Raw genomic sequence first — 68,026 nt, 5'->3', positions numbered from 1 at the left:
GTTGCTCAAGATGGGGAAGAAATGGGGCTGGGAGGGAGAAGAGGCTGTCTGAAGAAGTGAGCTGCTGGAGGGATTCTGGGTTATCTAATCTCCTCCTCTTTTTCCAGGCTCACCTGAAGGGTGGCGCGAAGCGTGTTATCATCTCTGCCCCCTCAGCTGATGCTCCCATGTTTGTGATGGGTGTCAACCATGACAAGTATGACAAGTCTCTGAAAATTGTCAGGTAAGGAGAGGGGAAGATGCTCTCTGGCCTGAAGCTCTCACCAGCTGCATGGGGTCTCATCTCACGTTTGTAGATGTGTTGCCTCTGATGAGTCTTTCTCTTCTCCAGCAATGCCTCTTGCACTACTAACTGCCTGGCGCCCTTGGCCAAGGTCATCCATGACAACTTTGGCATCGTGGAGGGTCTTATGGTAGGTCTGGAGCTTGCTGCTCAGGAGGGTGCCCTATCCCTAGGTCCCCTCATGTGAGAGGAAAAGCATGTGTACTCCCTGTGTCCCCTGGGATGGGGAGGAGGTGCCTGGGATGTTTTTTCTGGAGAGCATCAGCTGTGTTCTTACTGCTGTGTGCTCTTTCCCCAGACCACTGTCCATGCCATCACAGCCACACAGAAGACAGTAGATGGGCCCTCTGGGAAGCTGTGGAGGGATGGCAGAGGTGCTGCCCAGAACATTATCCCAGCATCTACTGGGGCTGCTAAGGCTGTGGGAAAAGTCATCCCTGAGCTCAATGGGTGAGTGTTGTCCCTTCTTCGGTGTCAGGAGGTGGCAGCTGGTGCCTGGCTGGCTCTGACCTGTCCCTAGCAGAATGGAGGGCTGGCAGAGGGGTTCTGGGGTGCTGTTCCCTGGTGACTCACATCTTTCACAGGAAACTTACTGGAATGGCTTTCCGTGTGCCAACCCCCAATGTCTCTGTTGTGGACCTGACCTGCCGTCTGGAAAAACCAGTAAGTGTTGTGGACGAGGCCCTAGCAGCCTCCAGACCTGCCCCTGCTTCCTCTAAACTCCTTTTACCTGGAATTGCCCTCTCTGCATTCATCTCTTCCCTAAGAAGATTTGATCTTGGTGAAAATAGTGCCTGCCATGCATGACTGCTGCCATGGTGCTCCCATGTGTCTTCTCCTCCCCCCCCCCCCCCCCCCATTCTGTGTGAGTTGGCATCTCACCATCTTAAATGTGTCTCTCTTAGGCCAAGTATGATGACATTAAAAGGGTAGTGAAGGCTGCTGCTGATGGGCCCCTGAAGGGCATCCTGGCATACACAGAGGACCAGGTAAGTAACTCTAGTCTCTTGGCCTGTGGTTATTTGTGCTTGCCTCATTTTTCTGATGGGAACAGCCTTGCTGGGATCCTGATTTGGGCACTTCTGGCTCAGGCTGTGGGTAACTGTATGTGTTACAATTCCCTCTCTGTTCCAGGTTGTATCCTGTGACTTCAATGGTGACAGCCATTCCTCCACCTTTGATGCGGGTGCTGGCATTGCACTGAATGATCATTTTGTCAAGCTGGTTTCCTGGTAGGCACAGCCTGGGGGGGGTAGTGGGGGTGACTGTAGGGTAGGGGCTGGCACACCAATTACAGACTTTTATCCTGTTCATCACTGCCAGTTTGGCAGTGCAGGGGGATACATAGACCCATGCTGAGTAGGGCAGCTCCAACATGTAAAAAGTCTCTGTGGAGTGAGATTGCTTATTTGAAGTGACTGTAGCCTTTTCCTTCCCTTATTTGGAGGGTGTATGGGATGTTTCCTGTGTGTTTTGCTGGAAGTGGATGAGAAGCTGCCTGGTTCAGTTGTGTGAGATGGGACAGAGGAGCAGGAACAATGAAGGAATGGGATGCAAGAAATGAGTCAGTCCTGACAGCACTTCTGTTTCTGTCCCCAGGTATGATAATGAGTATGGATACAGCAACCGTGTTGTGGACTTGATGGTCCACATGGCATCCAAGGAGTGAGCTGAGCACACAGCCCCCCTGCTGCCTAGGAAAGCAGGACTCTCCTTTGTTGGAGCCCCTGCCCTTCTTCACCACTGCTTAGCTCTGCATCCTGCAGTGAGAGGCCAGTTCTGTTCCCTTGTCTCCCCCACTCCTCCAACTTCTCCCCAAGCCTGGGGGAGGTGGAGAGGCTGATAGAAACTGATCTGTTTGTGTACCACCTTACATCAATAAAAGTGATCACCATCTGAAATGCCTTGTCTGTCTGTCAGTGGGAAATGGGAGAAAGTGGGGGCTAATGAGCAAATGTAGGTGCCTGCTTTAGGATGGGCCCTGCCAGCCTGGCTGCAACTGCTAGTACAGCTCACCTAAGCAGTGTTATGTGGTCACCACGTTGAGGCTGTGAACCCAGGGGTCAGAAACATGGGAAATGCCGGAAGAGGTGTTTGGACAGCTTGTGTCATGCATAGGCATGGTGCAGTCCTAGGATACCTGACTTGCAAAGAACAGCAAGTGCCCATCTCTGCTGAGCACCAGGCTGTAGTGAGCAGAGCTGTGGTACGCAGACTGGTGAGCTGTCTGTGCCACAGGTAAGACTCCTGCCTGTGAGGCAAAATAAGGTGTGGTGCAGTGCTGTGCTTGCAGGACTGCCCCGTGGTGGAATGGAAGGCAGCTCTGCTGCTCTATCCACCTAGCTCTCTGGATTTGCTTGTCTGGTGGGTGTACGCAGAATAAAGTGCTGAGCAGATTACTTCTATTGTGCCACTTTGCCAAACCAAATGCAAGAAACAGGACTTCTTTCCTCTCTTTCCCCCTGCCTCATGTTACAATGAGGATTTTTTGTTTGCTTTTACCTTGTTTAAAATGAATCAACTTGCCCTAGAGGAAATGGCTGCCTAGGGATGTGTTGGAGACCAGTGTTACCATAGTGGTAGCTAAATCTTAATTCTGGCTTAATCCTATGCAGAAGGAGGGGCAGTTGCAGTTAAGCCCCTGAGAAGCAAATCTCTACAAGGTGAGTGTCAGCCCTCTGCCAGGGACTGCATTACCTCCTCCTAGAAGCATGAATGCTGCCAGGCAGGCGCTGAGCCTTCTGTGACCTATGAGTGCTGGGGTAGATAAGTGATGCACTGCACAAAATTGTGTGGCCCTCTATTTTTTAGCAGCTCAATTTACTGTTTCAGAGGTAATGTGTTGCTATCTCCCTGGCAGGCAGGGTTGGAACTGTCATCTGGACCCCAACTGCTTTAGACCCTGATCTGGAGCCAAGGACTTAAGCTCCCAGGATTGAGGTAAGTTGGACAGTGTCCTGAAGCTGCTTATCTCCAGTGGTTGGACTGCATAAAAATTAAATGTTTACTGGACTAGAGGGTGATGACTCAAAGTTGCTTTGCAAAGATAAGAAGGTTGAATAACCTAACTCTGGATAGGAGCTGGGACTCTGAGCAGCTTGTTAGCCCTGGGACAGCAGCAATACCTGGCTTACCCCACAAATGGCCCTGTGGGAGCTTTAGGTAACTCTGGAGTTAAATGGGAGTTGCCTGATGCTGGGGCTAACTGGAGGCAGCTCTCCTGTGGAGCTGGCTTTCTGCTGGGGAGAGGTGTAGCCTGCAGGCCTGTCAGGCTTACAAATGAGTCTTGGGTTGGTCCCATCCTGTCCTCGATTGCTGTGCTTGGGTGCTTTGAATGGCTGTCCTGTGTGCTGCTGCCTGCATATTTGTCAGCATGCCAGCGAGCACCTTGCTTGATAATCTGGAAGTGCAGAGAGGCTACTGAAACACCTTGTTGGGGGACATGCCTGTTTTCCCATGTAAAACAAATATTTTGAACTGGGTTTAAAGGAGGAACATTTCAATGACTCACCTTTTTCCTCTAAAAAGCCTTATGTTTTCTGAGCAAGATAAAGCTGCCTGAAAATTCACCTAGAGCAAAGAACTCTTCTTATTTAACAAGAGCAAGCCCTATCCAACCTGAGATCAAATGATCAAATTGCTGTGGGAATGAGCAAATTCATACAACCTGGGGGGTGGGGTGGAAGAAGAGTATGTGCTCACAGACCAACAATTGCTGGGAATGTTGCAGATAAAGGTTCACTGTGTTTTAAAATACTATTTCAACTGGTTTACAATCTTGCTTGAAATTCTTGGAAAAATGATATGGTATCTAGGTGAGGCAAGCAATGAATCACAGAATTTAAAACACAGTTGCTCTTATATGGAAACAGGGAGAGCGAGTGTGGCAAACAAGCCATGCAGCCTTTGGACCACCTGGAGGGCTTGGTTTCCTCTTTCACATAAGCTCCCGAAAAAGCACAGCTCTTTTCCTAAATCCTTACTTTGCATCCAGACACTATGCCTGCAGATGGCACCACAGCAAGGCCCCTCCGGACAGATGGAAAAGCTAGCTCAGTGGCCAGCCTGTCCAAGAACTGCTATTCTGTCCTAAAAATCTTTTGTCAATTTGAAAAATTGACATATATGACTGTGAATGGCATTGGGATAAAGATGGGAGATCTGTGGCAGCTGCTTCTCTCTCTGGAGAAGAGCATTCTCCTAAGTAGGGGAGCTGTAGGTTTGCTCTTAAAGCATTCCTAGGGAAAACTGCTAAAAATCCTTGGTCAGGGAAGGCAGGCACTCAGACAGACATAAAGAGGCTCTTGTTCAGCGCAGGAGCTAAAAGCGATTGTGCTACTCTGCTGGGACAAACCAGCTCTAAGAGCAGCTGCGATAAGCCAGAATCCATCCTGGTTTATGAACACCTTGCAAGGGGAAGGTATAGAAAGACACTGATCCTGGCCAAAGGCTTGACTGGCCAGGTACCAGGGCTTGCTGTGCTGGGCTGGGCCATCGTGGGAAAGGGATGCACCTGGATATGGGTTCACTGCTTTGCAGGGCTGTGCTGACACAAAGCTCTCTGGCTGACCCATGGGACAATGTCTCTGATGGGCAGCCAACCACATCTAGGGGTGGTAAGCTGCACCTTTTGTTTTCTTTTTTAAGACAGGAAATTCAAGTGATGCTGCAGTATGGCAATTAGCAGTGGTGTTACAGGAAAACTCCCTTTTATGGCAAATTTGAATGTTTGAATGAAACTATTTTATACTTCATTGGCATTTGCATTCACTACCATGCATGCATTACTCCCCAAGAAATGTCTAGTTGTCCTCAGACCACCTTCTCAAGATGTCAGCATGAAACTTCAGCATTAAGGAAGATGCCATGTAGTGAAAATCATCTTGAGCAGATGTGGAAACTAATTAAGCTTGCTTGAAAAAGCACACCAAAATGTAACAAAATGGTGACTGCATAAACACAGTAAAAAAAGTCTCGGACATTTAAAACATACTCTGTCCACTTCTGAAGTAAATGAGTCTTTGAGCAAAGCAATTAACAAGATCTGTGCAAGGAAGAGGAGATACAGGTCTCTGATAGGAAAGACTATGATGCAAGGCATATATTGGACAGTTGTATAAGACAAATGTCTTTCTTAAATGATAATGTTCCAAACTCCTTTGTATCAGATGCCATTCACAAAATGCAGGTTCATGACTTAAACTCAGGGTATGCAAATACCCCTGTAGGTACCAGCAGTACTTGCAGAAAGTGGGTATTTAAACAAAACCAAGCTGCCTACCTTTGGGCAATTGTACCGTATACACACTGCAAAACCAAATAATTTGTTACTTACTCTTCTGAGCTGAATGTAATTTCTTCCTACAGGACATTTCTTACTACCGAACAGCTAACTTACCTCCATATATTATCTTACTATAGAAGTGTCATCTTCTGGAGGGAGTTATTCTCAATTAAATGTTCCTAGAATGAATACTAGTACTGGGTTATACTTTACTGCATAAGACTTGACTTGAAAAGGCAGCTGTCAAAAAGCTGAAGCTGTAGTCAAATGAAAACAGAAGACAAACTCATAAATACTAGCAAATTAAACTTAAGACCCTAAAAAAAAGGCAGGTTTTTAGGAAACTGTGTGACAAATAGAAAAGGTAGTATGAAACCTTTTTCAAATGCAGCTTGGAGACAAGAAAGCTGCCAAAAAGCTGTAAAATGGTGTGGGAGTGATTAGGGAAGCTAAGGCCATGGCAGAAAAGTAAAACTGATGTTTTGGCATCAGAGGAGCTTTGAGGTACTCCCAGACAAGAGATTTTCCTCAGCAGTGATGAGACAAAGCCATCATTGCAAACCGCAGTGTCAGGACTTGAGAACATGTCCGTGACGTAAAGGGCAGCAAACCCTCACTACCAGCTGCCAGACTCAGATGGTCTCCAGCATGAAATGGATGAACAGGTAACTGCACTGTAATTCACCACTCACATCAGCCTCCCACGTGATGAAAAGCAACTGGATTTAGGAAAAAACAGACTGTCAAAACTTTTCAAAGAACCTGAACTGCCCCAGGACAAGGAAGACCACCCTCTCCAGGCTGAAAACTAGGGGTAAGGCTGGTGGTGACTGAGAGAGAAGGTGCGAGTGGCCAGTGTCTGAAGACATCTGCCCCAGGGTTGTTTCCATTCAACACCTTCGAAAGGATTCGGAGCATGGGGTTCCAAGATTATGCAAAATGATGCAGGACACTCAACACTGAATCAGCCTGTGGAAAGGTGCAGAAGGATCTTGTGACCAAGTGACGGGGTTATTAAAATGGTGGGTGAAATTCAAGGTTGAGAAGTAATGAGAAGTAATACATGTAGTGGGGGGACAACTCTCACATTGTGTGTCTCAAAGCCCCCCTGTAACATTGCCCAACTCTCCACCAAACAAGCAAGCAACCTGTGTTGGCCTTGTTCTGAGTCCTGGTACAGAAAAAAAATAGGTGGTTTGTAATCTCTGTAATCTCCAGCTTTTTAGTTACCGAGTTGGGTACTGGTTTAGGTGCTGGACCCCAAGCAGACACTGAAATCTCACTGAATGCACATAGCCTCCAGCTTCCTCATCTCCTCAGACTCCTAGTATGCCTTTCTCAGCCTGACTAAACCACCATCTAGACCATCATCATGAAGTGACTTTAGGCACTGGGCAAAAATGCTCACTCACCTTTTTATTTTTTTATTTTTTAAGGAGCAACTAACTAAACTTTTTACTCTCAAAACGTTTTTTTCTCCAGACTGGAATAATGATTAGGAGTCTTTGCTCCATCTACTCCAACTTGTGATGCAAAGCAGGACAAAGCACACCAATGTCACATGGGGATAAAAGATGTTTAAAGATGCCATCAGCTTCAGCATCTGGCTGAGAACTCACACGAGGTTGCTTGTGAGCCGTGCCCCCTAAGGCTTTCCAGCCCTCCTGTTGTTCCAGGGATGGGTAGTCACGGGTGTTTCTTGCTCTTAGATATATCTATGCATAGCTTAAATATTGCCTACATATGTATAGCAACAGAACCTATGTTTTGACTCTTTTAAATAAAAATATATTTTAATGCCTCTTGGCATTTTTGACTGAGATATTTACTCCTTTTGAGAGTCTATATAATTTCTATGTATCAAAAATAATATCAGTTTTGTCTGTCAATTCCTTGTCCCTCCATAAACCTGTGCAGATTTTTTTTCCATTCCTTTGTGATTTCTACCCTCCTCCCCTCTCCACTGGTTTCTCATTGGTTTTTGTACATGGCCTGTCAGACTAATCACTGACATCATTTGTTCACGCATCCACCCAGTCTTTTTTAAATGCCCTCCCCACAGCATTTAAAAATTGACATCAGCAAACCATGGATTTCAGCAGCCAGTGCTTTTTTATCACCACTGAGGTTACAGTGCTTTGCAAAACACCATTTGCAGGAATGCAGCAACAGCGCTGTGCTTTTTTTTTTCCCCAGCATCACTTACTCCATCTCCCCAAACAGCCTCAGGCTTTGTACGGTGGCTTTTTCACTGCTATGGCACCCTGTGCACCTCTCCACATTAGCGTGCTCTAGGTCATCTGTGCCTGGAAATGTAGAAGTGTTTATTCTGAGAAGGTCCTGTCATGGATCCTCCTTAATTGTTAATGGCCTGGAAAGTGCTTCATCATTCCCCCCAACCACATTCTGGTTTTTTTAAATACAGAATACAGACATATCTGGTGAGTACTTCTCTTTTTTGCCTTATTTTGATTTTTTTCCCCAATTTCAGCCAATAAAAAAGGTTTATATTACTGCTAGGATTGATTTTTCTTTAAATATAACTAGAACAACTTGTTAGTATCCTTAGACATCCAGCTATTGCTATTTTTTTCTTGAAGTGGTATGGGTAGCTGAATACCTTTTTTATACAGCTGAATTATTTTCTTGTCCCTTTATTCCTTTTCCCCCACCCACAGTTGCTGTAGTTGTTACAAGGTTTATTTTTATTAATTAAGGTCAGGCAATATTATTATTTTTATTAGTTATTCTTATTTCTAAGTACTGTTGTCACATGGCCACTTATTCAAGGAAGTAGTTTACTGAAAGCTATTATTTCTCATATGTACTAAATCATAGCTTTTTTGGATAACTGGAAAAACTCTCTTCTTTCCAAAGATCTCCCACTTAATCATTCTTTTTAAATACCTCCTCTAAACTTCACTGTAAGAAAAGGCTACATAACACCATGACATTCTCTGTTATGGCATTTTTATCCTGGGTGATGTCTTGATTTGTTTCTCAGTTGATCCCTTGTCTTTAGGCAACCATCAATCCTAACCCAGTCTTCATCTGTCATAAGGACATCTAAAATCATTGCCTTACTTGGGCATGCCATCATTTGTAAGTTGATGAGAAACTCTCCATGGCACAGCATATTCTTTGGTATCCCCAGCCAAAGTCTCCCATGACAACACAATTTTCCTTTTCACACAAAGCAGAGAGGTACTTACAAAATAAATCACCATGTTTTATCTGGGGATTCAGGAGTATATATAAAAAACCTTTCAATGCCTTGATGAAATTGTGTGTCAGAGCATGTTGTTCGGTTGTTAGCTCTAGAGTGAATGTGACTTTTAGCACAGCTTGCAACCCCAATTCACAATTGCTCTTGCCTATTCCACCTTTACGCAAAAGGTTAGACTGGTGAGCTAGCAGTTCTACGATGTGGCTGTGAACATGAAAAATATCAATTAACCACATTTCTTCCTACCCTGAGAATTTCTATTTCCTCTTGCACCTTGCTCAGACGCAGTCTGCCATCGAAGCTGAAAATGCTACCTCTTCCCATCTGTTGTGATATTGGTTCAGCTTGATCATGATGCCTTTTGGTGGCCGCTTGAGCTCCTTTTCCATAATGTTACCTTAGTACCTTTCCAGCTCTTACATCTGCTCTCCAAGCTATGAAATCTATACCATCCTCTGCCAGAGGACCTACAACATCCTCTCCTTTTTCCCATCCCAAGAGAAAGTGGCCCAAGCATTTAGAAAATTCACATCTAAAACACCTCTCACAGTCTCATACATCACTAGAAGATTTTTCAGTGGTGACTGGGCTTCCCTTAAAGCTGTCTGTAGCTCATCCAGTTCTCCATGCTGTCTTACTATCGCTACCAGCATTAATCACCATGTGTAGGGGCTTGCCAGATGTTTTCAGGAGCCTGTCCATGCATCACCCAGGTGCATCTCCAAGGAGACAGCACTCCACTGTGTTCTGCGTTAATTCTGCCCTCACCTCTCACAAGGAGGTTTCTTTTACCCATAACCAGAGTATTTGACATACTTGATCATCACATGCAAGTTCTGGGACACTCTGTGCCACAGGTACCTGAGACAGCAACAACCATAAACGTATAAAGAGTATGGCCTTCTCAAGAACAAACAAAGCTTTTGTATCAGAGGTAGGAGGCTTAGGAAAGCCAATCTCCCAGCTCAAATCTAGAAACAAGAACAATTTTCTATGTAGCTTTGATCTCTCCTACCTCTTGGCTAAGAAACAAGATAAACGGAATAATAGGTTACCAGGGAATCAAAAGTTGCTCCAGCAAAGGCTGTCAGCATCACATTTAGGTCCATCTAAGGAATCCTGAAATGGGGAAAAGCTAACTCACACAATGCTGAGTCGTGTGGGATGGGTGACAAAGCACCTTCAGCAGAAGGGTGCTGGGTGGAAAATACAGGACCTTAACTGAATGGACAGACAAGTCAGACCCTTTCAGTTCTGAGATATGATCTAAAATAGATGGGATCCAAGAATGAATGAAGGGAGGGAGTGGGCTTGCTTAACACAGGGAAGAAGATCTGGGCTACTTAGTGGTTAGGTTGACTGAACCCTCTCTAGAGCCAGAAAGAACATCCCACATCCATGTGGTGAGGTGCAAGGAGGGCAATGCTCCCCACCCTCTCTGTGGGAAAATCTGGTAGTCTTCATCAAGAAACTCATTGGGCCTGGTCTCAGAGCTACCTTGACAGACAGGGTCTCTGAGGATGAGAGCTCACCTTTCAGCTAAGTCCTAGGGAACTTCACTAGGGAAGGGGCAGGGGAGGTGACTGCATGCCACAGGATCAGAAATGCATTCAGCAGGGAGCCAGGGCTCATTTCTGCAAAGTGCCTGGCACCATCTGTTGAAGTCCCTTGCCAAGAGGCTGATCTCAGCACAGGGAGCTTGGAGCAGAAGCCACGGCAGAGAACTGCATCTCTCACCCCAGCTCAAAGGCTGATCGTGTCCCTCAGCACCTCATGGAGGCAGGATGCTCACAAGTGGGTCTGTCCCAGCTCAGGGAGAGCTCTTGCCTCAAGAGGGCATTTTTTCTGCCACTCCCACTGCTGATATAAAAGTTGTGCCTGTCCTCACCTAGACACAACAATCCAACTGTTGGGGAGGGAGAAGCCAGAGCAATCACTAGCATGTTTCCAGATTGCCCGAGAAAGTCTCTGCCAACATGGACTTCTGTAGGGTGGGGAAGCTGAACCAGCCTCCCTAAATATTCAGTGAGAGGACCTCACTGCCAATCCTGAGAGACATGATCCTAAAAGGATGGTCTTGGACAAAAGTTCATGGAGGTCACCAGACAGCAGCCACAGTCCCAAAATGGATGCTGACAGAAGGACTGCCTGGATGCATCCTGCCATGGAACTTCATTCAGTAAGACACATCCGTGCTTGGACTGTAGTTGGGCAATAAACATTCACATTAATGCATGGACACCAAGTGAGACAGGACTTTGCTCCCTGCATGCCAAGGTCTGCTTTGGTACACTAAGGACCGTACTAGACACAGCTGCAACATGCTCACGAATGAGCACGGCCAGCTGCAAAGAATAACTGACTGGGTCCTCCAAAGTTAGTTTCATCAATTCATCACCTTAGTCAAGAAGAGGAAAAGGCCCACTCCATCCATGGCTAAGCTGCCCCTGTAACCAAGTCTTTCAGAAAGTTTAGGCCAAACAAAGATTTTTGAATGGGCTGGGGTCTAAGGGTAAATGAGATACCATTATTCCCTGTGAGATGAATACAGACCAGCAGGTGTTCAGAAAGATCAAACAGCCAAGACCTGGGTCTTCACTAGACAATTTCCTCTGATATTGCTTCCTGAGCAGGCACTGCCGAGAGGTGTCCTGGAAAAGCAATGAGGTTAGGGGCATGAGAAGCAACACAGTGCTGAGCAGTTCCTAGATGCCACAGTTACCAGCAATGCTCATGGTGGAGAAAAGCAAGCTAGATACTCCCCAAAGAATGGGGAGGAGCCCACAGAGAAGAGTTAAATAGATGGAAGGTCCACATGTCCTCATATCCAGCATCAAAGATGTGGGGTCACCACTGATGGACAGATAGATGCAGGGGAGATGGTCTGGCTAACATTGGAGATTTGGGCTGTGCTTCCCATGCTGAGAAATTGCTGAGGCAAAGGATCAGTGTTGCATGTTCTGCCAGTGAGATCTCAGGGACTGTCACACTGTTGGGGAAATGGAGCCTATTGCTGGTGATACAATTCACCAGAGAACAGCATCTTGCATACATGGGTGGGGGAGATCTCAGCTGCACTACAAATGAAGGTCTAACAAGCAGTGTGGGACTGGGGTCCCCATGTGTCCTGGTACACAGGCATCTGGCAGCACCAGCTGCTCCTCTGGGCAACGACTGCTCAAGGCAGAGACATTGGTCCTTCTGTGCATCATGCTTGAAATCTCTCAGGGTACATGCTCTACAGTGCTGTGGGTTTCTTAAGCAGTACCAAGAGGCCAAGGTACACGTCATGGATTATGCACGGGGGAAGCCAGACTTAGCCAGCCACTCACAGAGATCTCCACAGCAAAGAAAGAGCAGAAAACGCTGCAAAGACACATACAGGAAAGGGGATTAGCATGAACCAGAAAAGCCTCTGGGCAGGAAAGAAAGTGATCCCTGATCCTATGCGTGAGGCATCATCACTCAAAAGAAAAAGCCCAGATTAAAATATTTCCTCTGGCTTTAGCTCTTTTAGGAAGAAAAATAAAAAGGGAGGATGGAAAGAAACAGAAGCAGTCGGGCAAGGTGGCGTGGAGGTGAGGCCCTTGGCAAACGCCCTGTCTCAGGGCAGGCACTGAGGCCCACACATCCCATGCGCCTGCACAGCCACACGCAGCCAGCATGGGGGGAGCACACCTCTGCTGCTATCCAGCACCCTGCTGCTCCTGTGAAACGTTCTCCCAGCTTCCCCATAAGAGGTGAAGATGGCACTCAGGAGTCGGAGCCCAGCTGCAGCAGACCATCAGCTGAGGAACTGCCATTTCCTGGCGCCAGCAGCAGTGCCTCAGCTGCACCCTGGCCTGGAGGTTTTGTCAGCTGCTAACTTCTGCCATTTGCAGGGCCTCCCCTCTCCACCGGCTCTAACCAGCCAGCTTAGCCCACACTGAAATGCCAACACATGCCTTAACACATCTTGCAGGCACAGGCAGAGGACCTCACCCTGCCCAAACGCCAACCCTCTGCACCGCGGTGCACAGATGTGCCAGTCCTCACAGCTCAAGTGCACAGCAGCAAGCCAAATCTATGGAGATAAACTGTTGCATCCCTCAGCCCCTATTTTATCTACCTTATCTAATCCTAGAGATGATCCAAAAACTCTACTTCCATCTCCTTTCTCTTCCCTTCAGGACCTTTCGTGAGAAGCGTTTTTCTCTGGAGCTTCACTTGCCTTGGCTGTGCAGCCTGGGTCCACTGCTCAGCAGACGGTCCTAGAAAACACTGCCTCTCAGCAGGCTGCTCATCCCCTCCTGCCACCCTGTCAGGCCCCAGCCTTCTGTCACCGGAGAAGCATGTGTAACGGCCAGCCAGGCAAGTGCTGCAAGAGATGGTGGGACAGTGGAACCCCCACTGCGGTTACACCGAGGTTGGACATGGGACTGAGGGCAGGCAAGAAGATGTCTGGGATGCCCTGGTGTGGCAGAGGAGACCAGGCGCTGGGAGAGGAAGGTCCACAAGTCATGAGCCACATTCAGCTTCACTTGCAATCCCTCAGCATCAGTGATACTCCAGGTTAAGAACAAGGTAGCCCATGCAGCACCAGTGCTATACATGGCCCATTGAGGGCCAGCAGCTCCCAGAACAGGGATCTCGCCACTGTCCCATCTGGCAGGCCCAAGGGATGGGAGTGTCCCATGGGAGGCCCCCATTGATGTGGGCTTGGGGGTCTGGTGGAGGACACCCCCCTGCCTCAAGCTGCACGGCGCCCACGGCAGCACAGGGAGAACCTACACCCGGCGAAGCTGTAGAAAAGGAAACTGTCCCATTTAATGACCCCTGACCCCCGTAAAACAGACGTGAGCGCACCGCCGACATGTGGCAAAGCAAAGTGCACAGTGGGTGGGACTTGGCCCCCACCCCAGAGGGGGTGGGGGGGCTCGGGGTGCCGGGAGCAGCATGGGGACCAGCCAGGTGCCCAGCCAGCAGCAAGGACAGAGAGAGCCCCAGGCTTGGTCCAGTTGGCACCAGTGTCAGGTCCAGTTTGCAGGGAGGTACGGCTCTTGTTCGGCTCTGTGTGGCGCAGGGAGGGCAGGGGCAGGTCAAGTGTACCAGGACAGAGGCCTGAGGAGGTGGGTCTAGGGGGTCCTGGGGACAGGTCCTGGAGAACACCGCTGTGGCAGGTTTGTACCATCCCTGCCTGAACTGTGGTTTAACCGAAGCAGGGGAAGGGAATAGAGAAGGAGCTGGAGGCTGAGCGGCCCAGGTGAGGGCCCTCAGGTCTATCTAGCTATTCCCATTTGCAAGATATCCAGTGGCGAGGGGGTGTGGGATCTGCCAAAGCACCCCAAAATGGGAGTGAGCCTGGGCAACAGACGTTTACCAGCAGCTCAACATCCCTGACAGTCTCTCCCAGGTATGGCTCAGGCACCCCCATGCCAGGAAGGGGGTCCGAGGGAGCGGGGCCTCCCCTTATTATCTGATGGAAGCATCGCTGGGGGGGTCGCGGTCAGACTCCTCACTCTCCTCGTTCGGGGCTGACTCGCTGTTGGAGGCCGGGGTGAAGGCAGGAGACTTTCTGCGGAGAAGAGTAAAGGGCAGCAGTCACAGCACTGCCCAGGAGGAGGGAAAGGACCCAGTTCGGTGTAGGCAGGGGGCACCAGAGCAAGGAGGAGAGAAGCTGAAGTGCTCCTCTCGCTCCCCTGGGGCATGCATGGGTTAGTGGTAATCCTTGGGTGCTGGGGAGGGTGTCCCAGAGGACACCAGCCGAGAGGTCCAGAGCATGAAGCAGGGCTGGGGGAGATGCCAGAGGAGCCTGCCCAGAGCAGGACCCTGCCAAGGCATGTGAGGCTAGAGGTCAGTGAAAGCCCACCACAGAGGTCTCCAGCCTGGAGCCACCCTGGCTCCACACGCCTGTGGGGACCTATACAATGTCCCTGCACAATAGCACTCCTCTCTCCGTCGGGGTGTCCAGCTTCACCTGTCAAAACTGACTCCTGTGCACAGCCCACCTTCTGCAGAGGTGGCACCACAACCTGTGTGAAGGCTGGTCACCAGGAGTCCAACAGCCTCTGGGAACTGCTCTCTCTCCATGCCACACCAGGGCAGGGCAGGAGTACTACCCTGTTTTTCAGCTCCCACTCACCACCTGGCTCCAGTCCTTGCCCACAGCACAGGTATCCCGGCCCTCCTGCTGAAGCTCACCTGTCCCCAGACTGGGTGATGAGCCTCCGGCAAGTCTCCATCTGTACATCCAAGCCTCGCTTCATGCTGCACATTTCCATGTACTCATGCAGGTGCCGGTTCATGTCATTCTTGGCCGTGGCCAGCTCCAGCTGCACAAGGGAAACGGTGCAGAGATGAGCCCAGGGCATGGTGCGGTGCAGGGCAGGGGGCACGGCCAGACCTGAGGCTGCCGCCCCCCATTACCAACTAGCTGCTCCAGTATGGTGTCTCCCTCCCCTGGGGACCCACTCCCCTATTTCACCCCCTTCTGTGCCATGTCCTCTCCACTTCCTCCTCCTCCCACCTCTATTTGGTCGATGGTTTCCTGGTACTCCTTCTCACGGCTCTTGAACAGCGACTCTGTGTCCTTGATCACCTTCTCCAGGCTGTCATCCTGCTGTTGGGGAGAGCAGACAGCATGTTTAGAGGCATGGAGGCGTCCAATATGAGGAACCAAAGGCAAGAGAGAGAGAAATCAGAGAAAGAACTGGCAGCACTGGGAAAAGAGGAAGAAACATAAGCGGTGTAGTATAAATAAGTCACGAGTCAGTCTTGCCAACATGGCATAGAGAGACCCAGGACTTGTCACACTGGGCAGTGAGCACGTCAGCTCAGAACAAGCCCAGCAATGCATAGAAGCTTTGGAGAGCACAGACCATCCCCAAGCACGACACATCCCCAGGGGACTGCCAAGGGCTGAAGATGTGGGATGGCAAGGGCTTTGGCCAGACATTGAGGCCTCTGTTTGGGCAGTGTTTCTGCACAGCGGGCAGGTGGGCTGGAGAGCCCGAGCAAGGGACCACCAGAGACCAGACCAGCCAGAGGAGGTCTTCTCTTCTGGGAGGGCTGTGGCTCTCCCCACGCACATGGACCATGCTCTCAGCACATTTTTCAGGCTACAGGTCCCTGGTCTGTCTAACAAGGAGACCTTCACAAGGATGCGGTAACATATTCACATAGAGATGGGGTGCAGAGGGGAAGCATCTGTACAGGCCTGCAAGGGATGGAGAGGCTGAAGTCTGGTCTTTGAGGGAGTATCTTCCCAGCCTCAGGCATGACTGAGTGTCCCAACCCAGGGCTGGATCCTCGAGGGGACCTGACACCACCATTACCTCCCCCTGCACCTCTGCAGCTGCAATAGCATATCCAGAGAAGTCCTCCCAGAGGAGCAGCGTTTCTTCTGTCTCCTCCCACGTGAGGCTGTCACAGTCATCCTCAAAGTCATATTCCCTCCTGGGGGCAAGGGAACAGCATGTCAGCACCCAGCAGGAAAATCCCAGCAGGCAGGGCAGGGAGTGGGCCGCATCAATGCTGAAAGCCTTGCACCCGCTCACAGGCAGGGCTGCAGCTCTTGGAGGTCTGGCCAGGGAGAGCTCAAGTGTGCCCAAATCCAACAGTTGATGGGGAAGGGGCTGGCTTTATGGTCAGAAGCCCCAGCAAATTCAGGCAGGGACTCCTGAAAGGTGGGAAGGGGGGGCAAGAGGAGGGGAGCTGGAACAGCTCCCACCCACGGTATGGGTGGGCTCAGGTCTCCTGGGGGGTCAGTCCCACTGCACTGCAGAGCACAGGGTGTAAATACCCCGTGGCAGCACCTCCCCTCTCACCCTCCCCTGGGAAGGGGAGCTACAGCTCGTCCCTGCCCTCCCCATTCCAGGCACCGGCAGGGAGCCTGGTGCCAGAGCTTTGCTCAATGCCGGCGGCAGAGGTGCGGAGCAGCCGCACTCACAGCTGGTTCAGCATCCTCTGCATTTCCTCATTGATACTCATGGCTGTGGTCTCATCCTCCTCTTCCTCTTCAGGTTTTCGGGAGGCATCGCTCTCCGACAGCGAGGTGTCTTCATCACTGACCTGCTTGCGCTCCCGCTTCCGCCCCACCGAGGCTGGGACCTTAACAGGAGACAAGTGCAGAGACTACAGAAACGAGGCCGGGTCCGAGGTCGGGAGCAGGTAGTTGAGAGGAGATGGAGGGGAAAGGAATGATAGAGGGACAGAAAGGCAGGGAAAGAGAAAGACAGAAAGACAGGAAGACAGGAAGGAAGACAGGAAGAAAAGCAAGAGAGAGAGAGATGGGCTCGTTATGATCAGGTTAAAGATGATGCAATGGATAAAATATGGTTTTAGCATTTTCTAAAATTAAAACTAAGCAACTAAAGATGGAATCTATGAATCTGATGAGAAAAAACAATGTGGTTTTACTGCAGAAAAACTCAAATTGCCCACCACCCCAGTCCAGAGACAGGGAAACACAGCGACATAAACAGGAAAAAAGAGACAGTCTGAAAAAGGTGAAATATGTCAATATTTGCAGTCCAACCTTATTTATAGAAAGTTTAAAATTTGTACACTTTCCCAACTGAATGGAACTAACCAGTTGCTTCTGTAGGGACAAAGAGAGCGAGACAGAAAGGCAGCAACATCCAGAAAGAGAAGAGAGACAGAGACAGAGAAGAGAGACAGAGAGAAGATGACGGAGAGGGGAAGGGGAAGGAGAGAGGTGGAGTTAGAGACACACACTCAAGCAACTCGTCTCCCTCCTGCAGCTGCTCCCCTACCACTGTGGGGTCCCCGGGCCCAATACAACAGGTCAGTGAGAGGTTGAGGGGACTCTCGATGCCCAAAGCAACATCTGGAGCTTTCCACCTCCTCTCCATGCCTTTTTGCCTGGTCCTCCCGAGAGAGACAGAGAGCAAGGGACAGCAAGGAGCGAGGGTGAGGGTGACCAAGTGTCTCCCCTAGGCTGGTGTTGTCTCTTCTACCTCCTTCGGGAACTCTCCTCCCCAGAGCCAGCGGCTTAGCCTGGAGCAGCAGCAGGCACTTCTCACCTGAAACATCTTGATCATGTCCTCGCAGTTCCGCTGCTGTGCCACATCGCACAGCTTGGCAGTGATGTCGATACGCCGGCAGATGTCCATGTCCACCTTCATGGCCTTCTCCTGGATCTTGGTGTCCAGCTCCGTGATGTTCTGAACCCACAGCGCCACAGGAGGGGGACAAAGGAGGAAGATTAAGCAAGGCAAACAGCAATCAGAGCCCCCACGTTTCCTCCTGCGCTACAGGACTGCACCCCGCATCCCCACTTCGCTCACTGCACCCTGGACCAACCCTGCCAGACCACCTCTGTGCTGGATGTGCCCCACCAAGGAACTGCTTTTCTATGCAGCCCCACCGCTTGGGTAAGACACTGCTGCTGGGCTGGAGAGGGGTTAGGGACTCACATTGCTCATCAGTCCCTTGAAGACAACAAGCTCTGCCTTGAGCTGCTCCACCTTCATGGCCAGCTCCTCCTGGCAGGCTTCAGCCTCCTGGGCTTCCTGTCCCAGGCAGAGGGAGATGTGTAAATCAGTGTCAGCACAGGGCAGTTGGGGTACAGGGGAAGCAGCAGACAGCAATGCTCACCTCCTGCAGCTCGGTCACCCGGTCCTGAAGCTGGACACGCACCGTGTATTCCTCTTCCCACCTAGGGAGACAAAAGCGCTGGTCAGATCCCACTGGCCTCGCCTTGCTGGCTGCCGGAGAGGAGGGAGTGGCAGCTGCTCACCCCAAAGCTATCTGAGAGAGGGAGATGACGATACTGGGGTGGGAAGGAGAACAAGTCCAGGAATGCATCGCCGCTTGTTTCCAGATGACGGCAGCTGCCAAATGCCTGTCAGCCGCCCCGGCCACGAACCCTGCCCCACCACGCTCTCTGCTGTCCCCACTGTGGGCTGGCCAATGGTAGCCTGCTTTGTGACAGGGGGAGCTGGGGACACCAACCACAGGCTCCACACAGCAGCTGCACTGCACACCCTGCCACACTGGGGCTGACCCATGGCCCAGCACAGCCCACTGCCCTCTCCATCCACCCCTGAGCCCCTTGGCCTTGGGTCACATTAGGTTCAGCTCCAACACTCAATGTCGGGCTTGCAGATATTGCAGAGTTGCCCCCATCTGCATCGTATTTGTGACCGCATTTGAATGTCTGCAGTCTTGCAGTTCAGGCTGTCCAGAAGCATGAAACCCAACCTAATACCAAAACACGTTACAGTGTAAGTGGCCATGATGTGCGTCAACATGAAGGGCTGCTCTTCTGCCTGTACCAATGCAGGGCACTGCCCTGTGCTGGGCCACACTACCTGGGCAGGGGCACGAGTAGTACTTGTACTTGGCTGTATTGCCGTGTAACAGGTTGGATTAAAGAACATTGTTTCATCCTACAAAGAAGCAGGATGGATTGTCCCAATTTATGCCAGGTTGGCCGGTGGGTACTGTATTAGGCTCTGCAGATTTGCAACAAAGCTGAGCTGCAAGGTGCCTGGCCTTGCTATACAAAGACACATCGCCTAGCAATTATTATATCATATTTCGCTACACGAGATCATAATCTTGGGCTGTGCTGTGGTGTTGGCCCAGTCCACGGTCTGTTGGGAGGCCACCAGGCTGTACTGCTCTTTGCTAAATGATTATCCCATAGAGCAGACGGGTTGGCACGCGCTGCGGTGCAGCATGGGGGAGGGCTGCTGCATTCTTACCTGGCTCCTGGCTCTTCTGGGAGAGCCAGATTTCTCCAAGAAAGCAGGATTTCTCTGGGAAAGCAATCAGAGATGGGCCCTGCCTGGTGCTGTGATCTCTGGTTTCTATTTAATGCTTGCAAGGACAGACACAGGCACTGCAACCCTGCATGAGGACATGAAAAATCTCTCCTCTTACTTACTCACACCAGGTTTGAAAAATAAATCCTAAGCTCTAGGAGACCAGAAAGCATACGAAAAGCCCTCACACTTGTTATTTCAGGGTTTCAGGACAATCTGATGACATGGGAGAGTCCTGGCTTATGAATGTCTAAGCTCTTAAGGCTAGCAACGCTGCTCCTTACTCAAAGACAAAAGCATGCAGTCCTCATGGTGTTGGCTCCATACCACAGCTACAGAAGGGGAGTCAAAGAGGGTTCCCATCCCTTTGGGGGAAGAGGGAGATGAAGAGAGAGGGAAGGAGAAAGTTAAAAGGTAGAACTGCCCTTATATGGGAACTGTTCAAACAAGGCCTCCCTCCCCGGGGAGAAAAATGCCTGCCACCATAAGAAAAAATTTTCAGCATCTTCCTCTGTGTGGCGCTTCCTCTCTTTTTTGGTCCCCACCTCCCTCTGGGTCTCTATATAGGCTGGACTTACTGGGGAAGTAAAGCATAGCTGCAAATCCTTGGTAGAATTCATTTCACACCAATGCTATGGAAGATGAGCGCAGATCAGATAAATGCTGATTTAAAGGCAGGAGGCAACAGCGATTCGCCCCACAAGTGACGAATCTGCATGCTCATCCGTTACAAACCTCTCTCCTGCTTGCCTCCTGCCTGGCTCCTTCTTCCCTGCTCCCTCCTGCAATGCACCACTCCTAATAACCTGCCTGCAGCACTGCACTCGCAGCCCAGCGCGGCCAGAGGCAGCTGCCAGCTAGAAGCAAGGCTGCCCCACACAACCCCACAGCCACCGGTGCATGCCAAGGGGAGACACACATCCTTCCTGCACCGCTGCAAGGCAGCAACCTGGCCAAAGGCTGAAATACAGGAGAAGGCAGAGAGCGAGGGCAGGAGGGTGCCAGCAGCAGACAGACCCAGCCATCTCCTTGCCGGCTACAGGCCAGCCCTCCCAAAGCTGGGGACGTGACAAGATACAGTGCCATCCCTACAGCCCCGCCGCCAAGTTGTCCCCTCAAGAAGTTCACTTAGCAAAATAAACAACTCCCCCACATCTTTAAAAATCCTGTTCACTGCAAAAGGCACTGGGGTGCCTTATCCTGTGCTGCACGGTTAGTGCACACCGGTGCAGCGGGGCACCCTTCGGGCTGCTCACAGCTTGAAGCTGCACATTTCCCTCTCTTGCAATGTTTGAGCTTCGCCTTAATGGTGAATGCCGTGCAGCCTGGCGCACCTCCTCGGAGGGTAATTACAGCAACAAAAGACCTTCTTGCGACCCTTTAATATATAAAAGGGGCTTGAAAAAGATGGAGAGGGACTTTTTACCAGGGTCTGTTGCAACAGGACAAGGGGGCAATGGTTTTAAACTGAAAGAGGGTAGTGGACTTAGATTGGAGATAAGGAAGATTTTTTTTACGATGAGAGTGGTGAGACACAGGAACAGGTTGCCCAGAGAAGTTGTGGATGCCCCAAGCATGGAAGTGCTCAAGGTCAGGTTGGATGGGGCTTTGAGCAACCTGATCTAGTGAAAGATGTCCCTGCCCGTGGCAGGGTGGCTGGACTAAATGATCTTTAAAGGTCCCTTCCAGCCCAAACCATTCTGTCATCTTAACACGCTGTGCCATAACACTGCTCACCCCATATCTCCAGCATGTGCTTGCAGCATCCAAGATAAAAACTACTTGGGAATACAGATGCAGTGGACAGCAAAACCTGATGAGATGTTCAGATCCCCAGTGCTTGGCAGCTCTGTATGATACTCACAGGCACCCTTTGCCCCTCTCCAGATGACCTAGCCTCAGTCTGTCCTTCCCAAGCGTGGCTCCTGCAAGCCTCTCTCCTGCTGCTGCTGCATCTCTTCTTGTCCGTCCCTATTGCCCCCACACCCCTCCTAGATCCCAGACTTGAATTTCAGGCCCTGCATATCCAGAGAGAAGCTCGTCCTGCTGCGCTGCTCTGAGTGCCATGGGGTGCACGGTGGCAACACTGCCCTGAAGAAAGCACAAGCTCAAGCACCCGAGCCATGGGTCAGAGAACCGGGAAGTCCTGCATCAACACAGTCTCTTCCCTCTGACCCCAGGCAGGTGGCAAAGGGATGACACCAGCTGTGCTGTCCCCATGACAGATCAGAGCCTACCGAGGCAGGGAGGTCTCTGCTCCTAGGGGATGTCCCTCAGCACGGGGAAGGGTGTGGAAATGGGACCCTCCTGTCCCATTCCCTTGTTCGGGACCTGTCTGCACCCATCAGAAAGTTCCCAGTGCCAGAAAGGGTCTGGGGTTGCGGTCTGCTTTCCCCCAGCCCCTGTTAACGCAGTCCAAAAATAGATCCTGCCAACAACATTGGCCCGCAGCAGCTCGTGGTGCCCCTCTGCCCGCCCCCAGCATCCCCACTCCCTCCATCACCCCCCCTGCAGCCTTCCCCAAAGCCAGCTTGCCAGAGTGGGACAACCCCAAAAAGCTCTCCTTGCTCCCAAAATTTCAGCAGCACCAACAAACTCAACTCAGTCCCCTCCAGCTGAACCACTTTGAGCAGGTGAGGCTCAGGCCCTGGGCCAAAAAGATGGCTCCAGCTCCCTGCTATCTGATCTGAAAACACAAGGCAAGGAGAGCTGCCCACCCCTGGAGAAGGAGCCCAACCCCCGGCTTAATAATAAAAGGCCTTAGGTACACATGGCAATCAGTGAGAAAGTAGAGATGCCAAGTCTCTCTTCCCACACATCCTGCTCGGTGCCTTCAGAGAATCCGACAGACAAATCTGCTCCGCCAAAGCCTTATAAAGCCAAAAACATAAGGTGTCATCTTGGACCCCCAGCCTTGGTCTTGGCACCAGAGCCCACAGCTGCAAAGCACAGGTCAGTGGCATGGCTCCCACGGGCAGTACGTCCCATTTCGCACCTTCAGGTATGTAATTGTTTACTTTCTAAGTGCTTCTAAAGCATTGTAAAGTGACTTGTCTTCCGCAAAAAAAGTCAGTCACTTGGGTGGTGTCAGTCGCCAGTCTCGCCCAGCACTGCGCTCTGCCCTGTGCCCTGACCCAGCGATGCCAGCCCGCTGCCTGATCTCATCCTACGTGCGGATCTGGGAGCTGCCTCGGAAACTGCCTTGAAACAAAAGCACCGCTGGTGAGATGCAAGAGCGGCAGCCACCCCACACGGGAAAGAAGAACCAGCCAAGAGATTAGCTCTGCATTCTGCTTCGCCCTTCTCTGAGGCACATGCCAAGCCGCAGCTATTTTGGGTCAGGAGGAAAGTCCCGGAGGAGTGGGGTACTCCCCCACGGCTCGCTGCTGCTGAGGCACAGGCTGGGAGAGCACTGGGGAGGGAAAGGGCCCAGGGGAGCCAGCCATTCTGCCAAGGGGCTTCTTGGCACCTTCCTATGTATCCAGAGAGCCCTCCTCCTCCCAGCAGCCTTTTCCAACCCAAACCTGTTCACTGCTGCACGTTCACCTTCCTCACCTACCTTCCGGCTGCTCCTCCTTCCCGAGTGTTTCCAGATCCCCTCCCCTCTAAAACGCCAGCTCCTGGAGTCACGTTATTTCTTCCCCACTTGGAAAGGCATTTCTAGTCCCTCATGCCGGGTTGATAAAACGGAAAAAGGCTCAGCGAGCATCCCAAGAGGGTTCAAACATCAGGAGGCAAGCGAGGAGACCCAGGCATAGATGAATGCTATCAGGGGTCCATGTTTTTGCCTTATGACCCCACCTCACGCTGCCTGGAGCCCACGCTCCCAGGAAGTCAGGCCAGGGCTGCCCCTCCCCCCCTGCCTGCTTATCCCGCACCGGCGCCCACCGGGTAGAGCCCTGCAGCCTCCCCGGCGACGGTTTCGGTCCCTCGGGGATGCAAATCGGGCCCCTTGCTCCCGCCGCTCCTTCTCACCTGCGCTTGTACTCGTCACGCTCCCTCTTCACCTTGGCCAGCACATTGTAGAGGGCCCGGATCTCCGGGGTGATAGTGTCGATCTGCACGCCCACCCCGTCCGGGTGGACCCAGGAGACCCCCGGTCCCTGCACCAGGGTGGTCTCCGGCCCCGGGCCCAGCCGCCGGGCTTGCGAGAAGGACCAGATGGTGCCGGGCATGAAACGGGAGGCGGCCGGGAAGGGAGGAGGCGGCTGGGCGGGGACGCTGGGGCGGCAGCCGGTGGAACCCAGCGCCCGGGCCGGCGCCAGTCCCAGCCCCAGCCCTAGCCCCAGGGTGCGGATGGGGCCGACGAAGCCGGTCTGCACCGCCTGGTCGCGGCGCGGGGGTCCGCGGCCCCGGCTGCCCCCGCCGCCGCCCCCCTCCTCCAGCGCCTGCTGCAGCTGCTTCTCCAGCTGCCGGTTGCGCCGCTCCAGCTCGTGGACCTTGGCCAGGAAGCAGCGGAACCGCAGGTTCAGCGTCTTCAGGACGCTGATGTTAGAGCCCAGGTCGTTGCGGAGGGCCATAGCAGCGGGCGGCGCGGGGAAGGGACCGGCGGGCGGCGGGGCGGCCAGCTCCTCCCCCAGGGGCTCGGCGGGGCGCGGGGCAGGCGGCAGCTCGGGGCCCGGCAGCCCCTGCTGCTCCTGCGGCAGAAGAAAGAGGTTGGGGCCGAAGAGCGGGTTCATGGCGGCGGCGGGACGGGGAGAGGGGCGCGGGGGGGAGCCGAGGCCGCCGGCGCCAATCAGGGGCCCAGCGGGGGCGGGACGCGCCGGGGAGCTGCGCCCGGCCGGCCCCGGCGGCGGGGGTGCGGCTTCCGCTGCGGCGGGGATGCGGTGGCAGCGGCGGGGCCGGAGAGCTGCTCCCCCGCCCGGCCCCGCCGGCCGGCCCCGGGCGGAGCGAGCAGAGGAGGGGACAAGGCGGAAACCTCCCTTCCCTCTCCCAGCCCGTCCCGTCCCCCCGCCCCTCGCCCCGGGGGGGAGCGGTGTGGCTTCCCCGCGCTCTGCTCCGGCGGGTTTCGGGGCTCCCCACGGGCGGTCCAGGGGGACTCCGGCTGCAGCGGGGAGGGGCCCTTCTCCAGCATCGCAAGCTGAAGTCCCGCCGGGCACCGACTCCCGCCATCAACCCGGCACCAAACATCAGGAACCTGCGCTTTCTTTTTTTTCAGTTGTTGTGTTGGGGTTTTTTTTGCATAGCCTTTAGCGCTTTCCCCAGTGCTGCCCCCCTTAAAAACGGCATAACTTCCCCTCTGTACCCCCGAAGCTCCCCCGTTATCCGCACTTGAGGCCCCCCTCCAGCGGCAGCCCTGCCCCTACTCCATCAGCAGCCCGCCTAGGGAGAGCTGGCACCAGACAATGGCGAGCCAGAGGGCAGAGGAGGTTGTGTGGGGGCAGCCGGCCTCTCAGATGTCATGCGGCTGCCTTTCTCCTTCGTTGTTCACAAAGCGGCTTCGGGTCTTGTTTCCTACCCCCTATTTTAGCCTTCATTAGGCCTTTTCCTACAGTCTCTCTCCCCCCCTGCCCTCCCGACTCCGACCTCAACCTCAGGGCAATGCTGCCAAAAGCACTGGCATGGTCCCTTACCCCCGTTACCCGGTGGGAGGAGACTGAACACAAATTGATCAGTACAGAAACATTTATGGATGTGGACACCTGTGTTACCTTGCTGTCTGTGTGCTCATGGCCCGTTCCCCCAGGACTTCCACTGTGCAGCTGAGTGTGGCACTTGTGCAAACTGGCCTCCGAGATCTCAGCTGAGCTGTCAGCAAGGGACGAGCAAGCAACAGGGTTGAATTAAAGGAGATGCCCAGCGCTGTACCACATTGAACTCTATGGCAGGAGGTGGGCGGGCTGGGCGGTGTGCTGCAGCCCTTCCCTTAGGATCTGGGGTATGGCTCAGTCCACACTTCCAGAAACTTCCCAGACCCACTGAGGATGGCCAGCTTTGCTAGGCTTGACTGGGAGTCTGCCTATTGCATTTTCCCTGCTGCTTCTCCTCCAGGCCTACAGGGCTCTTCCATCCCTCTGTTAGTCTTCTGCCTTCCTCACCTGGGAGCAGGCCAAATCAAATTTGTTCCTCTCTGCTGCCTTGCTGTGTCCAGCATCAGTTTTGTCCTGTGACCTGCCTGTCTCCCCTGTCCTGCCCACAACTCTGGGTTCCCCACAGCAGCCTCCATTTGCATTTATAACACCTCCTCTCCCATCAGTAACCTGACTGCATCCTTCCTGGCACACCCATGACTCCTAGAAGTCATAACTGGATTTCAGTTGCTCCCATATGGGCTTAGGGTAGGAAATGAAGTGAGCTTTTGTTCTCCTTCTGTCACCCCCTTTTTAACATTTGTCCTCTTCTCAGACAGTTGTTCCCTTGCTCTGTCTCTGACCAGAGAGGCTGAGTCATGGCAAGCAGTGCTTTTGTCAAGGGAGAGGAAGGTAGGAAGGCTTTCCTCATGGACGGATGCAGATCATCTCTGTCTTCCTACCTGCTGCAACAGCAGCCAGTAGGGAGCCATGCGCCCAGCAGCAATACTGCCAAATAAACAGTCAGGGTAAAGGGAAGGGCAGATGGACAAGAGGCATCCCAGTCAAGGAGCTTGTTTTGAAGCTACAGCTGCAGCTCGGAGACCTCCCAGCACATCGCCGACTCCCTCCTACCATGTCCTTTCACCCTCCTCCCCCATGCTGCTGCAGCCTGCCTGCATGCACAGCAACCCATGATCTCTGCCAGCATCCTCCCACCTCATATACCCCTGATTTTACCCCCCATAGGTAAAGCTAGCTGCCAGCCTGTCTGCAATCCCCTCCTGTCGCACCCAGGCGAGCAGGGCCAGGCAGCAGGATGATCTGCTGCTGCATGCAGCCAGGGGGGAGCACAGGCAAGAGCAACACCACAAACCATGGAGCAAGTGCTTTCCTAAGCTCTGCTTGGCCTGCTTCTGTCCTGCTGGGGAAACCTGGCAAGCAGAGCTGATTAATGAAATGCCAGTGGAGGAAGGCTTCGCCATCCATCAGGAAAAGCTTTTTCACCAGGAGGCCAGGGCAGCACTAGAGCAGGTGGTGGAATCTCCATCCTTGGTGGTTCTCAGGGCTCAGCTACACAAAGCCGCAGCGATGTGACCTAGTGCTGGGACAGTCCTGCTTACAGCAGAGGGCTGGGATACAGACCTCCAGTGCCTCTTCCCACCAACACTCCTGCTGTCTCCTGGAGAGGACAGGGCAGTGTGGAGCCTCCTTTTTTTGCTAGCTTCCCTTGCTCAGGATACTTGCTAGGATAAAGGATTCCTCCTGACACAGAAGATGTCTGGGGCAAAGGTTGAATTAAAGGAGATGCCCAGCACCTCTTCTGCTTACTCCTGAGGAAGCCCAGAGCCTAGAGACAATCCTGCTACCCAGGGGACCACAATGCTCCTCCCTGGGCCTCAGCCTCACCCCAGCACAACAGCTCCTCCTCCTCATCTTCCCTTCTTGGTTCACCAAAACCCTTGGCACTTCTCCAGACCCTCCAACAGCTCCTGCCCTGAGTTTATCAGCTCGGGCTCAGCAGTGGCACTGCTGGACCCCTCCTGCTGACATGCAGAGCTGCTCACTACACGTCACTGCAGCTCTTAAAATTGTACCTGTAGCCAACGTAAAAATAGACACTAATTCATAAATATGTTGATATTTATCTTACTTCCACAGATTTTCAGGCTGAGAAAGAAGCACTGCATTTTCTGACCTCATGCAAAACACATGGTGCAAATTTCTGTAGCTCAAGTCAGGTACTCATGTGGGACTGTGTCTCTAGTTGCCAACAGCACGATAAAAAGAGATTGAGCCTCTACCATTACCCTTCATATGCAAATCAATTCCCCAGGTGGCAAACCACCTATTAAAATCACATGCCTTGCCTTGCCTCTCATTTGAATTTGCCTAACTTTAACATCCATTACCAGTTTGAGATGCTCCCCTGCTCCCAGATCACAGAACCTCTCACTAGCTAACGCATCCTCCTTGCAAAGGTGCTTCATACACAGGTGAAACCTGTTCAAATTAGCTCCACAGCTTTCCTCGAGGCTCTTTTTTTAAGGCATAGGCCATATTAGTATGTGTATACCCCACCTCCCTGCTTTCCTTCCCTCTGAGTACCCCAACGCTACCTTCTCCCTTGCACCACACTGCTGGAACATTTCAGTGTAAACTCTCCAAGTCTTCCAACTTCCAGGATGCTTCACTAAAACCAACCCCTGAAATTGCTTCTATCCACAACCAGAGGCAGGTGCTGCAATGAACACACAACTTTTGGGCACCTTGCTGCCTAGCAAAGCTGGCAGCCCAGAGTTAGCTGCCTAGATTTGGGTGTGAATGGGGAGAAATTGGCACAGAGGAGCAGCTGCCAACAGAAGCTGGGCAATCACCACAACTAACCAACACACAGAAATGTCCCTGTCTAACAGGAAAGGAGGGAATGGATTTTATTTAAAAAAAACCCAAACACCAGTCCAGGAGGGAGTTTTATAGCCAGGTCTTGCATGTGAAGGCAGTTCTAGTACTACAGCCAAGAGCCAGGGACCTAACTGACCTTACCCTTCTCAGCAGTTCCCCATTGACTGTATCAGGCAGGTAGGACTTGCAGACATCCTCTTCGGGGGCTCTCCACATCCTCCCTAGCAGGGATGGACAGCCTAGGGGAGAAAAACCTACTGATGTGAGCTTGGTCATTTGTGGATTCAGCCCCTACAAAAGTGTATATATCTACAGGGTTATGTGCAACAGAGCGCGTGCTTGAGGATCTAAATTTTGTACCCAAGTCTCTGAAATGTGCAGTGCAGGATTTCAGTCCCTTCCTCTGGATACAGCCTGACACGAGACAACACAACCACAGGCTGCCTACCCAGCACAGAACAGACATTACAGCGTATGACAGCACTGGAATTAGTGACCAACCTGCATTGCTACTGGAGTCTCTTCTCTTTCCATTATGCACTATTGTCCCCAGAAGTCTTTGGTTTCCGTCCTCAGCCACGCCAAGGGTGCAGCAGTGCAGCGCCCTACCTCTCCCTCCCAGTTTGCAGAGGTGAGCTGGCAGCACTCCAGACTCTGGCAGGCAGGCTGTCTTAATTCTACCCTGATAAGGCTTCTCTGATAGACTAATTCCTCTCCATTTGGGGAGAAGGGTTTGAAGAATCCCCACTGAATTCAAGATCTTACAACATGCATGATATTTCTCCCACCACGCTGGCAGTCATTAACACAGAACCTTACCTCTTCCATGCACCAGGTTTGTTTTGCATGCCTCTGGCCTTGTTTAGCCTAAATAACTTTACAGCACATGGCAACTCTATTACAGAACTGCTTACCCTTTTTTTTTGTTCTCCAAGTCATTAAATGCCACCCCAGTACCATTGGTGCACAGCACAGTGGAACAGATATCATGACACATTACACTGACTTCTCTCAACCAGCTTTTAATTTATGATGGCATTTTTACTCCTCAGATCTGCTTTCAACCCTTGCTTTGCCTCAGTTCTTGCTTTGCTTTGCCTCAGCTCTCACAAGCCACATTATCAGCAGCTTTCAGATACTCAAATACATTAAAGGAAGGTAAAGAAAGATGATCCAGTAGTCACATTTTCCCAAAATCTCAGGTTTCAGGTAACAAAAGATTCCTAGAGTAAGAGGGCAGCTGCAAACACAAGTCTAGTGTGACCAGCAGCCTCGTACCAGAACGCAGAGGGAAGCCACCAACCTTCATCCCCAGCTGCTGCATCCCCAGTATTGCCTCTGAAGCTCGATGGCAGCATTTCAATGTCACGCTCAACATTATCTCTCTGAGCAGTGGTAACTGCAATGGCTGAAATAAAGAGCAGAAGGGGAGTGAACCACCAAAGAGAGCTGAAAGTTTCCTCTGTCTCTCCCCAGCTATTACGAAAGGTTTGCAGGCAAGCAAAGTGAGTGGAATGATGCTTGGTAAGAGCAAGTTTTATTGACATGGTTAAAGCAGCATCTATTTCCACCTTTCAGAGGTGACTGACGTAATTTGGAGATCCACTAGAAACCAGATGGTTACACTGGGATCCCAACCAAGAACGTTCTATCCCTGCTGCTGGGGTTATCGAGATAAACTGGTTATCAAACCAAGACTATATGCTAGCATAGCAACCTCAAAAGACAGCAGCAGCAAAGCAGGACAGGTTAGCATCGCTCCCAAAAGGACAGGCTCACAGCTTGCCAGAGGTAAAAGCCCTTCTAAGTTCAAGTCACCCTATAGCTAGAAGATTGACATATGGCTCCAGTTTTGAGTTGTATGCTAAAATCCTGTATTTCATCACTCCTAGGGAAATCTGCTAGAACTGGAAAAGAAATAAGGCTGGAGGAGCAGAGGCACAGCTCAGCCTACCTGGAAGCTGCTGTTGCCACAAGCAACACAAGCCTTGTGCAGCAAGGACCCAGATGAGGGAAAAGAGGTGCCAGGCAGAGCTCAGGACTCACCTTGGGAGCACTAAGGGGCAGGTGCAGCAGTGGGACCACCTCCCAGGGATGCAAGAGCTGCTAAGCTGGGTCAGACCAATGGTCCATGTAAGCCCAGGAATCAGTTTCCAGCACAGAATGAGGACAGAGGGGTTTGTGACCAGGGCAAGCGAGCAGCAATTCCTCCTCACAACGCTCTCCCAGCCTCTAGCAGTTCACAGCTCGTGGATCTTCTGAGACAGTTGTGTTTACCAGCCCTTACAAAAAACATTTTTCCCTTGTGCATACAGCTGGGTTTTCAACCTGCATAAGGTTCTAGCATCCACCGTACCCTGTAGAAAGGATTTTCACAGCTACCTACATCTTTGGTGCATTTGATGGGTCCAAGGTTTTTTTGTTTTGTTTTGTTTATTGGAAAACAGCAAGCAGTTGTTCCCTGTCCATCTTCTCCATATCACTCACAATTTTACATGCTGTTATATCACTCCTTTCCCCTGGTCTCTTTTCCAAGCTTAAAGAGGCCGTGACTCTAGCTGTTCCTCTCACAGAAAGCATTCCATAAATTTGGATGTACTTGTCCTCCTCTGAACGTTTCCCGGTTTTTCAATTCTTCTTCAGATGGAGAACACTAGAAACACAGTACTGAAGAAGTGCATGCACTGTCGTTTTATACAGGGAGGCAATAATATTCTCCATTTTGCTGTCTAATAATTCCTTTCCTAATCGCACCTAATATTTATTTAGTTTTTCTGAAAGACCCTGGAAAAATTCTCTCGGGTCCTGTATGTCAGGCAATCCAAAGACCCCACCACACAAGCCTGAGTGAGATGGATGCATTCAGAGGCTCCTCCCTGCCCTAACTCACCAGGAAGTGTGGGGAAAAAGTAATTTTCAACAGGGATATTTGGTTAATGGCTATTCAACACAAAAAGACAAAGTCAACCCCCCCCCCCCCAAACCAGAGTTATAATGAATTAAACACACAAATACGTAAGCCCTAAAAAGCAGAAGATAACAGAGGCTGTAACAAAGACCAGGACTCCTGAGACACTGACAGAACCATTACAGGAACCACTCAAGTGCAACCTTGAAGAGCTTCAGCCAGAAACTTCACAACTGATAAGAAAGCAAAATTATTGTGGGCTTTATGGGAAAGAGCAAATTTATTATGGGATGTTTGAGGGGAATTGTGGGACTGTGTAAAGTTTATCATGTAATGTTTTAAGGAGGATTATGGGAGCAAAACGCACTATGGGATGTTCAGGGGAAGGATGGAAGGACGGGAAAAGGAGGCATCAAACTAGATCAGGGAGAAGTAAGCATAGGAAATGGAGAGGAGGAATAAATAAAAGGGGCCAGTTACACAGAGACTGGCTGCTGGTCAGTGTGATTGTCTGGCTGAGCCCTGCACCTGATTACCACCATCTGTCCTGGCCTCGTATTAAACTAATCCTAGCCATTTTCTCTGCATGCACGCGCATTTGTGCAAACTGCAAGCGGGACTAGCCCGTAAGTAGGATGAGTGGTCTGAGAGACAGATACTGGACAGACACACAATCCACCAGCACGCTCTAGGTTTGATGGTCCAGCAAGTAAGAACAGGATTAGGCCGTTCTTACCCTTCATGTTTTGCGAGTGCCATGTTTTCCTGGGCACCTGCCACAGAACTTTTCTCCGGTTTCTGCTAATCTGTCTACATCTGGTTGCATCTATAGTGTGTGTGCATGTGTCTGTAGGAGTTTCTGGAGTTCCTGCTCAGCCTCACTACTTGCTGAACACGGGGAAAGTAGCGGCCTCACACGTAGCAGACCAGGACAGAAAGGATTCCCTAGATCCTACAGCCCACTGCACTCAGCTGTCCTTAACATGAGACACTAGAATAGCACATCAAGTTCTCCCATGAACCCAAAGTTTGGTGAGGAAAACAAAACAAGGGAAAGCTTCATGTGAGCTGAGCTAGCAAAACAATTATTGAAACAAGAGTATGCCTCAGGTCTGTTACACACCCAACTCCAAGCACACTGCAGCAGAACAGAAGCCAGCGAGCACTCTTGGTAGAAAGCTTTATTAATAAAGTTGTCTCTAGAAAAAGATTTATTCACTAGAGAGTAGACCCAAAGAAGAAAATATCAGCTCACACTAACAGGGGGAAGGGACCTGGGCTGATGTTTAAACAGAAACAGTCCAGACCACTGCTTGTTATGTCTCAAGGAGAAGCAACCACATCTAGGTGAACAAAAGGCAAAAAGAATGAATGTGATTGTACAGCTCCAGGACCAGCAGCAATCCCTGCTGTAGTCTGGGAGGCCAAGAACCAGGAGACTTCTGGAGACCAGCACAAGGGTGAAACGGGGACAATCACAACAGTGAACTGGATGAGCACACAGTGACAACAGGGAACTAGGGACCAGCACAGGACCACTGGCCTAGGAGCTCCAGCCCTGCCCCGACAAAGCACTCTGCTGACAGGCACCACACAATACAACCTTCATCCGGGCAGCTAGGATTTCAGCACCCACTGCTTCTTCACAAACATCTGTGTTGCAGAGTGTAAGAACAGCCACCAGAAATGCCAGAGCATCAGACGGGAGGGGAAGGGGTTTCTGTTGCAGAGGAGCAAGGGCATGCAGCAGAATTCTGTATTCCATGTTCAAGGGAAAAGGACAGGACTTGAGCAAGACTATAAAACTTTTAATGGGTCAGAGCATCAGTCCTTGATGCAGAGGGAAAGGAGCAAATGGGGCTATAGCTGTCCCAGGTGCTCAGTGCTGCAGAGATGATCTGCACAGAGCAGGAAAGACAAGGTAGTACAGACATAGCTGCAGCAGCCCCCGGCCTTTGCTCTCCAATGAGGGGACCCAACACCTGGAAAAGCAGTTCCTCTCACTGTCCATTTGGTTTCACTCTATGCTTCTTCCTAGTAGGGACTTGAGGACGCATCATTTTGGGAGAAGGCTGGCCAGCTTTCAAGGGTCTCCTCTGTGTCTGCAATAAATGTCTCTTCTTCAAAGCAGGCTGTGGCAGCTGTTGCTCTTTGTCAACTTTTGATCCCTCAAGTTTCTTCTTTTTTGGCTGAGGCTCCATGACAGTATTAGGGACAGCGGATGGAGTTGCTGCTTTCACAGCAGGTTCTTCATCTGAAACAAGAGAGAAAGGTGCTATAAGAAGGACCCACATGGCTTCTGCAGGGGAAGCAGCCTGTGAGAGCAGGCCCAGGCAGCTCAGCTGAGCTCTAGCACTAGGTTACCTTTTTGTGCCTGGGGGATAGCATTAGAGAATTTCTTGAACTTGGCAATGAAGAACCCATCCATATTGTGCGTGTGGGGATAGAAACGCCGCGTAGACTTGAGGGAGGGGTGGAAGCGACGGTCCTTGAACCTGGAGGAGGAAGTGGAGTGAGAAGTGATAGAACGCCTCTGCTCAAACCTGGTCACCAAAGAACAGTCACCTGTGCAGCTTGTGACCCGGCACGCACCTCGTGAAGCCTTCCTTGCCAAAGTCCAGGCCTGTGGCCACCAAACAAACGTTGCGCTTCTTCAGGGCATAATCCACAACCCACTCATTCTCCTCTACCTGCCAGAGACTAAGCATTAGGATCCAAAGCTCACCAGTCCCCTGAGTAGGAGATGACCCACAGCAGAGTGTGGAAGGGACTTACCATGACAGAGCAAGTACAGTAGACAACGTAGCCCCCTGTCTCTGAGGCAGCATTGACTGAATCTATAGCACTAAGAATCAGCTCTTTCTGCAGGTGAGCACAGCGCAGGATGTCTTTCTCATCCTGAAAGAGAAAGATAGGTTAGGATGCTAGAGGCACAGGGAAGCACCCCTGGCCTCTATTGTGGATGGAGGGGTGACAGGAGAGCAAAGCACATATGATATAGAAGATTCTGGAATCTTCTGCAGATCTAACCTCAAAAAACCTAGCTCTGGTACAACACACAGAATAGGAAAGAGAAGGAAAAATCAGTGTCCCTATTGCAGGCATCTCTCAAGAACAAAACTGCCCCGAAGTCCTTCCTCTCATGACTCATACTTGGGTCCCCATCTTGTGTCCCCACTGTCACTCACCTTGTTGGTTTTGACAGCAGGATCCTTGGAAATGATGCCTGTTCCGCTACAAGGAGCATCAAGCAAGACACGGTCGAACCCTCCAAGCACCTACAGGCAGATGGACATTTGGAATTACACTCACAGGTAGAGACTCAGAACAAGACAAAGACTAGAAGGGGAACCAGAAGACTGGGAAGGCAGGCAAGATCCCTCACTCCTCCCTGTCCACCTTCCTGTCTCCATATCAAACAACAAACGCACTCCCCAGCAGCTCTGCTCATCCTCCTCTGACAAGTGGCTTTAGAGAACACAGCTTTACTAAAGGGACAGCACAGCAGCTCTAGGTAAGCATGGTAAGGACACTCCAAAGCAGGCAGGAACATACCTTGGGGAACTGGCGTCCATCACAGTTACTCACTACAGCATTGGTGACTCCCAGCCGATGCAAGTTCCCTACCACGCTACGTAGCCGCTCAGCATTACTGTCATTGGCCAAGATCATACCTGTGTTCTTCATAAGCTGAGCTGCCGGAGGGCAAAACACATCAGCAAGGAGCTGAAAACGTCCTGTGCTTTTTTTGCCCATAAGGACAGCCACCCCCCTCCTTTCCCTAAGTTCAGTCCCCCCCTGTTCCCCCTTTCTGTATAGACCAGTAGAAACTCATCGCTTCACAGAGCACCCTCCCAGGCCTCCCACCCAAGGCTCCAGGGTGGTACCTAGGTAGCTGGTCTTGCCTCCTGGGGCACAGCACATATCCAGGATGCGTTCATTCTCCTGTGGAGCCAGAGCCATGACAGGGAGGAGACTGGAGGCTCCTTGCAGCATGTAGTGCCCAGCCAGATACTCAGGGGTGGCACCTGGGCAGGGAAGGCAGAACAAAAGAAGATGACACATGAAAGAAAGGAAGCCAAGAACAGGTCAGCTCAGCCCTGTGACAGGAAGGGTGATCTCACCAATGGGCACAGAGGAGTCATAAATAACAAGTCCTGTTTTCGACCACTTCCCCAAGGGGTCGAGATTTACACCACGGTTGATTAGAGCCTGCAAGACAAGGAGATGGGACTGAGACACCACCCTGTGCGACAGGCAGTGCAGAAGACAACCACAAGGTCCTGCTCACCTGCGCCAGGTCCCGTCGCCGCGTCTTGAGTGTGTTGGTGCGAATGGTCACAGGGCGAGGAACCTCATTGGCTTCCAGGAAGTTTATCAGCTGGATGAAAGAAGGGACAGAGAGTAGAGATAAAAATGAAGACCCAAGGAGGCAGCCAAATCCTCATCAGTCAGCAAAGATATGGGCAGGGCAGGATCCTACCTCAGGGAGTGGGAAGATGTCCATAAGCTTCGTGAGCAAGAAGTCACTGTAGGAATAGTAGGCGGCCATGTCCCGACGCAACAATGCGAGGTACTCCTGTCGCGTGTGTCCTTCCTCCCGCTTCACCACAAAGTCCTGCAGCACCTCTATGTTGCCCTTGATGCGCTGGTGAATGATGTGCAGGTCAGGTGGCTCAGCAGGTAGAAAGACCATTAAGGAATCATAAACAGCCAAGAAACTCACACACAGGCTCTTCACAAGCACAATCAGTCACGCAAGACTCCTGTGTCACAACAGGACCTGCACCAGAAAAGCCTTGTTAGAATACGCTTTCATCGGAGCTCAGCAGAGGGGGGATTCAAAGGATGGAACTGGACAAAAAAGTTCACAAGGCAGAGACTACAAGGTATTTAAAAGAATTTGGTTAGTTCCTTTAGATAAACAGAAAAAAGTAGGAAAAAGAAGACAACAAAAAAGTCTTGTAATACTGAAAACGTTACCTGTAGCAGAAAGGAGACTAGAAGTTTCCCAAGGGCAACTAAGGGGTATAGAGGAGAATGAGAAGAGGCAGGATTAAATTGTACTGGGGGGCAGGAAATTAAAATCACCAAAGCCCAAAAGCAAGCACTTTGGATGCTGGAATTGCTGTCATCAGAGGCTCTAGGAACAGGTTAGACAAACACCTCCCAGGAAAATCAGGGTACAGAGGAATGAACTACATGATAAGATACCCATGTGCATTTAGGACTAGAAAGGAAATTTGGGCAGACTCCAAGCTCCGTACAGGGCGTAACAGATTTCCTAACTGTGTACAGAAGCACAGCGTTGTATACTATCTATTAGGGCAGCTCATCTGAAAATACCTTGTCATACACAAAACTCTTGCTAAGCAATACTCGTGATAAAGTCCAAATGAAGCTCTTTAGTTGTATCCAGGCCCCATGCTGCTGCACGCATATGGCTTATAGATGTCACAGATAAAAAGGATATCCTCTCTCTCAATCTGTTCATTAGTTGGCAGCTTAAATTGTTCGTCTATATCCAGGTTGAGCTGTAGATCTGGGCTCTCTTCCTCCTTCTGTCCCATTTTCTGCCTGCTTGCGTCCTCTACTGCCTCCTCTGCCACCTCCTCCTCCTCTTCACTGTTATCTTCATCGAGGCCTCCCCTAAGGACAAAGAACAGAACAGATGATTTAAACGAGAACAGCATCACACAGGCACTTCCCAACTACCATTTCTCAGATGGCAGAGAGGACAGAAGAATGAACAACACAGGCTCCTCATCTAACCAGGAAAGACTCTGCTGACTGGCAATGTTCTCAAATCCTCACCTGTCAGACTTCTGCTTCAGGGCAGCTTTTTCAATAGGCAGCAACTAAACAGAGACAAAAGAGTAATGAAACGATATCCCCAGGTGCCCCCTCACTTCCCACCATCTGTGAAATTTACCTGCTCTGTTTAAAAAGGACAACAAACAAAAGCACTGAATGTTATGCTGGGATCAGTTACTAAACTTTGAAATCATTCTTGTGAATGGAAGAAGGGGAAAGCTCTCTGCCACCTCACCATCCACGCCCCAGTAAAGTCACCCTTTTTCCCCAGGCTTCACGAGTCCCTTCAGCCAGCAAAGTCAAGTATTTCTTGCATAGTTAAGGGCAAAACCCTCCTACCTCTTTTTCCTCTGATGACGAGGCGCCGTAATCATCAACCATCTCCTCACTGCTCCCATCCTCATCCTCCTCCATCTCCCAGCTGCCCTCTTCTACCTCACTGTCGCTAGATAACTCCATGTTGTTTCCTTTAGATGGGATTGTCTTGGCTTTGGCCGGAGCCAGCCATTTTGAATTACCATCACTGAAGCCAGACTGTCCATGAGGGTTTTGTCCTGCTGCCTTTACGGCATGTTTCTCCTTCTGTAGGGATACCTGCTCTTTAACTAGAGGCAGAAGAAGCAGTTAAAAGTTAGGCGTTATTCTCAAAAGCAGCTGCCCTGTTTTTTCAGTTATTATACAAAAGAGGCCTTCATCCTAGTCCTGAGCTGCCTATCCAAGAGAAGGGACTGCTTGCTCTCCACAACAGTTTTCTCAGTCATAAACAAGGGCATATTCTCACCTCTCCCCCAATTAAGTTTTAAAGAGATCTAACCAGAATTACTAAAGAAAAACATAGCTACAAAGTTTTTATGGCATTTGCTCTGACGCATTACAGTACCCTCCTTCCCAAATCTTTGTCTATCCTTCCTTCTTCCTACTGTGACAGCTTCCTAGGCTATGCAGGACATAACGCAGCAAGCTTAAAAGCCTCAGCTACCCAACCTGCCTGCAATAACCTTGCTGGGAATAGAGAATAACTCAGAAGCGGCTTTAACACATGTAAGAGAGACCTTTTACTGGTTTGTTCTTCAGACAGCACTGCCACCTGGCACAGCAGGGACCAGAAATTAGGATAAATTCGTTTAAAATAACGAAATTCCACCTGTCCCATGCCATAAAAAAAAAGACCGGAGCCGGTCGGTGGCAGGGGAGTGCCCCGGGAGGCAGCAGGGCAGGGTGGCTGCCGGTCCCCCGCCCCGCCCAGCACTCACCTGCCGGCTCTCGCCCTCCTCCTCCTCCGAGCAGCCTCCTCCCCGCCGGGGCACTGCCCGCTCCCAGTCGCCTCTTCGCAGCCCTGGATCGGGAGGGGAAGCGGCGGTCAGCCCCGACCCGGCCCGGCCGCCACCGCGCCCCCCCGCCCTGCCCTTACCTCTTCCGCCCGTGACTGGAGAGCTTCTTCCTGCCGGTCTCCGGCTCTGAGGAAAGACACGTGGCGGTCAGGCAGCTCGCACCAGCGCCACGAGGCAGCACCAGACCGGACCAGGCCAGACTTACCTGGCAGCAGGAAGCGGGCCAGCTCCACCTCGGCCCCCTGCTGCTTGCGGGCCTTGCGCCCGGGGCCGCGCTTCTCCTTCCTAGTGAGGTCCAGCTTCCGCCCCATGGCGCCGCAGCACTGGGCCCGCCGCCACACGTGCAGACCTCCCTGCCGGCCCGCGCCGGCGCATGCGCCCGGCCTCGGCTCCGCCCCCACCCCCACCCATTGGCTAGTGCCGCCGCTCCTGCTCGCTGAGTGGCTCGGCCGGCAACATCAGACGCCTGGTCTGCTGCGGGGCGGGGCTGGCCCGCTGGCGGCGGCGTCACGGCACCGCGGGCACACGCGGGCCCTCGGACCCAGTGAGGCGCTTCCGGCCGCCGGACATCAGGAGGCCTCCAAGGGGCCGGGGCCCGGCCCCCGCTCCCGGGGACAGTAGCTCATCGAGGACCCGCCGAACAGGGAGGGAAGTCGAGGGGTCCCTGCCCCAAACGGCAGCCTCCCCTCGAGGGGAGGCTGCAAGCCCCAGGTGCCCCCCCCAGGCCAGGGAGCCGGGGGGGAGTGCAGAGCGGGCCCACACTTCTATCGGCTGGCAGGCAACAGGCACTATGCAACTTCATTCTCCCTGAAGGCCTCGGGTCTGAGCAGGCTGGAGCCTGTTGGTGGGGGGATAAACATACCAAAAGCAGGCAGCAGAGAAACAGCTTAGTGCATATGCAAGGAGGAAGCAAGAATTCACAGAGGCGTAGAAAGCTGGCTCCAATACAGAAGAAAGACAGGGAGAGGTAATGGATCACACTCACACCAGGGAAAGGTAGAGTGACCACCCCTTTTCTGCTAAATAGTGGCAACAAAATAAAATACAAGGAAACTTTATTTTTCAGTTTTACCAAGGTTTTGCTCTGTTTTTTTGATTTTGTTTTTGTCTTCAAGCTGCTTATTAGTGGACAAGTCCAGTCAGTTTTTGTATTAAAAAGGATCTTGATGGAGGTAGCTTTGTCTCTGTCCTGGCTTTTGCTTGGTCTTGCCTGCACGCTCATCTCAGTAAACAAACTCAAAATAAAGTTAAAAACAAAAACTGGAAGTCCAGGCGGAGGCAGCAAACAATGCAGCCAGGTTCTCTATGTAACAGACATGGCGCTGTGGCCTCCAGTCACTATATACAGAGTCCATCATACATCGCCCTCTCTCCTAAGCACACTCCTTCCTCCAACGGGCTGGCTGCAGAGGAAGGAGTTTCTTCTCCTCCCAGAGACCTGCGCAGCAGCTTCCATGGACGAAACAGCACCCAGTCAGGAATGTCAGAGGGGTAGAGTGTGAAGGGGTGGGGTGGAGGGGTCACTTCAGCTTGGCCGAAAGGTCAACAGCACTGGCCAGGGACTTACTGCTGCTGGGCCACCTGCAGGGCGACAGAAGATGACCTGAGACTCAATAGCTGGTCAATGGACCCCAGGTCACCAGGGCAGTTTCCCCATGGAGCCCCCACTCTCTGCAAGGTAACTCCACTTACTGACCAGAGAGGGTACGTACTTGTTGGGGAGGTGGCGGTGGAGGGGGCTCACTGCTGCGGTTGGCCAGCCGGCTGAGGATGTTGCGCTCAGACATCTGGAGGCGCACTGCCACAGGTGGGATACGGGCAATGGTGGCAGGCAAACGAGTCACATCTGCCTTCATGTCACTCAAGAGCTCCTCCAGCTGCTTCAGAACTGGAAGAGAACGGGACATCTGTTCAGAGGGGAAAGGGACACCCCACAGGGAAAAGACCAGAGGGTACAGCAATGCTAAACACCTATCCCACCCTTGTTTAACAGACTGCATTACCTTTGTGCAGCACAGCATTGGCTGGTTTATTCCCGGCCATTGACTCCTTGGATAGGTGCTGGTGGCTCTCAGCCAGGCATTCCACCTCTGCAAAACGCGTGTTCAGAGCCATAGATGGATGAGATGGGTCTTCTGACATGTTCAGATAGGCAGCTCGCCGCAACTGCTCCTCAATAACCAGTGCTTGCTCCAGGAGCTGCAAGATGGGGCAGTAATGAGAAAAAGTGCTTCAGCAGTTGCGTGAAAAGCAGCCTGTTTGCACCTCCAGTCTCTCCTGATCTAGTTCTCCACTAGCTCATGAGGTGAGATTCTGCAGCTGAACCTCCTTTCACCAGCTTCTGTTTATATTGAGTAAAGCCTAAAGAGCCCAAAACAATTAAGGGCTCAATTAAAATCTAGGCCAGGTACACAAGAAAACCAGGCTACATCTACTTTAATAGAAGACTACCGTAAATCCTCTAGGATTCTCATTCCTCCTCAGATTGAAGAGGAAGTTGTTTGCTATGGAGCTCTTTCTTTATGGAGCAAAGGGGATGGAGCTTTCTCTTTGAACCCAAGTGAGAAGTATCCCATGCTACTTATAGGAACAGTCTAAAAAACTGTTGAGCATGTCAGGGACATTTGGAGAAATTAGTCTGAATCCTGTTAGTGCAGAACTGATCAGCCAGATTACACCGAATTAATGTTTTGCCCCAAGACTGAGAACTACATGGCCTTTATTTGGGTTGGTCTTAAATCACTCCCAGAACTAAGCTATGGTCACTCCCAAACAGACTGAGGCAGAGATTGAAGGCAACCCTTTCACCAAACCATACAGTTTTTTAAGTTCTGCTTAGGCACATTGAGTGCGTTGCAGCACACCAAGCAGAAGCTGTGATGGAAACAGCCACTTGAACCTTAAGCCAGTTGTTCAATAAACATTTGGAGAGAGCACTGAACCAAGCTCCCTAATACCATTTCTAGAGTAAAGGGAGCTCCTATCATGAAGTTACTGCATGATCCTGAGAGACATTGCTTATTTTTTTTCCCCTAAAATGAAAGACACTGCAGAAGCCTTCACTTTCATAGCAGAAACTCAGAACAGCAAGCTCTTGTTCTTAGAGGTCCAGCTGTCTGAAAGGCACTTATCATACTTAAGATAAATCCTTACCTTAAATCTCCTTGCCAAGAACTTATTCTTTATTTCCAGGAAGTTACCCCTGTTCATCTCACCCTTGAAGGGTTCATTGAGGATGGCGTAACGTGGATCATTCTGAATATCCTGCCAACGGGCATAGCCATGACTGAGATGGGATGAGCTCAGGCAAACAAAGGCAGTGAGAAGAAGGGAATACACAGCCCAGGCAGATACAGTTCTCAAGAGGGGGTGGGGAAAGGGGGTGCAGAGAAGGGAGGAACAGGAGCCAAGGAAAAGGAATGAGAACTATGTCCTGCTAAGACTTAACTATGCTGGCAGGAAACTCCTCCTCCCACCATCACTTTCACTCTTGTGAAAGAAGATAAAGCATTCTCTCAATGTACTCCAGTCAGACCCAGGATGGTCACCTTCACCATGATAGTTTATGTACAAGGGGAGAGAAATGGTCTGTCAGGGTAAGGATACTTGATGATCCCAGCAAGGAGCCAGTAGTCATGACGCCGATGCCAGATCTCATAGGTCTTCTTTGTGACAGTTGCAGCCCGCTCTTCATTCTGCCACAGGGAGTGTAGTTCTGGAAAGGCAAGAAACACCAGAACAGTTGAAAGTTATTTCACAAACACAAGCAGGGGCATATAAACAAGTTCAAGCATATAAAGATTTCTCATACCAGTGAAGCCACCATCTGCTATGTTGAACATGAAGCGCTGTTTCACTGCCTTCTTGTGTCTTTCATCTACCGAGTCTTTCAGCATCTCTCCATTCTGCAGCATCACTACATCTCTCTTATCATCATCCTTTTTCTCATCTGTACACACAGGAAATTATTAGAAAGAACATGGCAGATACCACAGCAAGTTGAACCCACAAGGAATCCTTGCAGGAGAGGGGTTAAGGAAGAGAATGGAATTATCATGACTCACCTTTCTCATCCAGAGTGATTATAGGAGGTTCAGGGGGATTCTCAATAGGTGCTCTGTCTTCCACTTTCTCCACATCAGCTGCAGGAGAGAAGGGGAACATGAGATGTAGGGGAACATGGCAAGTCCAAGGTTTTGTTCTTCAGCTTGTGAAACCTAATACTGTTCCCTAACTCCCTGTTCAAAGTCCTGGAATAGGCCCACTGATTGTCTACATTTACACCTATTTCTTTAGGATGAAGTGCTGAAGCAAGGAAGATACAGCTTTAGGAAAATAGTATATAAGGGAGAGGGGGGTTGATTGCTGTTCAAGGTATTAAACCACCTCCCTAGAGATACCTTTGCTTTCTACTTCCATTGGCTCATTTGGTCTTTCCTTCACCTCCAGTTCCTCTATTTTTTTTTCGTCTGCTTCTGTGGGGTTCACCGGGGATTTTGCTTCCTGTGGTGGTGTCTCCACAGGCTGGGCACACTGCTGAGGACAGAAATCAATGAGAAGCAAGGTAAAGCAGTGCATGGAAACAGAAGACAATCACAGCAGTTTGGAAAGCAAAGATGCACAAAACTGTTCAGGCCAATTCTAAGGACCTGAGAATTATCTTTAAATATTGTTCCAAGAACTCACCTCTGTCTCAGCAGCTGAATGACACAGAAGAGGGGGCAGAAGTAGACATTTGCAATTGGATGAGGCAAATGAGCAACCGAACACTCACCTCCACAGGGACCTCTGTTTCAGTAGCAGAGACACTGAGCTCTTTCTCTGGTTCAGATGACTCTCCTTGCTCCTTAGCACTGGCTCCTTCTTCTACTTTTACACCTTCTTCTGTGTATTCCCACCCCAGAGCAGCACAGCAGACAAAAGAGAAGCCATCAGTAAGGTCTTCCCCTCACTGTTACCAAGCACACATCTCCTTTGCTTCCAAATGTTAGGCCCATCAAAATGGGACCAACACCACTCAAGATGATTCCCCCCCTTTCCTGCCCACTACAAATGCTGAGCTTATCTTCTCACTGATGTCAGCTCACCCAAGGAAAACTAGTGTCCTCTCTTGCCTTTAAGGGCTTGCACATGTCTTTGGCAGCCCTCCTAACATGAGATAAGCTGATATGCGTCGACCCCCAGACCCCACCACCACAGCTCTGGTGAGGGGAACAGACACGATGAGGTCAGGACGCAGGACTGTACAAGAGGGGAACTCTCACCAGGTGGAGGGACAGGGGCAGGTGTATTTGGCTGCGTATCCCCTGGTGTTGAAGGAGTTGGAGTTTTGGGAGAGGGTGAGCTTGGCTGTGAAAGTTTCTTGTTCTCCTCTATCTCTGCCAGTTCTGGCATACTCCAACGGCCATTCACATGCTCAAATTCCTGCACCTGCATGAGAGTGAGAGAAAGACCTATCAACATTGGAGGAGTCATACAAAGCTGATCCTCAAACTAGTAGAGACAGACCACTCGGTACACAACAAAAATAGGTGTGAAAGGAGAGGTAACTCACTACCTCAGGACCCCAGTGACTACAAGTTGTATGGAGAGCAAAGGCTACATTGCTCTGCTAGGCACCTACCTTTTTGCGTATAAGTGACATCACCCCAATGCGAGTAAGGACATGCTGTCGAGAAAGACCTTCCCGTGGGACCCCATCTGCAAAAGTCTCTGCACCATCAGCTCCAGGTTCACATAAATGGCGCATGAACAGTGAAACATAGGCCCTGGAGCAGTTAAGAGACAAGCAATTAGTTAAACCAGGTTAGCTGGACACATGCATCGTCAGACCCCTTCCAACACATAAGGGAAATCACCCTGAGACTCCTAACCCATAGTGACACAAGTTCTGGGGTTCCAGGCTCATTCAAGGGAGAATTTCCTGACAGAATTACTACATACATAAAGGACACACAGCTGACTCAGGACTGAGCCAGAAACAACCATAAGCCCAAGAAAGACTCGGGGAAGAGTATTCATTACATGCTTGCATGGCCATGCTACTCCTCTAAAAGCATTTGCTTTTGGTGACCGATAAGTCCAGTCCAAGGAAGAGAACTAGGAACAAACTCCTAGTCTCTCTCAGCTTATGCTTCAGTCCCGCACAAAGAATCAACTAATATATCAGGAAATGTAGTATTTAAGGAAAAGCCAGAAAAGGCCCAATTCTCATTCTTCCCCAAAGAGACTAGATGTTGCCAGTCTTCCGTCCCTGCCTAATGCAGACTCACTTGAACTCTTTCTCTGACTTGCCACGGAGGTCCCGAACAAGCCACTGAGTGGTGAAGGCATCCTGAGGTGGCATTCCATAGCGCATGATAGCATTGAGGAAGGCTTTCCGCTGGCGGGCATTGAAACCCAAGACCTAAAATGGAGGAGAAGACAGACGGATTGGCAAGAGCCATACAAAGAAGCAGCTAGGATGCAAATGCCTACCCTGGTACTACTTACCTCAATGTTCCCTCCCACACGGGCAAGTAAGGGAGGCAGAGGCTTATCCTTATCATTTCTCAGGCCTTTGCGGCTAGGCCGACGAGCTGCTGAAGAGAGAAATGCAGCTAAGGAGGAGAGACAATGCACAGCATATTGTTGTGTGAATATTTCCCTTGCAGAACAGCACCACAAAGTGTATAAATCACCCAAATCAAGTCCCAGCTGTTCCCATGCTCAGAGAAAGTGACCCAGGAACTCTGGCTTCACCAGAACTTACCTTCTGACCTCTCATCAAAGTCCTCGTCTCCTTCTTCAGAAGCAACTGAATAGTCTGACTGATTATCTGACTGGTCATCCTGCCAGTCTGAAAGAAAAACAGCACGTGAGCCTGAGACGCTACTCCATTACTTTCCAGCAACATACACTTACACCCATTTCTCCCTCAGGTTCCTGTGGATTTGTACCTCTATCCTCCTGCGAGCCATCATTGTAGTTAACTTGCTTGCGAATACGTTTGCCCTTGCCCAGATTCCTGGCCAGATCCTCCTGTTGCTGTTCATAATGGTGACGCAGCAGTTTCTCCCAGTAATCAGGATCCACTGACTCCTCCTGCTTAATGATCTCCCGTTCAACCTCCTCTTCCTCCTGCCACAGAGAAGTAACAAATTTAAAGCCCTATGCTCCAAATCCCAACCTGTTTGAGCAGATATATGCCTGCTTGCCCTTAAAAGTATCAGAGCTCAATTTGCTTAATTGATCCTACATTATTCAGCAGAAGATACTAGCTGACATCCACCTCATACTCACCCCCATCTCCTCTTCACGAACCACATACTGGGCCACCTTGAAGGAGCTGAGATACTCATTCATGCCCTGAAGTTCTGTATCTTCTGTTTCATCCTGGTTCCGATCCAACAGACGCTCAATTGCTTTGTCATCATAGTGGATGACACTGCTGTCCTCACCTTCTTTGTTATCCCCTGAGGGAAGAGCACAGGCACAGTTGCTGTGTGGATCTCAAGGGACTAGGATAGGGAATGCCACCCTAGACCTCTCTATAGAGCTATAATCAGCACTGTGCCTACAGTCGCTCGCTAAATAAGGAGCCAGGCCTCCCCACCTCCTTCAGTTCTACTGCCAGGCACTCACCCCCCTCAGTAGCCTCATCCTTGAAGAGCTCTTCAGTGCCAAATTTGAGAATGTCATCAAGTTCCTGTTTGGACATGGAGCCTGTCTTGGAGCCCAACCCTGGTCTCACTACCAGATGAGTTAGCATCATTTTCTTCTTGGCCACCTGAGTGATACGCTCCTCCACTGAGGCCCTTGTCACAAAGCGGTATATCATCACTTTCTTGTTCTGTCCAATTCTGTGTGCACGACTGAAGGCCTAGAAAAGAGATGTGCTCAGAACAGTCTAGAACTACACAAGTAGTAGTCTGATACACCCCACCTACCTCCACAAGTTTCCCAGTTGCCTTCATGTTGGCTCTTAACATTAAAGAAGGCTGGGCCCTGGAAGAACCCTCCACTATTTCACTTCTCATCTCTACCCATCCTCACTGCTCTAATTTTGCATATTTCTAGAGGGGAAGTCTCACATTCCTTCACTCCTCCTGATGATTTCATTTCCCCTCTTCCTTAGGATTACTCCATAGTGAGTGGTCTCATTCAGACTCACCTGGATATCATTGTGGGGGTTCCAGTCTGAATCATAGATAATCACAGTATCTGCTGTGGCCAAGTTAATACCCAGACCCCCAGCTCGAGTTGAAAGCAGAAAGCAGAACTGCTGAGCACCAGGAGCTTAGATAAAAGGAGAGAACAAAAGTAATCAAGGGAGAGTGCATTACTCAAACAAGGATTTTTATCTGATCCACATCACCTGAGGGGGAATCACTACTAATTTAAGATTCCAGGAGAGCAATGGAAGACTCGGGCTACAACAATTCCATGTTGACCGCTAAGCACATACAAGGCAACAGTCTTCATTTTGCAAAGGAAGTAGGAGACTCCATACCATTGAAGCGATCAATAGCCTCCTGACGCATGTTGCCTGTGATTCCTCCATCAATCCGCTCGTATTTGTACCCTTCGTGTTCCAAAAAGTCTTCTAGAAGGTCCAACATCTTAGTCATCTGCACATCAGAAAAACACCACCACAAGAGTGACGGACAAGGGGACACCAGATCAATAGGCTCCCTTCTCCAAAAAAGAACTCCCAGCCTTAAGGTTTTTCCCCATATACCTGAGAGAATATGAGCACCCTGTGACCTCCTTCCTTAAGGTTCTTTAACATCTTCTGGAGCAGCAACAGCTTTCCAGAGGCTCGAATAAGAGCACTACCATCATACATGCCATTTGGCATTTTTGGAGCTTCCTGAGAAGACAAACGGGGGGGGGGGGGGGGGGGGGAAGCAGAAAACAGCTTGAAGGGATGTAGCTTGGTCTTAGTCCCTAAATGTGTTCATCAGATGCTGACTCACCTCTGGTCATTCAGCTTGGCACAACCACACAATGTGTAGCACTACTTACATGAAACATCAGTGCTACCCTGTGCCTCTTCTCTTGCAATGCCCTCCCAGATGCCCTCCTCTTTCTCATTGACTTAGTCCCTACTCTTACTGCCTTCACCATCTTGCATGAGTCACAAGATAGCTCCTACCTGATACAAAGACACTGGAAAAGGAAAGGCCTTCCAGCATCTTGGGTCTACATAAAGACAAGATGAAAAAAAACACAGAAGCAGAAAGAGAGGAAGGGGAACCCCTACATGCTTCGCTAGGGAGCTAACTGGCTCCCTGATAACAGCCAGCAGGGAATTTGCTTATACAGAATAAGTGATTGGACATACCATAGCAGCCACAGGAAAGAGGTAGGGGTGGTTACAGCACTTCTTCAGATCCATAACAACATTGAGCAAAGAGACTTGGTTACCACCACCCCGTGCATTCAGTGCCTCAAAGTTTCTTGTCAAAATGTATTTATAATATTTCCTGAAAAGAAAAAAATACAACTCAGACACCCCTCATGAGAATGACTAACATACGCTCTTGCTAAACTCTGCACAGCTCCTGGCATTACCTGCCAGCTACCTAGGCTCTGCCAGCAGCATTCACTATCTCTTTATCCCTTACATTAGAGCACAGGATTAGTCCTCCCTCTGCTATAGTGGCAGCAGAAAATCTTCCTCCTATCCACTGTGTAGAAAGCCCTGTAGTGAGGATGAGGCTGTTTCAGCATCCTCTTTGAAAGAGCAGAACAGAGCAACAGTAGTTCAACAGCAGGTGCTCTCTTCATCCTCACACTCACTTCTGCATGGGGCTCAACTCCACTCTGACAATGAGTTCCGTCTTAGATGGCATATTCTTGAAAACATCAGCTTTGAGACGCCTCAGCATGTGTGGGCCCAGCATGTCATGCAGCTTCTTGATCTGATCTTCCTTGGCAATATCTGCAAACTCTTCTAAGAAGCCCTCCAAGTTACTGCAGAGAAACAGACATTCAGCAAAAGCCACAAAGGAAAGAGAGAAAAATGAGGAAGGGGATAGGAGTGACAAGAGAGGCAGGCTGACTTGCACTGCAAGACATACTGGAATCTCTCTGGTGTCAGGAAGTTCAGCAGGTGGAACAACTCTTCCAGGTTGTTCTGCAGGGGAGTTCCTGTAAGCAGCAGCTTGTGCTGAAGGGAGTAACCATTCAGCACACGGAAGAACTGGGAAGTAGAGAGCAGGGAAGAAATGGTGGGGAAAAAACCCAAAACAAAACACACGAACATATCAAAGGCTAATTAACTCATAGGCCTACAAAAAATAATTTCTCCTAGAAAAAAGGTTGACACCAAGCTAGGGTTCAATTTAGATCACATCAGCTGTTTGGACAAGAGCTCCAAGCAGTTCACATTCCAGTTAGGGTCACTAGACCGATCTCATTTGGATCATTGTTCTGCATAGCTAAAACATGACTGCAGCAAATCCTACAAGCCATCAGGTGCTGGTAGGTTTCCTTTGCTCTTAAGTTACAAGTTCTTTCAGACCACCAGTCATTTCCAGACTACATACTTTTTCTTGCTAAATTAGTGTTCCACGTTCTTATAACTACTCTGCCTTGAGAATTCTAGAAATAACAAAGTCACTCTTCCTATTCATATCAATCCTGGCAATGTTTCAGAGCTCTGAACAAGCAGAGGAGAAAAAGAGCTAAGGGTTTGCCAATGTGTCTTTAAGGTAATTTGTGCCGGTTTTCACAACAATGAAGCCATTCCAGACAGAGGTAGTGAGCAGTTAAAGTACTGAACTGAAAAGCACAAGTGTACCATGTTCACCGGCACGAATTGACAATAAAGCAGTAATTTATTTATTAGGTGAGCCATTTCTTTGCTTATTTTACACTTAGCATGATACAAGGTCAAACAATGAAAGTAGCCTGCACTAGATGGCAAGCAAACAAAAAGAGAAACCAAAACATAAGAGCTGGTGGGTTATCACACCACAAGGATCTTTCTAGTGGCCTTCATGGGGATTTATCTTTCTACATAGTTATAAGTCAAAAAACATTCTCATTTTTGAATCAAATATGGAAGTTACTGATTATATCTGCAAAACTTTGGTAGATAACCACAATCCGTCAAGCAGCGTCTGACCTGTCTTGCAGCCAAACACCTGAACCTGTCCTTACAGGACAGGAAACTGCTCTAGAAAAAGGTAGATTTAATGGTCTTGGTGGGTAACTAATTGTAACTATTAGTCATAGTGTTACCTTGAGCTTTTACATCCTCTTTCAATTAATGAATATTAATAGTAAGCATTCATTACTACTTCCAATAATTTCAATGCTAAGCATAGAATGGCATCCAGTCTTAGTGCCTACAATAAAAAAAAGATCTGGAAACTGGACTGCAAGCACAGCTGTAATGTCTCGGAAAGATGCCTCATGCCAAGATCCAAAAAGCTAAAGCCATTTAAACGAAAAAAAAAAAGAAATCAAGAGGCAATTTTGCCTTACAGTCTCCAAGAACCTATAAAACGAGATTTCTAATAACAATTGTTTTTAGCGTACTAAGCACTAGAATCCAGATGAAGACGGACAAATCAATACCAGAATTAAGGCACAAGGGCTTAGGGAGGGGCTGGATTAAGAAAGTACAGTCAAGTCTACTGAATTCAAACAAGCTTAGTTAAGGTGCAGCCTCAAATAAAAGCAGCTATATGGCTTTCAGCATCTACCCAGGCATTTTTGAACACCTCTGCCCACCTCTCCCATTTCTATAACATCTAATTAGTTCTGCTACAAAGCTAGATGAATGCAGCGAGCAAGCCTACTCTGGAAGCAGGATAATTGTGCTCATGCAGCTTGTTTTATGCTCAGTATGGTAAACCTTTCCAGAATAGAGGTGGTGCAGATATATTATCTGCTTTCAGAGAAGCCAGTTTGTATTTGAGAGCAACATCATCATCCAGGTTTTTCTGTTTTCCAGCGTACACCAATTGCCTATTCACCCAGAGAGAAAGCTGTTTTAACCAGTCATGTGTATAAAAGTGGAGTTGTTGCCAATGATAATCAATCAATCTCCAAATGAAGGCTGTTGATTTTTTTTAATAACACAAATTTACTATTGAACAAATGACTAAGAGTTGACAAACTTATGTACTTAGGAGCAGCTATCTAATCTTCTGAACACTCTCTGCCCATTCCCCCCGCAACACACACCATGCCTGTAAACCACCTACGCTTCTCTGTACCTTAGACTGATTGTTCTTCAGTCTGTGAGCTTCATCCACAATGAGACAGGCCCAGTCAATAGAGCCTAGTATGGCCATATCAATTGTGATCAGTTCATAGGAGGTGAGAAGCACGTGGAACTTCACAGCAGCCTCCTTCTGCAAAGGAAAAGGATGAACATGGTAATGGGATAGGGGAATGCCCCAGAACAAAGTAGATGCAGTGTTTCTCCATCAAGTTATTCTGATGAGCCCTGGTCAAACAGCACATCAAAAACTTTTCACACCCACAGTTTCCTGTCACAAGATTCAAAATACTACCCAAACCATTCTAACCTTTTAACTCCCCATTACTCTCAACACATCTAAGACTCCTCAACCCCCTCAGTACGTGCTACTTCTGGACAGTTGCCAAATATTGTAACAGAAGTTTAACAATTAAGCAGCAAATAGAGGCATGTTAGGGAAATGAGATTCAGAGAAGAGTGGCTCATCAAAAAGCTAAGACTTAAAAAGACAAGTAGTTTATTGTGGAACTTTAAATTACTGCTAGTACTTAATGCAGTTCAATTTCAAGGGAAGCAAAGGAGTTCTATCTATCTCTGCCACTGGAAAAGCTTTAGGTCCCATCTTGCTTTTACCAGGAAGACTAGAGTTCTACAAAAAATAGCCCCCTAGATCAGGCTCTTCATTCCTGTCTGGGCACAGAATGCAATTTCTCAGATGTCTAGGTATGGCCTCAATGTCAGTCAGTTCCTCAGAAAGATTAAAAAGTTCACACTTTTTGTATGTTTATCTTTTTCATACAATGGCAATTCTGACATTGACTTAGATCTGTAGAAATGATTCAGAACTTCACAGATTAAGTAGAAGAGACAGAAGGACTTGCCTACAGTCAGCGTTACCTTAGTCAGCTCCTTTTCCAGTACTGAATTAGTTCAGACTAGTAGGAGTCTTTAAACAGTCTAGAGCAGGAGTCTAAACGCCCACTAGCCATCGATTTGCAGTTATTTCCCCTTGGAAACTACAAGTATAATCGTTCCCAGGGACATCAGAGTATCTGAATCTCAGCTGCTGAAAGCCAGTCTAGTGCATCTCTTCTTTCAGTTCAGGCTTGCATTACAGAAGAGTTCTGTACCTTCATTCTGGATGCTTTTTTGCCTCCACGTATAGCATTATCCTCAAAAGTGAACTCATTCTCACGGATGATGGCCCGGCTGTCTTTGTCCCCAACGTAGGTCACTACATACATATCTGGGGCCCACATCTCAAATTCTCGTTCCCAGTTGATGATTGTGGACAGTGGGGCACTCACCAAGAAGGGACCCTTTGAGTGGCCCTATGAATAGAGTCAGGGAGAGCATTAGATGAATGCAACCACAAACAGGCAGAATCTCCCTGGGTAGTGATCTTCCAGCTCTCACCTCTTTGTATAAGGAATATAGGAACACAGCTGTCTGCACAGTCTTTCCCAGACCCATTTCATCAGCCAATATTGTATCTGTGCCCTGGGCCCAAGAGAAGCGCAGCCAGTTCAGTCCTTCCAGTTGGTAGGGATGCAAGGTCCCCCCTGTTACATCAAGGTACTCCGGTTGCCGGTCGTATTTCACTGTTGGCTACAGTGGAAAGAAGAAAGAGTTGAAATAATTTACCTTAGCTAGACAGCTACAAAGACTCCTTTCCCAGTCACCCTTATACTCCCTAGTGCAGATGAGACTTCACACATAACAACCAGACTAGCACCAGATAAAATTCCCAAATGACCAGAGGTATTCACCAAAAAATTTTTTTTTTAAAACCCTTTTAACCAAGAGCTAGCAAGCATCTCACCCAACGGACAAGGTGGGCCTTTGTCTGAAGGCTCTATAACCCACTTGTTCTTTCGGCCAACAAGGAACTCTAAACCATATGCTCTTCACTCTTCAGTTTCCTATTTACCTGCCTCCCTCCCCAAAACAAGCAGCTATATCAGATGGCTCCTAAACAATAAACAGTAACTTACATCTACTGTGGGAGTCTCGGGGGGCCTTTCCAGTTTCCGCATCTTCACTTTCTTTAACTTCTTACCAGGCCTGCCCTCTTCACCTCTCATCAGCTCCCTATGCAGAGACAGTTCCAAGAACATGTAAGTTTAATGGCTTTTATAACAGATCAAGGCAAAATATTGCAAAGAATAGGAGGGCGATCACCCAACTCAAATAGGCTCAAGAGAACAGGGCTGGAACCTTCATGAAGTGAAGGTGAAGAGGCACAAGGTCCCTGCCCAAAGGAATAAGGAGTCAGCAACAAGAAGATGCTTCCTGGCTATTTCCATATATTAATCCAGCCACTGCTAGAGGCTGACATATTCCAGTATTTTCTCTTGAGGGAAGGGAAAGGAACACAACCCCTAGATACTTCTCTTACCTGTGATTCCAGTAGGCTTGCTTGTAGAGGTCATAATCTTGGATATCCACATCTTCACTTTCCCAGGATGCTTGGTCATAGGGTAGGTCTCTCCATTTAATCAAATAGTGGACATTCCCCTTCTTATCCACACTGTGGAAGAAACCAGTAAGTCTTAAGCACAGTGAAATGACAGTATTCACCCAATCTGCTCAAACGGGAGAGAAGGAAAGCATCCCTTAATGAAGCAACAGCAACAGAAGAACAATGTTTGTCATACCAACAAAAGAACTCCCACTGTTTCCCCCAGTCATATTGCAGTTTAGCTCATCCACTCTCCCTTAGCCCTGCTTAAGGTCTTTGTTTGAAAATCCTCTTTGCTACCCCCTGTACCTATGATTAAGGATCCTGTGGATCATCATCCACTCGGGCTTGATCCCGTATCGATAGAAGCGCTCCTCCATCTCGGCATATTTGGGGTCCTTGTTTTTCCTCTTTCGGCTTTTCTCCTCTTCCCCTCCGAAGTCCCCTGAGGGTGGCTCATCCATATCATTTTTGCGTTGGTAGTTACGAAACATGACCTGACAGTGCAGCTCCAGCTGGGATCAGGACAGAAGCAGTTAGTAGGTGTTTTCCCCACAACTATCCACCCTATAACATGGTTAGTGTCCTCCACTCACCTGCAACTCTGACACCCAAGAGCAGTGCCAGTAGGACATGCCCTGCCATTTGACAAAGAACTGCCTTTCAGGCCGACCCTCCATAGGTTTAGGGGGAGGAGCATTAGGGTCTGCGTCAGGTGGACGTGGTGGTGGTGGGCCAACTGGGGGCTGACCCCACTTCCAGATCAAGATCTTCTGCACCTTTCCTTTCAAAGCTGGGCACTGAAGAGTTAAACAGAGCTTGTTACATCAGAGTGTACATACTCTAACACACAAGCACTGAGGAGTAGAAACAGAGTCACAGTTCTCTTCCTTAGTTATAGCTTTACCATGCAGATTGCTTTTTGGACTTGGAAGCTTTCATCTTCTTATCTCCAGCATTTCTTTGAGCTTTCTCCAGTTAGTCTTTTTTTTCTAGGACTGACAAACCCCAAACTGAATTCAGTATCTCAATTTAGTCGTCTCCCCAGGGCCATATCAATTCAGAAATTCTACATGAAATACAGAAATTGCTAGCCTTATCAAGCCCAGTAGTCTACCCAACCACAACGCCAATGCAAGTCTATACAGAAAATATTTTGCTGTAGAACTATCGGCCCAGCATAGGGATATGACCTGAAGCAGCTTTTTTGTTCATCATCTTAAAAGTCCTTATCACCTAATGAAAGCACCTAACACCATTTATAACACTTCATTTCAAGAACTTCATGGAAAAGTGTGACATTTCTCCCAATCATCTACTAAGAAAGGGCTTGGCATTACAGAGCTTACAGTGCAAAAAAAAAACCCATTTGGCTCAGTGTCAGTTTAAAATATTTTTTTAAGCACTGAATTTGCTTGCACTCCTTCTCCTGTTTCCACATACATACAGGATCCAAGAAAATTGAGCCTTGGCATCCTGGACCCAAAACTGCCCAACTACTCTGCACGTAGGCAAACCTCATGAGACTCAATGGCTGTAACCCTGTCCTTCCTGCTGTCTGGAGAAAGCAGTCAATCGACAAGGTGCAATCCAACCACAAAGAGCCAGGCCTTGATGTCTTATGACAAAAGTGTGAGAGGAAATAGTCTTCAGAGGACTAAGCATTTCTGGGAAAATACAATGATCCAAAGGGATTAGATTGATCATCTCTTGTAGCAATAGGAGAATGGTACTAGCAGAAACTCACAGTGCAGCGAGGACATAGCCACTCTCCGTTAGGAATCTCTGGCAATGGGGGATTCAGACAGTGGATGTGATAGGATGAAGGACAAGCATCACAGCACAGCAGCTCTCCTCCATCCTTGCAGACTCTACAGAACTCCATATGGTGGTCATCCTCTTCCTCAGCATCCCCCACAACATCCTCCAGGATTTCCTCACCTTCAGAGTTATCCTCCTTTGCTTCCCACTGAATGCCCTCTTTTTCCTATAGAAGGCAATCAGAAAACCAGTCACACAACACCAAACCGGGCAGGAGTGTTGATCTGCTTGAGGGTAGGAAGGCTCTACAGAGGGATCTGGACAGCCTGAATTGATGGGCCAAGGCCAACTGTATGAGGTTCAACAAGGCTAAGTGCATGGTCCCGCACTTGGGCCACAACAACCCCATGCAATGCTACAGGCTTGGGGAAGAGTGGCTGGAAAGCTGCCTGGCAGAAAAGGACCCAGGGATGTTGGTTGACAGCTGGCTGAACATGAGCCAGCAGTGTGCCCAGGTGGCCAAGAAGGCCAATAACATCCTGGCTTGTATCAGAAATAGTGTGGCCAGCAGGATTGTCCCCCCTCACACTGGTGAGGCCGCACCTTGAATACTGTGTTCAGTTTTGGGCCCCTCACTACAAGACATTGAGGTGCTGGATCATGTCCAAAGAAAAGCAATGAAGCTGGTGAAGGGTCTAGGAGCACAAGTCTTATGAGGAACAGCTGAGGGAACTGAGGTTGTTTAGCCTGGAGAAAAGGAGGCTCAGGGGAGACCTCATCACTCTACAACTACCTGGAAGGAGGTTGTAGTGAGGTGGGTATTGGTCTCTTCTCCCAAGTATCAAGTGATAGGACAAGAGGAAATGTTGTGCCAGGGGAGGTTTAGACTGGATATTAGGAAAAATTTCTTCACCAAAAGCGTTGTCAAGCATTGGAACAGGCTGCCCAGGGAAGTGGTTGAGTCGTCATCCCTAGAGGTATTTAAAAGCCATGTAGATGTGGTGCTTAGGGACATAGTTTAGTGGTGGACTTGGCAGTGCTAGGTTAATGGTTGAACTTGATCTTAAAGGTCTTTTCCAACCTAAATGATTCTATGATTTATGATTATTTTATTACCGCAGAAGAGCAGCCCCAAGACACTTGATGATCCCCTCCATGATCTCTTGCACAGTCTGGGGGAATCCAGTACTCACACAGTGTGGGCAGCTCCATTTGCCCTCTGGGGCTTTCTCCATGTCTGGGTCCAGGCAAACCATATGGTAGGCACGGGGGCAGGTATCACACAGTATAATTTCTCCTCCCTGCTGGCACACCTCACAGTAGTCCTGGTGATCAGTCTCATAGCCATCCACAGCCACTGTGGAGTCTTCCTCACCTGCAAAGGGTGGTGAGGAGTTACAACAGTACAAGCCACAGGTAGAGGCTTCCAACAGCAAGGAAGGGTACTCTCCCAACAGCCTGCATAAAAATATACAGATCCAGAATCCAAAACTCTTGCCCTATCTATGCAAGTAAACAGGGCAGGGAGCAAGAGCTGGAACAGGAGTAAAACAAGCCCCTTTATGCCTCCTTCCACCCATGAAATTAAAGGTGTAGTTGAGGCCAGAACACTCAGCACTGTATCCGTTGCCCTACCAAGGTGAGAAAGAACTCCTGAAAACCTTTTCCATATTAAAAATATCAGGTTCTTCCTTCATGAAGAATTCTCCTCCCTCAAGTATGCTGTTAAATATTCAAATTCTGCACAGACATTCCTCTGTCTTTCTACACACTTAGCTGCGCTTCCGTCTGCAACTGACAGTAAGCATTGTTACCTTTCTTTTTTTTTTTCCCAGCTTTGAGTTTTTTGCGACTGCGGCTACTACGGCTTGTAGATCCATCTGAAACAGAGTAGCTGTTGATGCTGGCATCATCAAAGTCTGACTCCACATCCAGATCATCATCTTCACTCTGAGGTAGGCAAGAAAAAAAGCTATGCTACTCAGGCATGCATGCTGGGGGCAGCAATTGGACATGCATTCCAGAATTTCTAGCGCATCACCACCTCCTCCTCAGAAGGTCAAGGAAGGAGTGTCACTTACTGATGATCTTTTACGCTTGGAACCAAATCCTCCCAGTTTGATTTTCAAAGGTGCCACCTTCTTTGTTTTAGGTTTCTTGATATCAGGAATACGAGGACTGGCCTTTGGCTTCCGCCGGGCATTGGGTCCTGGGAACAGAGGAGGCTGCAAGTCAGAAGGACTACCGCCATGACACCACTCACTCTCTACCATCCTGCCAGATTCTTCATCTCACCTTTGCCCTCCTTTGTCTTGGCTTTCCTGAGTGGCACATCTACAGGGGGCTGCGGCAGGACAGCATCCACATTTGTCACCATACTCTCCACTACTGCAACAGCTGCAGCTGCAGCAGCTGCCACAGATGCACCTGAACTTCCCTTGAAGGGGTTGTTTGTGCTAAACTCCCTCCATTTGGCTCCCAGTACCATCATCATCTTCGACACTGCTATTTTAGGGTTCTTGGCTGCAATAAGTGGCCTGCGTACAGTTAAGGAAGGAAGGGTTACCAAACCACCCTGAAATCTAGATCATTATTCCTCCCTGCTGCCACCCCCATGAGCACCTCTATCTCAAACTACATTCCTTTCTAATCTCTGATCTCAACAGCCAATGAAGCTCTCCACTCCCATCCTTCACTCTGTGTGAAGGATGCAAATGCTCAGGGGCTTGGAAAGTGAAACGGAATTTAGCATACTAGGGGAAAAAGGGGACTGGGAATGAGGACTTCCATCATCTCGATCACTGAAAACAAAAAAGATGTGGATCAATTATTTTACTGTTGCTTCAGTTTTAGCTCTAGGTAGGACACTAGTGTCTCTAATGTGTCTTTAGGTTACAAAAGGAAGGAACCTAGTCCTTGTCCCATCTCTTTTTTTGCTCCTGAGTCTTTCCAAGCAGAGGCTTTCAGTTCACCTGACAAACTGGCTGAAAGCTTTGTAGTTGGTGAGAGTGCGGTAATCCTCCTCTGTGAAGATATGATCAATATCCTCCATGCCCCAGTCTTCCAGGAGCTGAGCAGATGACTTCGGCTCCTGTGCAAAGAGAATCGCAGCAACTCTGAGAAAAAGCTCTAGCTCTGCTCTAGGAGAGAGCAGAATTTCCACACATCACCAGATGACCCAGTGGGTCAGGACCAGGGGGGTGTTTTCACCCTCGTCCACTTATCACTGCCATAGGGCACAGCCTCAATAGAACATCAGTGGAGGTGGGAAAAGTCTTTGGATTCAATACACATTCTAGGCATGTTTAAGGCAGAAAAGGGAAAGGAATGCAAGGGGGAAAATGGTCAAGTCACACGGGTCTAGTGGAGGAAGAAGAGACTGAACAGCCCCAACACCATGTGCCATCACAAATGGAGAGCACAATGATCCCCAAAATCAGATGCATGGGAATGAGGAGCAAGCAGTCAGTTAGCAGGGTAGCTTTTCACCTTTGACTCATCATCTTCTTCCTCTTCTTCCTCCTCCTCCTTGCGCTTGGCTTTGTTTTTCTTTTCCTTCTTGGGCCCTAATTTTTTCTTTTTCTTCTTCCCAGGAGTGTAGTCACTGCCCTCACTGTCAGAGCGCAGAACCTCCTCTTCTTCCTCCACAAACTCATTCCCCTCACCAGAGCTGTCCCCCAGCTGGGGAGGGAGGGAGAGAGAACATCAGGCAGCTGTGAGAAAATACCCTGGATAAGCACTAAACACCACACTCTCCCCAAGCTCTAGAGGGTTCATACAAAGGATTGCTGCCATAGGCCAACAACCACAAGGACCCTCACCTCATAGATCCATATTTTAGAGTGTGACCTTAGGCATCCTTTTTCTTACCTCCTTCTTCTGACGCTTGCTGAGCTTGGGCACTTTGGGTTCCTTTAGTTTCTTGGGCTTCTTCTTCTTCTTGATTTTGGGGGTGTCAGCCTCTGACAGAAGCTCTTCTTCTGGCTCTTCTTCAGGCTCTGGAGGGGAAGAGGCAACATGTCTCATTCAAACCCCATCTGTGTACTGCAGCATAGAAGTTCTCACAGACATCACTCAACTTGTCTACTTTTATTGCTACATACTTACAAACATAGAAGTGTTTACAACTGCTTAGTCTGTTCACAACAGATACTAGGTAATCATAAGTTACCACTGCACATGGTTTTCCCCCTTCCCCCAATACCACCTATTTCCACTATATTCCTTCTCCAAGCAGGATTGCACTCAGATCTTGGGGACCAGAAGTTTGCCATAACCCAACAAGAAGAGGAGAGAGCATGGAATAGATGGCCACATCTGAAGGAGACAAAATGGTGAATACATTTGAGAGCCTGCCTCGGATAGTGTTTCGGTCCATGGGTCTCCAGGAAAGAAACCCACAACTATCTAGCCCCTTCAGCAGTAGAGAGCATCCTACAGCCGCATACAAAACACAGGCCAGTAAGCCACTACTTGCCCTCCTCCATAGGAAAGTTGTTACTCAGCAACTCTATTCTGATTCGGATTTGACACAACCTTCCCCCAACCCCTTCCCTCTGCACCAACAGCTAGCAAGCACACTGCCCAGGCAGAGGAACACACACCAGCTCCCCACCACTGCACGCTCCCATCTGTGTGCCCCCCTTCCCTGCCTGCTCCCCGCCTGCGGGACAAGGGCAGCCAGACAGCCCTTTCCTTTGTGGCAGGCTGCAGAAGCAGCCCGGCCACCCGCCCTCCCCCACCGCCCCGCCCACCACCAGAGTCACTCCTTCTCCCTCCAAGGGAAAATGGCCTCCTGACCACAGGAGCCGGACAGGATGGAGGAAGCCACAGGTCAGAGGGGCTGCTGCAGCCAGGCAGCAGTTCGAGCTCTCAGAACCTGGGTTCCCACACCTGGCCCCTGCCATATTCCCAATCGATGGATGTCTCTTTGCTCCCACGGTCCTGCAACACCAGGTCCTTCAGGGATCCCACCTCTTCTTCTCCCCAAGTTCAGATTTAGAGCCTCTAGTGTCCCATCCGTTCCAATGTATTACCTAAAGCTCTCCAGTTTGCAGGGATTTTTAACAGTTTTTCTTCACCAAGATCCTCCTTACAAGGCTTACTGACAGTCCCCTTCTGCCTAAGATTTCAGAGGTGCCAGAAAACCCTACAGTCAAAGCTTAAGAAAAAATGCGAAACAATAAAAACCAGAAAGCCCACAACACTATTTTCCCTTTCCAGTTGCAACATTTCTCTTATACAACACTGCAACACTACAGCATGAGTTAGGAGGAAAGCTCAAGCTTGTCTTACAATCCGGCACATCAGGATACACATTATTCCTTTTCACAAGTAAGCAGAGAATCCAGATGTAGGTCCACAGAACAAGTCATCAACCACGACAGCAGCAACCACAAAAAACCCAAAACAGAAGAGTACCCAGGGCTCTAACTCAAGTCTCACGTTGATGATGAGGATGCAAACACGAGGGAAAAGGCAAAGTACAAAGACTACAAGAAAAGCAAGGTGAGCAAGCAGCATGGACCGAGAACCACAAGAAACCTCAATAATTGGGTGTGGTGACAAAGGAAAGTGGGTCATGCAACAGCCCAGGGCAGTTTGCTCTGGACGTCAGTCGGTCCGAGTTCCCAGATGAAAGAAAGCCAGGCACCCTGCCCTTCGATGTACTACCCCCCTTCCCCCTCCCCATTCACAAAATACGAAACTCGCAGGCATTTTGGTACCCTGTCAGAATTGGGACGCTCTGCCTCCACCCCTTACACCTCCTCACAGCACAGGCCCCAACAACCTGCAATGGCTTGGAACAAAGTCAGCTCCACCTGACACAACACCATGAGCCTCGCACTTCGAAGTAACCCTAGGACTCAGATATCAAAATCAAAAACATATGTGTGACTCATAGTAAAAACAAATTACATTCCCCAGCATGTCATGTATTTCACATATTCAGCTGGAGACCAGCATTACCCCCATTTCACATGCGTGCCCTGCAGGCTTCCCATACCTGGATGCTGGGGGATAGCGTTGTTCAACAGGATCTCCATCTCATCATCATCGCTGCCCCCTGAGCATGGTGACGGAGATCCAATGCCTGATGCCATGTCCTCCAAACTGGGGGAGGCCTGGGCTTATACAGGGTGTCGTCTTCTTGCCAGTCAAGCCAGTACTTCATTGAAAAGAAAAAGAGAAAGTTATAGCAGACCTGAACTCCGCTTTCCCAAGCAATAGTGCTACCAAGAGGATCCATGAGAAAGCTTAGACAGCAACTTTACTGGATTTGGAGCCTACAGATAATGGAAACACTGGCAGCAAGTATCAGCTTAGAGTTATGATGAAACAGGCTTCGAAGATACTAGATATCAAACTGAATCAGCAACTTATCTCTGGCAAGGAAGCCAAAACAGCTGTCCTACAGGAAAACTCTCCTGTCCCTTGCAGCCGGGTGCCCTCGGTTATTTCTACCTCGGGCTGGGAGAAGGCAGAGAGGCACGGAAGTCAGCTGGGCTTCCAAAGGAGGCCTTGGGCCAGCCGGCCTTGGGCCTCGAGCCGCGGCAGGGAACAGGCGGTCCGCGCGGGGCCCGGTACGGCGGACAGCGGCGGAGCTGGTGCTGCCGGCAGTCCTCAACTCGCCCGCCCAAACTTGGCGCGCCGGCCCCAGGCTGATACCGCCGCGGCCGAAGAGGCAGGCCAGCGTCACCCTCCTCCTCCGCCGCCGGCCCCACACAAAAGGCAGGGCAGGCTCGGTGGCGCCGGCAGACCCGCTCCGCTGCCCGCCGCACCCGCGCCCCCGCCCGGAGCGGGGCTGCGCGGCGCAGGGCGGCGGCGGAGGGGGGGTGGGCAGCGTCTCGGCAGGGCACGGTCTCCCGGGCGGGGGCGCGGGGCGGGGCCAGGGAAGTCCGGCTCGCATGCGGCGAGGGGCCGCCTCTCCCCAGGGACAGGCGCCAGGGCGGGGGCCGAACGGCAGGCGCCGGCCAGGGCTGCGGGGACCGGCAGGGCGGCCGCTCCCCAGCGGGTGGGGGAGGGGGGGAACGTCCTGCAGCCGCCCGAGCAGGGGGACGGCGTGGCCCCGGGGGAAAGCTGCGGCCGGGGCCGACAGGGCGCCCGGCGAAGAGGGACGCCCGGCGAAGAGGGGCGCCCTAAGAGGCGGGGGAAGGCCCTGCCCGCCCTCGACCCCTCCCGGCTCCTCACCCGGCGCCAGACCCCGACTCCTCTCTCGCCGCTGCTGCTGCTGAAGGGAAAATGGCTCCCGCCCCGGCACCGCCTCTTAAAGGGGAAAAACCCCGGCCAGGCCCCGCCCCGCTCCCGCCTCCATCCCATAATATGCCCCGGGACCCCGGCAACAAGCCCCGCCTCCGCCTCCCCGGCAACCACCCCCCCCCCGAGACATCCCATAATACTCGCCCTCCCCTCAGAACTTCCCACTCACTGCCCGGCCCGGCATCCCATAATAATAACCCCTCCCGCCGGGAACATCCCATAATACGCCCCCACCCCAAACATCCCATAATACTCCCAACGCTCGCACCCCTTCGCTCCGGCATCCCATAATATTCGCACCCCCACACACACACCCCCAACCCGCGCGGGACCCCGCGCCGGGGCACGGCGCCCCCCTGCGGCGCAGTCCCTCGCCCGCACGCGCGCCGCCCGGCCTGCCATCCCATAATAGACACGTCCGTCGGGGAGGGCGGGGGGGGGGGCACACTGTAGTAACCCCCCACAACATCCCATAATAGTAACACTCCGGGCGCACATCCCATAATAGTATTTCTCTCACACACACACCCCCCCCACCCAGGCATCCCATAATAGTCGCCGGGAGCCACCGTCCAGCCAGGCATCCCATAATACTCGCGGCCGCCGACCCCGCAGCCCGCAGGGCTCCGCCGCGCCGCCGCCGCCCCCTAGCCCACCCTGGCGCCCGCCCCGCCCGCCCCACCTGCCTGCCGCCCGGCCCCCGGCCCTCTGCGCCGCCGTCAAGGTCCCGGGGCACGGGGCCAGCCACGGAGCCCGGAGCGCTCTGGCATCGCCCGGCCCCTGCGCACCGCCCGCCCGCTGACACAGGCCCCAGGCGGCCCGCAGCGGGCACCACCCTCCCCCGGCCGGAGGCGCCGGGCCCCCGCCGACAGCCCCCGATCTTGGGGCTGAGCGCCCCGCTCACTCCTCTTCCCACGCCCCGGGAGGGGCGTACGGCCTCTGTGGCACATTTTCGCCTTCATGCACGCAGCGGGCTGGAGCCCGCGATGCCCCATCCTGCACGCTCTGCTCGCACGCACACACGCAATGCCCCTCCAAGGCTATCCGTCCCCGCCCCGTGAGACCCTGCAGCGCAGTCACTGCCAGCGTGTGTGTGGGGAGCCCGCAGTGACTTCCGTTGCCTCCCCACCGCAGGGTGGGCCTGCAACGCAAGGCGTCCTCTCCTGACTGCTGATACCTACAGAACTATCTGTACCCCAGGGATACACGGCATCTCCGAGTACTCCGATCCTCCCTCTCACCCCGTACCTAGCACTGCACGCCGCTCCCTGCTGTGGCCCTCTGCCGGGAAACTCATCATCGCTTTATATGGATGTGAACAGTCCATAGGTATAAATATACCCCAATTATGCACATGCAACTGTATCATTGATTTCCCATTAAACAAAATCACATCCCATAATGCTGCCTATCCCACAACCAGCATCTTCATAACACTATTAACCTCAACAAAGAGGCGCAGTCCTGTAAGCATGTGGATGTCAACGACTGCACTCGTTCCTCCTCAAACGCCTCCGCTGTCCCGTGCCTGGTGGTGCATGTGCACGTTTTGTCCCATCGTGATGAAACATCTCGGAACGCGAGTGGAGGATTTACTGTTACAGACTGCATCGGGTCATTACAGATCCTGTAACACGATCTGTGCTTTGTCTGCCAAACCACGCCAAAAATATGTCCACACATACGCGGGGCACGCAGGTATTCCATAACACCATCCCATCACCTCTGCCGCATGCCGGAGTGTCTGGGACTATCGGCAAACTCTCCCCTACCTGCATGTGCAGCCCCCAACCACCCACCTCCTTGCACCACCACCTCTCTGCTGAGATACCATCAAGCTCCGCCATCTCATCTGCGTGCCCATCACCACCGTGTGCTCCAGCACGGTCCCACAACACAAAATACACATGTGGCCACTCCACAGCACGAGCCGCCCCTCCCACGCATGTCCTTCCCGCCTTGCCAGCAAAGACTAGACCATACGTCCCCAAATGCTGTTGCATTATTCACCTTCTTGCACGTACAGAAATCCCACTAACCCTCCAGCCATCCGCAGTAGGCACACGTGCGCTATCCCTGTCTGTATACCTTTGCCTGAATGACGATGACGCTATTGTTTATCTCGGCTCCATGGAGGAAAAGCAGTAGGAAAGAGCCACGCTACTATTCCACAAATGCTATCCATCCTCCGCATAGATCACGTGTAACAGAATATCCAGCACAGAAATGTACGGTGGATAACACCACTGCCAAACTCACGCGGACCCCCGCAGGACTTTTCATTCCCTCTTTTGTGCACTGACAGCCGTAATCCTCTCTAATAGCAGCCAGGTGGACAGCCATGCCAAATCCTGTGCTGAGCAGCCTGGCCTCAACCAGTGACTGCCGGACTCTGTGTGCACCTCTTTCTTCTGGTGGTTTGGTGGCGTGGTGAGAGGTACGATGTGGGCAAAGACCCCACAAAGGGAGTTAGTTGCTGGGGCTGTCTCTATGGGTGTTCCCCGATGCTCTTGCCAGCAGCATTATGATCTGAAGAGGGCTGTTCGCTACCGGTTAGGCAACGTGTACCCCAGAGCCTCGGTCACCAAAGCACCAAGCTTCCCAATAAGACACCGCTTCCCTGAAATCTTTCTCTGTATGACACCTGGACACATTTTTATCATGAATGCCCCCAAGGTTCCCCACCTCACCTCAAACTAATTTTTCTTTGTAACTTGAAGTTTCTCAGTCAGCAGAAGCTCTCATTTTCACTCTAAAAAAATCCATGCAGGATATAAGCAATTATGATTAAGGTGGTTTTAGTGTTTGTGAGGGCCAAATAGACTAAATGGATTTAAAAAAATGAGACTTCTAAATGTTTTCCTTTGATGATAACACCATGAGATAGATTTCCAGCTGTTTGGCTGCTTTAGACCTGGAAGTTGCCCTACCTCACTGTGGCTTGATTACTTACCCGGTTTAACTGAATCTTCCAAGTTTACAGCACTTGGCTTGGAAACAATTACAGCAAGATCTGTGTAATATAATCTTCCCTACCTGCTGATGGTGTCAATGCCCCAAACAACCCCACAGCGCACTTCCATTGGGGAAAATGCCTGCAACAACCCCTCGCTTTGGTGGTGCGCCCGTGTTAGGGAAATCCAAATTAACCAGAGGACCCTCCACACACCCCTGCCCAGCTCTGCTTCCAAGGACAAGCGGGTGAAGTGGGCTCTATACCCCCACAGCAACACACTGGTGTGGCCTCTAAATTATTTCTGTATTTTCTTGCATGGTCTGAGTCACTCAGGGTTCAGGTCCCAGCCTGGGGACCTAGGAGAGAGTCCTGCCCCACCTTCCTCCACCTCGTGGGCAGCCTCCCCTGCCCCGGCTTTTATCAGGCCCACAGCCCTTTCTCGGTTTCACTTTCAATAGAGGCATGTTTCTCCAAGGTAACAAGAAGAGCAAAGCGTGAGATTGTTTCACCCTGATGCTCGTTCGGTGTTTTCACTTGGGCATGAATTAGCCAGAAACCAGAAACCTCCATCCAGGGTATTTTGGTGCTGCCCCAGTGTGGGAAGCAAGGGTGGGGCAGAAGGGATGCCCCAGAGCACTTCAGAAAGAAGGGAGACTTTCCAGGATAGCGTGAATCATTTGTATGTAGGACACAGATAATAGACTATAAGCAGACTTGCTGGTGCTGCAGACAGTGTGATCTTAAAGGTCAGTTTATCTCTCAGGTTATTTTTTGTTAGCTCCTTTCGTGTCCAATAACAAAGCAGAGGTGTTAATAGGTTTAGATGCTGGACGTTGTGATGCTGCCACTGTATTGCTTCGTTTGGGTTCTGGGATACGGACATACTTCTGTTTTACTCTTCATTTTTGCTGTTCCTCTGACTGAGGGTTGCTCTGGCCTGACAACTAGTAACATGAAAAATATCTTTCAGTATCTGTGTAAAACTGGTATCATCTGATGTATCCATAAATGTGATGCTGTTCCTCAAAGGCTGCAGGTACATTTCACCTCTTCCTTTAACCTAGTTTTGACCATTTGTAGCTAATGGGAACAGACTTACCCCTTGTGTTTTCAATTCAGCAGCCTTGTAGGCTCTCCTGATCATATTGATGCAACTCTGAGTTGAGATCTTACAGCTTGTGCCAAGTAACCTTGAAGATCTCGGGATTTCTGAGAAGTCTTGCCTTTTGTTTTTCTTTGGTAAGGCAAAGAATTTAGACTTAGACCATTTTGAGAAGGGAGGGGTATCAAACTCCCAGATAAGTAACTTTTACTTTGAAATTAGTAAGAAACTGGTCCAAACTTTCACTCAATATTCGGTTATTGCCCCAGAGTCTGGGTCTCTTCAACCCCCTTTCCCCCCATTTTAAACTACCTTGCAAGAATCCTGTGTCCCCAACACTAGCCAAAGCAATTGTCCTGAATTCTGCAAGTCTTCCCCACCACTACAAAGCTCTTTCCTCTGCCTGAGATACTCTTCTCCGCTTCCAGATTTCTGCAAAGTCTCCATCACAAGCTAAGGAAATCTAAATTATCAATTTTCATTGCTGCGTTCTTCATTGTGCCCCCCACCCCCATTCTAGTTTGGTTGGTTGGTTGCAGTTTCACAGAGAAGCATGAGCTTATTTGCTTAGCACAATGGAAGTATCTTTGCTTTGGTGTCAGACATGGAAAAAAATGACACAAGTCTCCTCATCTTGCGGAGGAGAGACAAGAACCCCTCCTGTCATGTCCAAGAAGTTGCTCCTGCAGCAAACAAATGCCACTGGAACAAGAGGCAGAGACTTGCACACAGAGAATTTGGGACTATACAACCAGAATAAGACCAAGGTCCATGGAAAAATGTGTGCTTCTTTTTTGAGAACAACATTCTAGAGCCAATGGAGGATCCAGTCTCTCTTAACAGCCACATAGGTGAGGACTGCCCATATGTCAGCATCACTCTGCATCTACTTCCCGTTAGGAGAACAGCAGTCCAGACTTCGCTCTGCACTTATCATGAGCCTCGTCTCCTGTTTTGCCAAGAGAAGGAGGGGGCAGGGTGAATGGCGCAGCAGCGCAGCCAGAGCCACACCACATCAGCCAGACTGCGCGATGCATGAGGCAGTGCTAGCAGCAGAGAACTGAGGCAGGGGGAGAGATAGAGAAGATTGGGGATTGCTCAGCCCCCTGTAAATCTGAACTGTTGATCTCTATCTCTCTATGTTTTGCTAGTTTGCTTGCTTTAAAAAACATCACAAACATACTTGGTACTGACACCTATAGCTAAGGTTACTTGATACTTTCCATCACAAGTCTCTTTTCAGTTACTCAGAACTTTGCCAGACATCAGACATTCAGATTCGAATTTTCCATGTTTATCTTCACCTTTTTTTTCTGAAGATGGAGGCACTTAGTAAGATGTAAGAAACAAATGTTATTTTGCAATTGTAAAAATTTTATTTTGCAACATTACCAGTCTTTTAACATAGAATTTTGTATATAATGAATAATGAAAGCTGGAAGTGATACCCAAAAGTTAAGGATGCTTATTAGTTACCATTTTTAGGTTTCCATTCCCCTAAAGTGCCTTAGATAGATGCCCTGCTCCCCTCTTCATGAAACAAACAGCTGGATCCAGTCAAAGCAGCAAGCATGGTCTCAAAGGGACTGCAATAACAGCCTACTGGTTCGAGCTGCCTGGATTACAATTCTGTGATACCTATTTTTGCATCCTGTATTAAAGCTGGTGCATGCTGGCAAAAATCACTAACACTGAAAACACATCTCCTCTTGAGCTCAGTTAGCAGAAATGCTGAAAAAGCAGGCTGGGACAGAACTGTCCTTCACCTCCCACCTCCAGCTGCATCTGGGAGAGGTGTTTCCAGCACTGCAGCCAGCAACAACTGTGCTACAGGGAACAGTGCAAATATGCCTAGAAGTTGTATACCCCATTCAAGTGGATGTGAACCCCACTGCTGCTGAGCAGAGCTGATGGACTCCCGTTTGCTTGAGAGGTGAAGGACATGCGAGACTCAAATCTCAGTGGTGATACCTACTAAGCCACCTTCAGCTCAAAACCAGCCAGAGGTTTGCGAAGTTGCTAGAGCCACGAGTGTCTGGAGGAGGTTTCCTCTTGTCCTGAAACAGGCAACAGCCAGCCAGGTAAGTCTGGGGCTGTGCCCTCAGTGCAGACACCCCTGATCATGTATCAGGTCCTGCCTCAAGATTAACTACTCAGGGACGGGTCTTGCTTTGTGCTGTGCATGTGCACATTTCCAGAAGTCGCCAGCTCCTAGCTTTGTGACACTTGGGCTTACACAGCAATTTTTTTCTTAAAAA

General features: G+C 50.1%; 4 protein-coding genes, 1 long non-coding RNA gene and 1 other non-coding gene across 16 annotated transcripts in view; 1 reads left to right on the top strand and 5 right to left on the bottom strand.

Moving 5' to 3' along the window:
* GAPDH (glyceraldehyde-3-phosphate dehydrogenase) overlaps window positions 1–2,184 on the top strand; it is a 4,096-nt gene extending 1,912 nt beyond the window's left edge. Inside the window, exons 6-12 of the mRNA XM_072880346.1 lie at window positions 108–223; window positions 332–413; window positions 582–733; window positions 868–946; window positions 1,189–1,272; window positions 1,418–1,515; window positions 1,883–2,184. Of these exons, the coding sequence (XP_072736447.1) occupies window positions 108–223; window positions 332–413; window positions 582–733; window positions 868–946; window positions 1,189–1,272; window positions 1,418–1,515; window positions 1,883–1,952 (681 nt within the window). The 3' untranslated portion in view covers window positions 1,953–2,184. The remainder of the gene's footprint in view (window positions 1–107; window positions 224–331; window positions 414–581; window positions 734–867; window positions 947–1,188; window positions 1,273–1,417; window positions 1,516–1,882) is intronic.
* Window positions 2,185–8,290: 6,106 nt separating this feature from the next.
* On the bottom strand, window positions 8,291–24,433 carry IFFO1 (intermediate filament family orphan 1). Of its 2 annotated transcripts, none has more exons than XM_072880293.1 (9): window positions 23,538–24,433; window positions 18,391–18,451; window positions 18,210–18,305; window positions 17,817–17,957; window positions 16,721–16,905; window positions 16,107–16,227; window positions 15,299–15,391; window positions 14,974–15,104; window positions 8,291–14,347 (listed from the first exon to the last, which is right to left on the bottom strand). In XM_072880293.1, the coding sequence occupies exons 1-9, from the start codon at window positions 24,239–24,241 to the stop codon at window positions 14,245–14,247; spliced, it is 1,635 nt and encodes a 544-aa protein (XP_072736394.1). In that variant the 5' UTR covers window positions 24,242–24,433; the 3' UTR covers window positions 8,291–14,244. The 2 variants fall into 2 exon arrangements, with proteins under 2 accessions (XP_072736394.1, XP_072736402.1); XM_072880301.1 differs by having other exon boundaries at window positions 16,721–16,881.
* Window positions 24,434–32,050: 7,617 nt separating this feature from the next.
* NOP2 (NOP2 nucleolar protein) lies at window positions 32,051–38,406 on the bottom strand. The gene is made up of 16 exons (XM_072880284.1): window positions 38,235–38,406; window positions 38,110–38,155; window positions 37,952–38,034; window positions 37,038–37,303; window positions 36,699–36,742; window positions 36,358–36,533; window positions 35,368–35,567; window positions 35,176–35,265; window positions 35,009–35,096; window positions 34,772–34,912; window positions 34,440–34,579; window positions 34,073–34,162; window positions 33,660–33,782; window positions 33,477–33,574; window positions 33,249–33,379; window positions 32,051–33,138 (listed from the first exon to the last, which is right to left on the bottom strand). The coding sequence occupies exons 1-16, from the start codon at window positions 38,338–38,340 to the stop codon at window positions 32,885–32,887; spliced, it is 2,076 nt and encodes a 691-aa protein (XP_072736385.1). The 5' UTR covers window positions 38,341–38,406; the 3' UTR covers window positions 32,051–32,884.
* Window positions 38,407–39,067: 661 nt separating this feature from the next.
* Window positions 39,068–61,717, bottom strand: CHD4 (chromodomain helicase DNA binding protein 4). 10 transcript variants are annotated; one of them, XM_072879982.1, is made up of 40 exons: window positions 61,642–61,717; window positions 60,458–60,619; window positions 58,321–58,448; window positions 57,940–58,131; window positions 57,423–57,541; window positions 56,746–56,987; window positions 56,532–56,659; window positions 56,265–56,400; window positions 55,644–55,825; window positions 54,437–54,676; window positions 53,286–53,489; window positions 52,999–53,204; window positions 52,627–52,758; window positions 52,223–52,319; window positions 51,645–51,836; window positions 51,359–51,559; window positions 50,242–50,379; window positions 48,094–48,215; window positions 47,813–47,986; window positions 47,355–47,496; window positions 46,749–46,880; window positions 46,521–46,638; window positions 46,182–46,306; window positions 45,653–45,890; window positions 45,311–45,483; window positions 44,968–45,148; window positions 44,781–44,891; window positions 44,522–44,628; window positions 44,302–44,435; window positions 43,653–43,797; window positions 43,294–43,459; window positions 42,804–42,913; window positions 42,430–42,565; window positions 42,094–42,171; window positions 41,841–41,978; window positions 41,636–41,744; window positions 41,183–41,315; window positions 40,033–40,228; window positions 39,742–39,917; window positions 39,068–39,610 (listed from the first exon to the last, which is right to left on the bottom strand). In XM_072879982.1, the coding sequence occupies exons 2-40, from the start codon at window positions 60,552–60,554 to the stop codon at window positions 39,593–39,595; spliced, it is 5,796 nt and encodes a 1,931-aa protein (XP_072736083.1). In that variant the 5' UTR covers window positions 60,555–60,619; window positions 61,642–61,717; the 3' UTR covers window positions 39,068–39,592. The 10 variants fall into 10 exon arrangements, with proteins under 10 accessions (XP_072736083.1, XP_072736088.1, XP_072736095.1 ...); XM_072879987.1 differs by having other exon boundaries at window positions 42,430–42,562; XM_072879994.1 differs by having other exon boundaries at window positions 42,804–42,910.
* Window positions 43,129–43,266, bottom strand: LOC140646753 (small Cajal body-specific RNA 11). The gene has a single exon (XR_012040558.1).
* On the bottom strand, window positions 58,475–60,439 carry LOC140659961 (uncharacterized). The gene is made up of 3 exons (XR_012045278.1): window positions 60,177–60,439; window positions 59,487–59,572; window positions 58,475–58,767 (listed from the first exon to the last, which is right to left on the bottom strand). It is a non-coding gene; the product is annotated as an uncharacterized lncRNA (long non-coding RNA).
* Window positions 61,718–68,026: the final 6,309 nt, after the last annotated feature.

Source organism: Ciconia boyciana, chromosome 1, assembly GCF_034638445.1.
Source record: "Ciconia boyciana chromosome 1, ASM3463844v1, whole genome shotgun sequence".
Lineage (NCBI taxonomy): Eukaryota > Metazoa > Chordata > Aves > Ciconiiformes > Ciconiidae > Ciconia > Ciconia boyciana.
The sequence above is the reverse complement of the archived record's forward strand: the minus strand, read 5'-3'. Positions and strand labels throughout refer to the sequence as shown.

Coding starts and splice junctions, on each gene's coding strand:
- NOP2 (XM_072880284.1), bottom strand. CDS start 38,340: ATGGGGCGGAAGCTGGACCTCACTAGGAAGGAGAAGCGCGGCCCCGGG. Junction 37,304..37,951: donor AGGAGGGCGAGAGCCGGCAG/GTGAGTGCTGGG, acceptor TTCTGCCTCTAG/TTAAAGAGCAGGTATCCCTA. Junction 34,163..34,439: donor ATGGACGCCAGTTCCCCAAG/GTATGTTCCTGC, acceptor ATCTGCCTGTAG/GTGCTTGGAGGGTTCGACCG.
- IFFO1 (XM_072880293.1), bottom strand. CDS start 24,241: ATGAACCCGCTCTTCGGCCCCAACCTCTTTCTTCTGCCGCAGGAGCAG. Junction 15,392..16,106: donor CTGCAGAGGTGCAGGGGGAG/GTAATGGTGGTG, acceptor TCTCCCCAACAG/CAGGATGACAGCCTGGAGAA. Junction 15,105..15,298: donor AAACCATCGACCAAATAGAG/GTGGGAGGAGGA, acceptor TCCCTTGTGCAG/CTGGAGCTGGCCACGGCCAA.
- CHD4 (XM_072879982.1), bottom strand. CDS start 60,554: ATGGCATCAGGCATTGGATCTCCGTCACCATGCTCAGGGGGCAGCGAT. Junction 50,380..51,358: donor AAAAAGCATCCAGAATGAAG/GTACAGAACTCT, acceptor TTTCCTTTGCAG/AAGGAGGCTGCTGTGAAGTT. Junction 42,566..42,803: donor AAACAGAGGTCCCTGTGGAG/GTGAGTGTTCGG, acceptor TTCTGTCCTCAG/CAGTGTGCCCAGCCTGTGGA.